The following is a 72,089-nucleotide window of genomic DNA, read 5'->3' as shown; positions in this document are numbered from 1 at the left end:
TCAAAAAAATGTCAAATATTTTTGAATCCCTGACCTCAATGACTATGCTTTTTTAAATTTCTTTTAAATCATAGATAGCAGAACTGGTCAAATCAGAGAATAGATTGGCCTTTTGGCACTCCATGGGGCTCCCCCTTCCATGGGGACATTTACTCCATTCCCTAGTTTTAAATCATCTATTTTAAAATGTTATCTCTAGGATTCCAAACTCTACCAGCAAGGCAGTTTTATTCTTAAATGGAAAGTGCATCTATTGGATATGATTTATTCATGATGAATTTTCCAAACTCTTATTGTTCACAGTTTCTTCACCCTTCACCCATCATTTGCCTCTATAAAAAATGTTACATTAACTAAAATACCAAGGATTTGTCATTGCCCCTTTTTGAAAATGGAGCAACACCGGTCTGTTCTCAATTTTCTAGTCCCTCTTCCATTTGCCACATATCTCAGAGGACAATTGCAGTTGTGTGAAAATTAGCTCTGCACCTTAGCCAACCCTGGTGAAGAGAGGACCAGAAGGAACTTGGTTTAGGAAAAGCTGCCAGTTGGCTGGTTCCAAGTGGGTCACCTGGGAAGTTGGCAGAGAGGTCTGGTTGTGGTATAAACTCTATCCGAGCTCTGGCCTCACTCAGAGGGCTGTGGTGTGGTCCAGGGCTGGCTTCTTTTCTAATCACGACACATTTAGTCAGTAAGAGTGAGAGTGGACAGAGTGAAGAACAGCACTTCTCACCTGCTAAGAGAAGGGTCTGGTGAGAGGATCATGAGCCTCTGAAGCTAACAGAGATTCAGAGCTGGAGCCTTAGATCTAGTTCTCAAGGCAGGATCCTCCATGAACTGGACAACAGAGTGGTTGCAGAGGGCACCAATCCTACTGACACCCACTGTGGACATGTCTCTGCCTATTGCATGAATAGCTCCAACGAGGGCAGAGCATGCATCTGTGATTCCAGTCCTAAGGGATGCAGAAGCCATTGTCTACCAAGGAACACCTCTTGTGAGAATTTGCAAAGTACAGTGGAAATAAAGGTTCAGGGAGGCTACATAGATTATAGTCAAATCCCTTGGCAAGTTAATTAATATTATTGAGTTTTATGTTTCTCATTAATAAAATCAAATGATACCTCTCTTTCAGGATTTATATGGAAAAAAATGTACAGGAAATGCTATACTCAAGAGGGTCAATAAATTGTACTTGGGGAAATGTCTTTTCATAGGTCCCTGTTTTTCTCAGAGCAGTTTCCCACCTTTGCTGCCAGATGGCGCCTGTGAGTAGAGCTGCCCTTCCCCAAGGATTTTATTTCCACCCTTTGGATGCTAGGTAGGAAGAAACTCTGTCAGCGCTCATGTTGGCATTTAAAACCCCGGGTTGCACACAGACTTTGTGCTTTTGATCCATCTGCTCCATGAAGAACTGTGAAACTTACCTATTTCTAGCCAGGCACCATTTCTCCAATAGGATTTGTCAGATGATGAAGCTTTGTGATAAATAACCATGTAGCTGGCGTTCAAGAGAAGTCAAACAATGCTTAAATAGTAATCTATTTTTTTTTTGTATAGTTATCTCTATTATGAGTTTGAGCGGCTGCAAAGAGCTCAGAGGCTCCAAGTTCGGGCTGTGTGGTTTTGAATCTCAGTATCAGGGTTAGTTGAGCAAACTTGGACAATCTGATCTCTCTGAACTTCAGTGTGCTCATCTATAAAATGGTCATACTAATGTAGCTGCATTATTATATAATCACAGGATTGTTCTGAGAATAAATGAGATAATATACTTAGGATACTCTATATGAACACTGCTAGATAGTAAGTACTTCCTAAGCAATTACAACTATCTGAGCATGAGATTTGGAGTCGGATGGATATAGATATGACTCTTAGCTCTTGGATTTAAAAGTCAAATTATCTTGAAAAGTTATGTAACCTCATAAGCCCCACTTGCCTTGACAATTGCAAGTTTATAATGAAAATCACAGAGATGTATATACAATCTTTTTTTACCTGTTATTTATCTCTATCGTGACCCATTTCAGATGGGATCGAGTTTACCTGTCTGAAATAAAATTTAACCCACTGACCTTTCTTTTAAAGGCCAGTAATAGAAGCAGGGCAAGAGAAAAGCAAGCGGAGGGGGCAGGGGAAAGGTAACGTTAAGATCCTGGATCGCATCATAAGATTTGGTATACTTGCAAGCGCAGGGTCACAGATTTTACTTTGAGCTTCTGAGCATCCAAGGCAATAAAGAAAGGAAATGTGGTTAGTTAGATGATTCACAGTGCCAAGATAAATGCAGAGGAGTTCTGAAGAAGAACCCCAGCTATTCCTAGTTCTGAGACTCAAGAGACGGTAGCACATGGTGGATACACAATAGATGTATAAATGTTAGCTCCCCTCATCCTGAAACACAGAAGAAAGAGTGAGTCTAAGAATAAAAGCAACAAGGAAGAGGTAGCTTTGGAGCTGAATAAGGCGGAATATGAATTTTTCAGGAGTCTGCAAGGCTGGAGAAGGGGGTGGGGAGTCTGTCCATAAAGGAAGAGTTGTGGCAGTATCTGGATGGTCCACACATTAAGCAGAACAACTGTAAACCCAGGACCCATCCAGTGGAGGTGAAGCTTCTAGTAGGCTAACGTGCACAGAGCCTGCAATATGGGGGCCTGTGATATGAGGGGCTGGGGAGCAGTGTCCAAACAGCTGCTTTGTTTTAGAGGCTGTCCCTACTGGACATCTGGAATTTAATGACTATCCTCAAAGGGAAGTTGGCTATTTTCTTTTGTTCTGTTTTCTTCAGGACCCACAATTTTGGTTCTTGAAGGAAGAAAATGGCCAGGGTAGTCACAAAGGATTTTATCTTTTTTTTTTTTTTCTCCATGCCTTTCCAACCATTACAACCAGTAGAGGAACAGTCATAGGGCAAAAGGAGACAGGCTTGGTGCTCCAAGTGAAGACGGAAGGATTCTGATATTATTTGAACAGCAGGGAAAACAAAAATTCAGGAATATCACTTTAACAGGTCACTCACAGTCTCTTTCGCTCTGTGGCATCTCAGGAGACTCTCAGAGCTAGGTTGTCAGCCTCAGTTTTCAGAAGAAGTTTGCAGATAAAGACTGAGATCATGAGAGCTACAATAAATGTGCTTAGATTGTTTAATAGATCAGACAAGCAATGCAGTCAGAACCTGGGTCCCATGCCCGTGGACTTCAGACCTTGGAGGAATTTGTTCTTCCACAACATGTGTTAGGAGCTGGAGAAGAGATCTGAGGAGGAAATTTGGGCCTTAGTCCTCCAGGAAATAGAGCTCATGTGAAATAGCTATAGGGAAATTGGGATCTTTCCACAGTGGGATTATTACGATTTTGCCTCCTGGTGCTGCATGGGCCATAACCCGATAGCTGTAATCCCAAGGGAGCACTCTCTGCTGGTCTGCTATGGGAGAGCCTGCATTGTCCTCAGTCCACTTGATGCCTAACCATGTTTCTTTGTTCAACAAATAAGGCTCTGTTCAATCACATAGTGACTTTCTACTAAGGGCCCAGTTATCATACCTGTCCCTTGGGCTAAAATACAGAATACTTGTCTTAATGAGCTCCATCATCTAATAAACAGACAAGGATGAAGGTAATAATCGTCACTATGTTAGAAGGTCAGTGGGAACAGGAAAGTGAGAGTGTTTTGCCCGGCTTGGGAGTGGGAAGTAGTCAGGGAAGATCTGCTGAACAAAGTTCCCCTGAACTTAGCCTGAAGAAGGAGCAGACATTGGACAGGAGAAGAAGGCGGTGGACATTCCAGGCCAATGGAGTCACCCGAGCAAGGGTGAAATCAGGACGTTTTCAGAAAATTGCAAGTGGTTTGCTTTCCCTGAAAGAGCAGGGTATGTGGAGGAGATATTCGGTAGTTCACCAGGTGCCTAGGGCCACTGAAATAAAACACCACAAACTAGGTACCTTAAACAATGGAAATGCATTCTGTCATCGTTCTGGAGACCAGAACTTCTAGAGATCCAGGTATCAGCCAAGCCCACCTCCCTCTGAAGGCTTTGGAGAGAATCCCTCCCTGACTCTTCTCAGCTTCTGGCAACCCTTAGCATTCCTTGGCTTGTAGCTGCATTGCTGGTCTCTGCCTCTGCGTCCCATGGCCTTCTCTAGATCTCTCAGCCCTGTGTTTGTGTGCCGTCTGCTCCTCTGATAAAGATACCAGGCAATGGATTTAATCCAGTATGACCTCATCTTAATAAATTACATCAGCAAAGATCTTATTTCTGAATAAGGTGGACGTGAATTTGGGGGTTGGAGGGAGACATTGTTTAACCCACCACAAGTACTTGATTCCAGAGAGAGAATCCCAAGTTTTTATTAGATTCCCCCCGAAAAGTGCTCCTAATCTAAAAACCCTAGGCAATTCACTGCCTAGGCAAATTTTGAATCAGAGAAGTAGAAAAGGGACAGGAAGCAAGGTATTCACCTTGACCAGAATCCTGACTGTCACCCACTTCCTAATCCCACAACCCCAATCACCTAAGGAAGTTTTGTGGACCTCCCAACACCCCGCACCAACATGTGCCCAACAAACCAGTGGAAACGAGACGATATTGCTGGGAACAGTGTCTCTTTGCTCCTCTCAGGGTCCCTCATCTGTGAAATGGGGGACGAGTCATTGCCCAGCCCAACTTTACAGGATTGTTGCAGGATGGAGTTTATGGGATAGCCAACAGGGAAAGTGCTCTGCAGGTGGCGAGGAGCCCCAAATTGTAGGGAAGGGTGTTCTGATTCCTCATCTTCACACCACACTCTGCTCCCTCTTTCTCCACCACCCCCCTTTCAGAAAGTGGAAGGGGGTGGAATAAACCTCACAGAAATCTGTGCTTCCTTCTGCCTTCGCCACCCAGAAGGGGCAGGCTCAGGAGGAGCGTCCCAAGTCCCCATATCCCCTTGGGACTTCGCCCTAAGTAAACTGGTAATGTGAAGCCAGGGCTTCTCTGCTTTGAGGTGTTCATGCCTGGGCGGTTGAAAAGGAGCTCATTAGTGATCACAATTAGGTTTGAATTCCCCGGCACAGCACTTGGTATTACTGCCTCACTCTCAGAGTCAATTGAATCGTCACCCATCTGGGGGAGCTTCAGTAATACCCTTTGGGCTCTCCTGGCCTGCCCAGGACAGTCAGTCGATCACAGCAGCCCAGGGTAGGAGCCTGTTATCTCAGCCATCATCTGTTTGCTAAGAATTCTCCCCAGGGCCAGTTCTTGGTATGGTTCTGATGGTTATCTTTGCATCTCTGTGTGACATTTTAGCTTGTCCTGCCCAGGCACAGCAGAAGAGGGACAGGATCAGAGAGTCAGGACATGTGGGTTCTAGGTATGACTGTGACAGACAAATGTGGTAGGCTTGGAGAAGTCATTTTCGGTGTTCTGGTATTCAATTTTATCATCTTTAAAAAAATAAAATAAAAAAAATGAAGTTGTATATTAAAAAAAAAGTTTTTATATGTGGATTTTTCTGGGAGAAAACGCTCAAAACTGTCATCATTTTCTTGAAAGGGTCACTGAGCCACAGAGACTAAGAACTTAGCACTATTCTTTGGTACTTTAGGAATGTCATACATCCACCATTGAACAAGTCTTTGCAGATGGCCTATTGTGTGCTAAGTTCTTTGATAAGGTTCAAGGATGCAAAAATAAATAAGACCCTTTCCAAGGAGACTCCTTTCCCCTAAGAGAGACAGACCTACATACAGAATTATTATAAGATATAAGATATAATATAAAATAAAATAATATAATATAATAATACTACGTGAAATACAATGATAGTGATAAACACAGACATTAGAGCAACATGGAATTTCTGGAAATGTCTGGAACTTTTCTTCTCACCTCCAGAGGAGTCATGAATGGCTGGAAATGAAAAGGGGACTTTCCAGGACACCCCTGCAGGTTGACAGCGGGAGGGCACCTTCCCTTCTGTTCATCTGGGGGTCTGAGGCTCCCGCTGGCTGACCTTTCCCCTCCAGGACCCTCCACCCACAGTCTGTCTCCTGGTGCTGCCCCAAGCAGGTGGATCTTAAGTGAACCCAGACCTCCTCCTTCCTGGATCTATTTCCCTACCCTGTGTGCCTTGGACCTCCTTCCAAGGTGAGGAGCCCCACACCTAGGAAACCCTGGGTCCTGCCAGTTCTGCTTTTCCTACCCCGGCTAACTGGGTGGCTCCCTCCTGGCCCCTTTCCTGTCTAGCCCCCCAGGAGAGCAGATCTTGAGATGCTGATGAGTGCAGCATCACATCCACTGTTGCTCTCGCTCCTGTTTCGAGTCCTCGGTGACTTTACAGCTCTGCCCGAAACAGAAATTCAGTAATTAAAAAAAAAAAAAAAAAGAAAAGAAAAGAGGGTGGTATTTAATTGGCACATTGTGGGCTGCGGGGGCAGAAGGTACAGTGGGCCTGAGTGCTTGTCCCGCTGCCCCTACCTACTGCTGGGTCCAGGTCTTTCCACTGAACTGCTTCCCTTTGTCCGGGCCACCATCCCCTCCGCCTTTGACTGCTCCACTGAACTTCCACACGTCTCACGACAATTCATTCTCCATATGGCAGCCAGAGGGACCTTTTTAAAATGTACACCAGGGCATGCCACTCCCCCCTGTTAAACCTTTCCAAATATTTTCACAGCGTTTAGAATAAAATGGGCTTCCATGATGCGACATCTGTCTGCTTCTCTGGTCCTATCCTGGGCCCCTCTGCTTCTCACGCACTGGGCTGGCTGACCTGGCTATCCGGACATCAAGGTTCTACCCACGGCCTTTCCACTCTCTGCCCTGGGTGATTTAGCTGCTCTTCCCTCCGATTTAGGCATGGCTTCTTCCCCTGATGATTCAAATCTCGGTTTTAAAGATGCTGTTTTCCCCAGCCATCTCATCTGGAGTTTCCCCACCTTCCCCTAACCGCAGTTTTTACACTCTGCTTTCTTTTACCCTCTTTATATCATTTATTGTAAACTGAAATTATTTTATTCACTTGCTTATTATCCATTTTCCCATTTGCCCCACTCCTGGTCTGTCCCATTTTGTGTTCCTGTCATCTACAATACAGGACAGCATATTGTAGATGAACAAGAAACACTTGAGCATTTATTAATACTATGATTAAAAAGTCTTTTAATATAGTTAAACCCCCAAATCTTTACAGTAGAGTGGAGAAAGGAAAAAGTATCTACTTGGCTACCTATCTGATCTTTTGTAATCCTTGGAGAATTCTCTGAAGTTACATATATTATAGCTGTGTTATAATTAAATAAATGAAAAGTCTAATGATTTAAAAAGATGGCCCAAATCACAATTGTGACCTGAAAATTTATCCTCATTAACATATCAATAAAGATTTGGGGGAGAGAGGCAAGGGGGAGAAATTATCTCAATTCTTCCGAATTTTAAAACTCACCAAAATGTAGCCATCTATTGGAGACTGACATAGGCTCTCTATCTATCTAGTACCCTCAAAAGAAGTTGTAGCCAGGACCCTATTCCCATATATAATTCTCCTGCCTCTGATGTAGTGAATATCATCTATTTATTTATATAATGCATAACAACTGGATGCTATAATAGGTTCTCTGTGGCTCCCAGGAGGAGATGTAAAATCTCCCAATAGTGAAAAACCGATATGCAAAGTTACAACACAAATAAGAGTATGAGAGAAAAATTTTGTTATAGTTAAAACAGATGAGAAGATTATATCCATGTGTATAAAATTGTTCATGTTGAGGGTGTGTACCTGGTCTTCCCTAGAAATGGATAGTTCCCAACAGGACTTATTAGCCAAACTCTTTTTGACTAAATAGGATAATGAATATAAAATGCTCATTAGCCAGGGTTCTGGCAGGGAATAGGTATGCAAGGAATGTCGGCAAAAACGCTGGCATGGCGGTGCACATCTGTAATCCCAGCAGCTCAGGAGGCTGAGGCAGGAGGATGGCAGGTTCAAAGCCAGTCTTGACAACTTAGCAAGGCCCTAAGCAATTTAGACCCTGTCTCAAAATTTAAAAAAATAAAAAATAAAAAGGGCTGAGAATTTGGCTCAGTGGTTAAGTGTCCCAGGTTTAAGCTGCAGTACTCCCCCCATCCCCCCAAAATGTTGATAATGTTGGCAATGATTCTAGAACTTTTACCTCCTTCCTCAATCAGGTTGTCTAGAAGAGAAGGAGATTAAACATGCTCTTGGTAATTTTCCCTCCCAGATCCATCCCATTAAAAAAACTCAGCTCACATGACTCCCATTGCCTTTTCCTAAATCCACAGCTTGTACAAGCAACTGAAAGTAATAAGCATAATTTAAATGCTGTGTCTTTCCTAATTAAAATTCACCCAGAAAGGCATGCCACAGTTATTTTAGTCCATGTGACAGAGGACATTCCATTATATAAATCCAGGCTTCTAAATGGAGTCCCAGGGAAGGTGTGCCGCTGCATACACGAGCGTGTGTTGCATGCACACATGCATGTCTGCAGCGTCTGTCTGGGAGTGCTACAAGGATAGGCACAGTTGGCCCTGAACAGGATCTGAGTTTTCAAAGGGAGCTGCTGCTGGAGCCCCTGAGGATTGCTCCCCGGGGTGCCTCTGGCCGGTGAAGCACCCTGGAGTCGGCCTTGGCCCTGTCTGGCACTTCTGAAGGAAAACACTAGAATGGCTTTTCCATGAGAGGACATGGTCCCAGCTCTCTCCGCGGAGGCTCCACATGCTTGGCAGCTGTCCTTGGCAACACTGGTTGCCAGAGCAGCTGTGTCAGCCTGGCTTCCCCGGGAAAGATGGGGAGGCAAGCAGGGAGCCCTCTGCTAACCCAAGGGCTTCTGTCCAGGGACAACCCCCCAGAGCAATGCACACAGAAAACCAGATCCAGAAAGAGGAGAGAGGACAGTGGAAAAATCAGGAGGAAAAGAAGAGAAGGGAGGGAAGCTAAGAAGGGCAAAGGAAGTTTAGAAATCGAAGAGACAGACATTCTTTCTGAGAGTCGGTTTTGCTTTTCAAGGGCAGGAGCTTATTTCTGTGTGGGTGGACAGTTGGTTGAAGTATGAAGACGATTTGAACAAGCTTTTCATTTTCAGAGGATTCTTTTTTCCCCATCACCTGGCCCTGAACCCTTGCTGTAACCCTGCTAATATTTTTGAAATATGTCTCAATGTCTTTTTTCTCTTACTGGTAAATCCGTTTCTTAGCGTCCCTTCTGCCATTTTGTCACGTCGTTTAGGGTAGAAGGAAGATAGGATTTTAAGGGAACTCCCCACTCCACAGAAAGGGAAGGAAAGGATTTTCAGATCTGAGGGGATTGAGGAAAGAGAGAAGACACGGCAATAGGTACAGACAGGAGGTTTTTGGTCCCTCACTTGAGGTCGGAGGGGAAGAAAGTTCAGGAGGGCCATGCACGTAAGGAAATAGGATCACTTGCCCTGGGATGTACAAATGGCTTAGAGACAGCCCATGGTCCACCCTGCACAGCATCCAGATGGCACCAGGGCAGCAGGCTAAGGGCTGAGGAATGTGTCAGGGTGAGTGGACCATCTTGCCAAGAGTTGCAGACTCCACTTTGCTTCGGGGAAATATCCGACACCCCCAAGCAGAGGCAGAAGCTGAAAGAAATGAAGGACATGAACATCTGGACCATCAATAAAGTGGCTGCCAGATGCAGGGATCTCACCTTGGAGCCAAGTTGGGAACCACATGCAAAGCTCCCAAGAAGTTTGGATTCTCTTCCCAGGCTGATAACCAGGAAGCAAACCAAAATGTTCTAAAGAGCTGCCCATGGCCAGCACATGAAACTGAGACCCCTCCCCATCCTACCTGGGATTTATTTGCAAGTTACACCTGCGCCCAGACACAACCTTGAGAAAGAGAAGGTGGGAAGATGCCATGAGAGGAGTGATCCTGGGCATTTGTACTTTGAATTGATTGAATTTCTAACTCAAAGAGATCACAATGGATGGAAGATTCTATTTTAAATCAGAAAAGAAGAAATTACCTTTAATTGGTCAATTAAATTTTGGTGGCCTCAAAGATGAAATCAATTATAGATCATTTTGAGTGCTGAGGTTTTCCCACAATTGAGTGTAGTGTCAAATTTTTGACCTGTCTGTAATAATGACGTTTTACAACTGAAAAACTCTTTTCCACATGTATTAACATTTTTGAATTTCACATCAAATAAAAATAGTTGCTTTTTTTCTAACTTTAGATTCCCCCAAAATAAAGGAGGCTCAACAATGGTAGGAACCTTGCCCAAGTTCAACAAAATTTATTAATTTTAATTTTGAAACTTCACATAAAGGAGCAGATTTACAAATACAGAGGATGGCCCCCTCCAGGATTGTTTCAACCACAAACTGCTGAATCTCAGTGTAATAAAGACTACTGGGGTGATTTCTAGAGATGATGTTTGTTTTCACACTGGAGAGAGGAGAATGCTACTGGTATTTAGTGGATAGGGGCCAGAGATGAAATTAAACATCCAAAGCCTAGAACAGCTCCCATAACATTCTATTCCAAAATGTCCATAGGATCAAGGTGGAGAAACCCTCTAATCTAGGAGATTTCAAAGAGAAGAGAGTCCCTCTCCTTTCACACTTGTAAAAATGGACAAGGACCCTAAGTCAAAGTGATGCCATTTAATAAGGAAGGCCCAAGGGAACAAACTTACTTGCCAGAGGCATCTCCTTATTGGAGCTTCATTTACAAAATGCTGTGGGGGATGGGCACGCCAGAGATCTTACCTGAGGGTTGGGTTGGGAGGAGAAGGTATTCCCCATGGGCAGGGGAGTGCACAGGACTGAACTGGAAGCAGATAGCATTTTACTCCTCTGTACCATGCGGTTATTTTTAGTAAGAATCAAAAATTAAAATAAGTAATAATAATGTCCAGAAAACCATACTTTTTTCTTTTATTGACATATTAACCATCATATAAAATAAATAGAGTATATCAGAAAAAGAATAGAATCATGTTTTTAATTACATTCATGTGTTTTTAAAGGAAGAAACTCACAGGTGTATGTTGAGCAGTTGCATTCATGAGTAGTCATACTACAGATTTTTTTTTTATGTCTTTAGTTGTTGATGGACCTTTATTTTATCCATTTATTTACATGTGGTGCTGAGAATTGAACCCAGTGCCTCACACGTGCCAGGCAAGTGCTCTACCACTGAGCAACCACCCCATGGATTTTATGTTCATGTCTTAACTTTCGTAACTTTTTGACTCCATGAAAATTGGCCTTCTTTGCATCTTCTTGTTCAGCAGACAGTGCAGCCAGATTTATCAAGTTCTTCTCACTCACAGTTTATTGGGGACCTTTTTATTAATTTTAATTTTGAAACTTCACATAAAGGCGCAGATTTACAAATGCAGATTTTAATATTTATGTAAGGGGGAGATGCACATAAATTCATAAAAACCCCATTTCCCAATAAATTCCACAAATTGAAATTACTGTTCATGTCTTTGTTCCTCTTTAGGATCTATTCTAGCAGTTTTCTAAAGTCTCCACAGTTTAAAATTTCCACTAAAATACGTTTATTAGAAATTTCATAATTCCTATTATATTTGATAAAAAAACTTGAAAAAAAAATTTTCTTTTACCACAAAAATAGAGAAGTACTTACAAAAATAGACCCCATGTTACCTACACCCAGGGCTGACCAACCCTGCCATCTAGCCCTTAGTGTACATCTTCTCAGGGGTGATTCCTGAGGAGGTATGTTTCCTTGTTTAGAGGACGGGTCTAGGTAATAAGGCAGGCATCATTGAAATAATGTTCAAAGATTAGATTCTTTTCTAGGTTTATGATTTTTTTTAATTGCAAAAAGACTATGAAAACACATGAAAGAATAAAGATCATGCATTGAATTAGTTATTCAATAGTTAGTATTAGGTTTGATTGCAATCTGTAACATGCAGTCTGCCCTTAAAGATGCTGACATCTTGTGAAAGGGGCTGCATTGCAGTCAAATGTACTTCAACCACATTGTAGAAAGCCCTGAAAACAGAGGGTCAGAGGTAGAACTTAGATGGGAAATGAGGTGAAGTTCAGAGGAGGGAGTAACCACTTCCAACAGAAAAGCCAGAGATTTCATGGAAAAGTGACATTTCGACTCATCTTGAAGAGTGGGTAGGATTTGGATATTTAAAGGTTGAGTCCTAGAAGACAGTGGGGACAGAAGGAATGAAGGTCTTTGTGTCTCTATTTCTCCATCTGCCAGACAAGAATCAGGCCATCTTTGCCCTTTGGATCCACCTCGGAAAATAACAAAAGAAGAGACGGGTTGTATTAAACAACACAGGCTGGAAAACAGGGAGTCGCCATAATGTCAGTGTGTGTAGCCTTCTAGAACATTCAGCAAGTCACATTCCTTCTTGTTTCAGTCAGCTGTTTCATTGCTGTGACCGAAAGACCTGACAAGAACAATCAGAGGAGGAAAAATTTATTTTGGCTCAGGGGTTCAGAGGTCTCGGTCCATGAATGGCCAACTTGGTAACTGTAGGCCAGAGAGGAGGCAGAACATTCTGGGGCATAGCAGAGGAAAGAAGCTCAAGACATGGCAGCAGGAAGCAGAGACAGAGAGAGATCTGCTCATCACAGACAAAATATAAACCCCCAAGGCACCCCCCGCCAGTGACCTACTTCTTCCAGCCACACTCTACCTGCCTACCCTTACCACCCACTTAATTCATTCAAGTAGATGAATGCACTGATTAGATTAAGGCTATCATCACCCAGTCACTTCACCTCTAAACTTTCTTGCATTGTCTCACACATGAGCTTTTGGGGGACGCCTCATATCTAAACCCCAATACTTCTCAAGACCACAAGGGTTCTGGGAAATGAAAGAATTTACAAGATGGAATACAACAAATGCATCCTCTGACTCAAACACGATTTGGTGATCCTAAAAGTGCGGTGGGGGGGGGCATCAGTCTCTGACAATGCAACACGGGCTTCCTGCTGGCTGACTGGTGGGTGGGTCTCACCCATGTGATGGGATGTGTGGTCATCATCAGGAGGCCAGCAAGTCTAGGCACCTGCCTGGGCTTTTCCTATCTCCACCCACAACCTGGGGGACTTCAATCTCCATCCTCCTTTTTTTCCCTGTAGTCCTTTCCACCTCTCAGCCACATCCACCACTCACATCCCCCTCCACAACCTCACAAAGTCAGAGGAGAGGGAAGAAGTGGAGGGGGGCGGGGAGACAGGGAGGATGAGAGACAAGGACCACCTCGGTACACAAATAGCTCCAACCCACGGTTCCCACTGTGAACTGTGAGACCTAGGGAAGGCTCATCTCCTTTTTGCTCACCCACCTCTGTCTCCTCTTTTAAATTAAATTCCTCTGTTTCTGAGATTCATCTTCATTCAAAAGAAAAGAAAGGACTTGGGTCTTTTAAGTGTTCTTTTTCATGAGGCTTTTCTGTACCTCCGCTTCCCTCTGTAGTCCTGGAGAGGCAGCAGGGGAGACCGGGACGTGAAAGGAGGGTGAGGGGTGTCTGCAGGGCTGCCTGGTTAAGAAGTGGGCAGGCTGAAGACGGGGAGGGGGGGATGGCCGGGCTGGCCCAGACATCTTGTCAAAGAAAACCCATTTTCTGGCTGCAAAGCTAGGAACAGAAAAGTTAGGAAGGAGGAGAAGAAGGTGACAGGTGGGGGAGATTCATCTGGGGGAAGACAGCCCTAGCTCAGAGGGAGTCCACTGAACACTGGCTTTTCCCTTACAGCCTTCCTTCCCTCCCGGGGGGTGGGGGGAGAAGCAGGTGGGGGCAGGATGGGGAGTGAGCACACCATCGGGGGCATTTTTAAAAAATTTTATTCAGAAGTCATTGGACTATGTTTGCAGGGGGTCAAGGGGGCACTGTGAACTCTTCAGCCCTCACAGAATTGCGCTGGCACTAGCAGGCACACCCTTAGCAATATAGGGATGTCAAAGCACACCCGGCACAAGCCTCTGATTCTTCCCTGACCTAGGGCAAGGCTCACCATCACCAAATCTCTTTCCTTGTTTATTCTACCCTCAAGCACCTCCCAAGGTTACCGAAAGGGCCAGATGAAATACACAGGAGGGGATGTTCAGTTGTACAGTGGTGCTCAGCCACCGCAAGATCCTATCCATGAGAGGTTACCGTCTTCCTTCCCTGAGGACATTTTCCTTATGGGAGAAGTTCATGAGGAGCCCTTCCCCTTACTTTCTCATTTCTCACCCCCTTTCAAAGTTGTAGGATGTTGACAAGAAAAGGAGAGCACTGATTATTGGGGAACAAGCCTGGATTGTAGCTGGGCCTTGTGACTCATGATGGAAATCCATTGTATCTATTTCCAGGGAAAAATCACACAATTCCCAAACTGGCTGGGGATTGCAGGTTCAACGAAAGGGCATTGGCCTCAGGTCTTTGATATCCTAGGACTCATTTTCAGTAGTGGCTTCAGAATTTCTACATAGAAGAGGCTTGGAGGCTGTGATGTATTTGAATGGTGAGGGCACACAGCTAGAACTCGATGTCATCTTAGCAAAGCAAGCACCCTGAATAACTTGAGTATGTTAATCAGCTTTCTGCTGCTATGATAAAATGCCTGATGAAAAAAAAAAGTGAAAAAAGGAAAGGTTTGTTTTGGCTTACAGTTTCAGAGTTTTCAATCCTTGGGTGGTTGGCTCCTTTGTCATGGGCCTGAAGTAAGGCAGAACAACATGGCCCGAAGAGCATGGTGGAGCCAAGCTACTCACCTCATGGCTCCTAGGAGGTAGAGAGAGGGCCCAAGAACAAGCTAGATCTTTCCAGGGCACACTGGCAGTGACCTACTTTCTTCAATTAGATTCTACCTCCTACATTTTCTACCATCTCCCGGTAATCCACTTAGCTGTGCATCCCTCCATGGATTAATCCACTGATGAGGTCAGAGTCCTCATGATTCCATCATTTTCCAAAAGCCACACCTCTGAACTTTGCTGCACTGGGGAACCAAACCTTCAGCACATGAAACTTTAGGGGACGTTCTAGATCCAAGCTGTAAGATTATGTATATCAAAACTGGGGTGGAAATTAGTGGTGGTTACGGCGTACAAAAGTTAATGTTCTTTGCACTACCCTTCGATCTTGGGGGTGGAAGATAAAGATGTGGTGATGATTGTCAGGGGCAGATTGATGATTTGACCTGAGGCTGGGGGTTTGCAAACCTAGAGTGGAATCGAATCTCCACCAGCAAATATTTGATTTCTCTTCTTAAAATAGCTCTAGTAGATGCAAGATTCTCTAACATTCTTTCTTAATTTATTCCCTGTCTTCTAAATGTTAGGATAGAAACTTGCAAAAATCTATCCTTTAGAAACAAAAGTGCTAAGTGATCTCAACATGTTTCCTCATGTCCCCTCATTTATTTGCTTTTCAAAGGCCAGAGACAGGACACTGAACCTGGTCCACTTCCTTCTAGAGGCTTCTTCTCTACCTCTGGCAATGTGGCAGAAGGGGAGGAGGATTGGGCAGTATAAGGGAGGTATTCATATTTGTTGATTATCTAATCCTCTAGTCTGGTGGGTGCTTTATATAGGTTATTTTGCATAATGCAAATAATATTAAGACAGCATTAAATGACTCCGATTCGGAAAGATTATGCATAATGTTATCATATAAAGAAGATTTCTCTGACATGGATGCCCAATAATATGGTTATTAAATAATCAGATGTCACAAACAGGGTTTAAAACCACATTTTATCCAATTCCAAAATGTGTGCTCCTTCTATGTGTATTCCCAAACCCAACTTGGAGAAGGTAGTGACTGACCTCCTCCCAGATGCTGTATGTCTCTGGTAAGCAACACATACATAAATATATGTATATATATATATATTTGTCCAAAAATATATATAAATGGAGAAACCCCTTTGAGACCATGCATCAAACTACCAGGGATGACTTAGTGTGTCCCCTCTGGTGGAGAAAGTAGTGTGCAAGGTACTTTGGTTGATTGGAGTCAGTGGACATTTACAAGGCAAGTGTCTTGTGATACCCATAGTTTTAAGAAATCAAAGCCCACTCAAGCTAGCTCCAAAGGTGGGATGTGGGAGGGTAATTTTAATGCCAGATATTGTTTTTGAATCCAAGGGACACTGAACAATTAAAGCAAGAATCGGGAAGTCTGAAGACTTGGAAGGATTGCAGTGACCTTGTTGATTTGCCATTCACTCCTCTACTGACCATTCAGCCCCTCCCTATCATTTAGAGGAATAGTTTCCACATTGTAATATGCTTAGGAATCACCCTGTGTTAAGCCAACTTAATCATCAAATTGGAGCCGGCGGGTGGGGTGGGGAGTATACATCTAGTGGTTCACAAAGTATATCCAAGGAATATACTTGCATAGGCACATTTTGAGGTTCACAAAGTACATCCAAGAAACATGCATAGGCACATTTTGAGAGTTTCATATATATATTATATGTCATATGTATTATATATAATATACACACATACATAAAATTTCATATATATAATTTCATGTTTCTCATACATGTTTCACATTTATAAATACATACATATATATATATATATATATATATATATATATTTGTATGTGTGTGTGTGTGTATATGAAATTGACCTGCCCAAGAAATTGCTTGTTGATGAAGCCTCATATTGGTCCTGTTCCTCTTCCTTTCTCTATTGTGCTGTTGCTGACATGTACTATATAGTTAGGTCTAGGATGGTTGTGTCTATACTGAACACATGCAGATTTTCTTCCTTGTTATTACTCCCTAAACAATACAATTATTTACATAGAATTTACAGTATATTAAGTATTATAAGTAACCTAGAACTGATTTATGGTATACAGGTGATGTGTTATGTACAATTACTATGTCATTTTTTTAAAGGAATTGAGCATGCATGGATTTTAGTATTCACAGGGGGCCTGGAACAAGTCCCCTCAGACACTAAGGAACAACTGTACTTAACCACACATGGTAGTTAGCTGGAAGCATTTAAAAATTCAGAAGTCTGAGCCCCATCCCAGATCTGTTTCAAGATTGCTAGATCTGTGCTCCTATAGTATGTCCCCAGGTGATTTTTATTTATCCAACAAGAACACAGTCTGTGGGCTATCTTTTGGGAAGCGCCCCTCTAAATGGTACCAATTCAATGAATCAGAATTTATCTGTCACCTTAGGTAATCTTAACTTGCCTAACCTCCTATCCTCCAATTTCTTCTGTAAACAGGGGTAACAACTGTCCTTACTTCATAGAGTTGATATGGGATTAAATAAAATATTTCATGTGTGTAGAACAGTGTCTGGCTCATAATTACCAAGTAAATGTTAATTTGTTACTAATTATATAGTATTATAATTTTATCATCTATGTAATTAGTCTCTGTAAATAGTCTCTTGGTTATGGAGGTCGAACAGAATCCAATTGCTGTGCCAACTGTTTAACAAAAATACATGAAAGAAAGGAAAAAAATTCAAAGTTTATTAAACATTAAGAATAACAGAGAGATAAAGGTTTGGACTTAACAGCATACATACCACCAATATCATGATGTACAGTTAAACTAACCTCATGTTAACTTGTACCTGTTTAACAGATGCGATCTTTGTGGTGTTGCCAAAAAGATAATGGGTTATTGTTGTTTGGTAAGGTGCTCAAAAAATGTAAGATTTTATGTCTTGACTTATTCATACACACATGCACATTCACACACTCCCCTGCATACTCTTGACTTCCCGCAAAATGCACTGAATTTGGTCGCTAAATCCAATTCATTAGACCTAAGATAAAGTTTTGCTCATTTTTAGAAACATTAATTTTAGCCAACACCCTCAGGTGAACCTGGTCTCACCCCTTGGGGAGTGCCACAGAGCCCTCAGGAGGAAGTGGGTACATTGGGTGCAGAAGGTGTCTACCTTGTGAAGGGCATAATACATCTCAGTCACTTGTAGGGGACTGACCCCAGTGTGCCAAGCGGGCTGCTGTCTTGGGATCTCACTAATTAACCGATCAAGTGTGAGTTTTTCTAAAAGGAACATAAGGGGGAAATTTGAATAACTACTAGAAAATCCAAAGTCAACTTTGCATTTTATAGAATGTCTGTTGTTTCACCCTGGGGCAAAGCAGAGGGTACTGTTTAGAATTCTCCTTGATTCTTCTGACCCTAGACCTTTTGAATGCACAGTTAGAATTATGAGTTTCCAGACAAAATCAAGAGGGTTAGAAGGAACCTCTGGGTTAGATTATACAGCTTCTCACAACTCAATGCCAGAATCACATCCATACTCTCCTTCTCTTCAAATAAAAGGTTCTGCTTTGAGGGAATGACTCCATGGAGACCTGTGGTCTTCAAAGACCAAGGCCTAGCACAATCTTGCCTCATGTGATTTCTGAATGGTCCAAAGTGGCCACATTCTCAAGGTAGCAAGCAAAGAGATAGGCTGATCATTTCTTTGCCTTTTTTTTTTTTTTTTTGAAAATCTAATCAAAAGAAACAGTGAGGTGACCTTATCAGGAAGTTCTATGCCACTCATCCCAAATTGCATCTAAATAATGTTGGTATGATGTGACTTGCATTCATTTTTTAATGGCCAAATCATTAATCTCTGAAAGATGCTTAGGATGAAAAGGTGAAAAATGACAACAAGACTCTCATAATAGCTGCCGTCTGCAAGTACTCACTTGACTCTGGATCCAAGTCACTCCTAGTCAGACCGCGGCTTCCCACTCCACTTAGCAAAAATTAGCTTATTTATTACTTAATTCCCCTGGACAGTCAGGCAACCAGTCCATGAGTGTGTGTGTGTGCGTGTGTGTGTGTATGTGTGACAATGACCTGCATATAAGGCACCTGTACAGACTCCAAAGTGTTTAATTTTTTAAGATGAGGTAGGTTTCTGAAACCTCTCCTGGCACAAAAAAAAAAAAAAAAAAAAAAAAAAGAATAAATTTTGTTATGATTATTTTATTCATTCTGCAGAAAACATCTGTGATGCTCATTTGATACAATGTAATTCTAAGAAAGACCAGTACTCAAATACGTTGTTTTTTTTTTCAGTTACCATGTGACACTTCCAAAATTGGGATGGTCCATAGCAAGGCCCTTCAACTTCTGCACTTAAAGGTGTAATTTGTCCTTCTTTGCTCTAATGACGACTATCATTTAAGGATTCTGCAGTTAGCTTCTTTGTCTGTAAAAAGGCCAACTCTCTGTCCACTTGGGGCTCTTACTGAATTTCATATTCAGTAATACTTAAGATCGCCAAAGGTTTTGTTGATTTTTATTTGTTATTTACCTAAATAGTGTGTATTAATTCAATACTCCCCCATCTCCTGACATTCTCAGTGGCTTGGAACAAAACGGGTACTCGTAGAAGTAGCCTACTGGCTGCATTTCCAAAGACCGTGACCCTAGAGAGGAGCAGTATGATGCATGGACAGGGGACCCGGCAGATCATTAAAGAATGAAGATACTGTGGAGGCAGGAAAATAGAAAACTCCCGTGGATGAAAGGGGATTTTAATCTAGCACAAAATGTTTCTTTGCAGTAACAGCAGAATCTCTTGACATTATACAACTTAGTGAAACAGAAGAACAATCATCTTTAAAGTCAAAACATCTATCAGAGTATAAGCCATACACATAGCACCGATGTCAACCTTACACGGTGTGAGATGCACAGGCCGGAAGAGGAGAAAACAAAATCATTTGGGGCACTGGCAGCAATGCTCCGTTCCAGGAACTCAGAATTTTGAAGTGAACATTTTTGTGGCAGATGCTTTTCCTTGTAAAAACACTGTATCATCCAATAAATATTTGACTAAAATCCATTTTGTGCTTTTGGGTGATGTTAACTGACTTCTTTCTGAGACCTAATAAGAAACAAGAAAGCATCGGAGCAGGATTTGTCACGGCGAGCCTCGATTCTGTCATAAAATTTTAATTGAAAGCAGAAAACATGCTGATGTGTCAATAATAGGCTTAAAATATTAAAGACTTCAAAAACCCCCAAAGCGCTTCTTCTCTATACAGCATCGGTGAATATATATCTTTGCTATATAATTTTAAAACAAGGAATACTTTTCTCTTTTCTATATATAATATATGTCTTCCAAAATACATTGTCAGTATTTATATCTGAAAAATACTGTACAAAAAAAGAACTTCCTATAATTACTCTGTATAAACATTAAACAATTTAATAATCTCTCCTTTTGGTCTGCAGTAAACATTTAAATCGATTGGATGAACCACAGTTTGCAACACCATCCCCTTCTGAGATACACCAGTGTCTTTTACATTCATTTTTCAGAAGTCCACTTTATAAGAGCACATACGTTCAAAAGCAAACAGAGAATAAGAAACAAAAGCTCCAGAATCCTTAAGTGATGAGGCATTCAGAAATGATACCACGAGGATAGAGGGTCTTACAAAACATCAACTTATTAACTGAATCAACTGATTTTTAAAAACAGCAAAACAGAATTCACAAAAATATATATATATTACCAAAAAAAATGGAAAAACTGAATCTTAAGTAATTGTTTTTGACTATCGAGAGGGATATGGAAAAAGTTAACTAGAAAAGTGGGAGTGGGGTGAGCATGGGGGAAGGGAGACAATGAAACCAAGGTCAATGCCACAGGCTAGTCCAAGAAGCCTTTTTTGGCTCATGTACTGATCCATCTAACCCCTCATTCATAGACCTCCTGTTACCCTCTGCTTCCCTGTCCTGGGGATGTTCTGGTCATGCTCAAATGCATTGTTTTAATTTTTGTTTTTTAAAAGACAGTGAAAAAATCTTAGGTAGGGAACATATCCTACGTCCACTAGTAATACTCAGGCAGCATGCTCTAGCGTACAATAGGATTATTGCTTTAGGTACAGACAGTGCAAAAACACACTCTGTGTTCTATAATAGTACTCTTACTTATCTGGGGGCCGGTAGAATGAAAAGGAAACTTAGTAAATAGCAGTAAGTAAATATGGGATCTAACAAATCTAAACAGCACTTTAAATTTGAAGACGATTATCACCAAAACTGGGGGTGGGGTGGGGTGGGGCAGGAAATGAAAGCAACCTATAAAGGAACAGAGCTGCGTGTGTAGTGCTAAGTTATTGTGTGCACCGTTATCAGCATGGCGACTTACGGTTTCAACAAAAACAAGAGTTTGTACTCTTGAGAACTGAGATCCACTATTTTACCAGGGCTCTTCTTAAGTGAATCCAAGTGGAGTCCTGGAAGAGTAGGTAAGCAGGAAACGTGAAGCCACAAGGATAGGGCAGAAGTGGAAAAGGGAGGGGGAGGGAAACCCACAAGAGGTCTCCAGAGTCTAGTCAAAACATGGCACCTTTCTTTGTTCAAACTAAAAGACGATGAGAGGGCCATCTTCAAATGGCAAGTGCAAAGGAACACACACACACACACACACACACACACACACACACACGGTGGACCACACACATGAGCACAAGCACATGGACGCGCATACGCCCACGCGTGTGCACACACACACACTCACACACACGTATGCACACCAATATGTGAGTCAGTTGTGTTTATGCCTCTGGTAAAGTGCTGATGTCAGAAAGGTTGGTTTGGGTGTGGTGCTATCAGACAGGAAACAAGCTGTCCATCTAGTCAAAAGCCAGCCCGCAAAAATGCCATGCTACAGGGGCCCGTGCCTGGCCTCGTACTTGGCAAGTATGTTCTTGCATTTGCCCAGCTCCTTCCTCAAGTCAGCCACCTCCTGGCGGAGGGCCGAGTTCTCCTTCTCCAGGAACGAAGCCCGGATGGCAATCTGGTTCTCCTTCAGCCGCCGGGCGTCGCGGGAGCGCTTGGCAGCCATGTTGTTCTTTCTGCGCCTTGCCCAGTACTTGTCATCCTGCTCATTAGTGACAGAAGGAAAAAGAAACAAGATATTAGATTTCAGCAACGCAGCGCCTCAGCCAGGGGCCTGGCAGCCTCTAGGGTTGTGCGGAGACACCAGCCCAGGTGCTTAACTTGGGCCTCCTTCTTTGACACCTTCTGCACATTGGAGAGAGCAGTCCACGGGCCATGGCTTCCTTCCTGGAGCAAGGACCAACTTGTCACAACAGGCTCCGATGCTCTTTGCCCAAGAGAGCATGTGCTCAGTGAGGTAGACATCAGAGCTGGAATGAAAGCAAGTGACTTGCCTCTCACCCTGAACGACATTCCAATATTCTTAACTCTCTTGGCTGAAATTTTTAAGAACTTTTTTTCCTTCCATGGCTACTCCTATGCTCTTTTTTTTTTTTTTTTTGCAGTAAATTCATATAATATTTTTTGGAAGGCAATTTAGCAACCTGCCTCAACCATTTCGTACATTTACTATCCATCTAGCAATTCTGCTTCTAGGATTCCATTCTGCTGCAATGACCATGCTTGTGCACAGAGACACAGGCCCGGAACTGTTACTATAGCATTGTTTGTAAAGGAAAAAAATGGGAGGAAAATAATTATCTGTAGGAGATTTACTACATTAGGATAGTCATGGTGATACTCTATAGCTATTAAAAATAATAATCCACTGAGCCCAAAAGATGTTCACGATATATTACAGTGTGGGTGGAACCAAGGACAACCTGCTGATAAACATGTGTGACTTCATTTTGGCTTGATTAAAAAATGTAACATAATATATTCGTAGAAAGAGGCTTAGAAGGATTTATACCAAGCTACAAAAGTGGTACCTCTAAAAAGTGACTATAGAGAGAGACACAAAGGAGAGAAGTGGGGTCTTTAACCTTTTATGTCTTTCTGAACTACAAGAATATTATATAAGGGGCATGTACACTTTGGTGGTTGAAAATGGAAATTTTTTTTAAAGTCCTTTGTCCTGACACTAACTTGTGTTCTGATATCAGTGGCTAACATCTAAATAACTTACTCGAATTTTCTATTTAGCTGTTCGCTAGGCCTCAGCTAGCCTGGGTAGAATTCAGCTGGTCAGTGTGGAAAGCAGACCCTCCTTTTCCCCCTAACAAAAGAAAGGGAAAGCGTCTCAGGGAGACTAAGAACTGTAAATCTTCTTTTTGACCTTCCCAGTTCATTGACAGTGCCACCTGATCAATTTTGCAACTGTCTTTTCCTAACAACTTGCATTAGCAAAACCCCTCTGTCTTACCTGTGCGTGCCACCCAGAATATGTCGGTGAGGCCAGTCCTTACCCTCCCCCTGGATTCCAAGGGACAGCTGGCATTGAAAGAGGTCATTGGGATTGGGGACAAGGCTGTCAGGAAAGTCCAAGATCATGGACTTTCCCTCAGACCTACCTGTCACCCTCAGCACACATTCCCACTACGCAGAGTAGGTGAGGTGGAGAGTGTGTCCTGTCTGCTGATCACCATCCAGTACAGGACCCCCAGCTTTCCATACATTTCATAATAATGTATAATAGGGTGAAAAAATCTTTATGATACGTGGTACCAGAATTCTTCTGAGGGAGGAGGCTGCCCACTGAAGAATACCTGATAAGTAAGCTTGGACAGGTGTGCTAGGGTTGTTGGTAGAACCTATCATTTGTGCTTCCGAAAGGGAGTTGGAGGAGCTGGAAGAAAGGGAGAGAGACTGGGAGGAACTAGGAGAGCCAATGACATCACGGGGGTGGAGGGGGCCCAAAGCATATTCACAACAGTGGGCTTCCAGTTCTGACGGAGGATGTTTGTGTCACTTGGATGCAGGACCCCATTCCACCCCCTTTGTGGGTAAATCTACCACACTGGTCGGTGTGTCTGGGAGTGCGGCTTCCAAGAGCATTCCAAAGAGGAGCCGACTCAGGACAGATCAGAACCTACACACCAGGGAAGAGGAGCCCAGGAGGTGAGCGAGGGCAGAACAAGCCTCCAGGAAATCATAGACAAGAGAGGGCTGGGGGGGGGGGAGGTATTGCCATAGGCCATGCTGGTCTGTGATAATCCTATCAGGTCTTAAGGACCAGAGAGTCACCTGCTGAGCTCAGGGCAACAACCAGCCTCTCTGTCTCTACTTGGGTCTCGCCTAAAGTGCTTTCATTTCTAGCCTCACCAGTCCACACATGCAGATGAGCTGGCAAAGATGCAGAATGAAGCCTAAATGTCTCTGGGAGGGAAGTGAGGAATGGGGGTGGAACAATGGATGCAGAGGCAGGAATGAAGAAGACCAAGCATCCTGGCCTGGAAAAAACAGCTCGCCTCCCTTTATCATCCCAGGATGGTTGTGGGGAGGGGAAAGCAGGGTCTTGCGTGGCCTGACAACCTGGCATGACATCCCCTGTGCCCTTCTCCCAACCTCCTAGATGCTGATGCCATCTAGATACTCAGTCATACGCACCAGCAAAGACCCGCACAACCATGATCCTTCTCATAGGTTAGCATTTTTTTGTTTTTTGTTTGCACCAGACTAGAAATTTCATGAGGCCAAGAACAATGTCGGTATTGGCTGACACTGTTATCCTTGGTATCCCTGGCCCAAGACAGGGCTTGGCACACACTAGCTTTTGAAAAATATTTGTCAAGTAAGTGAATGGGCTGTTAAAATATTAAGAAATCAAGATGAATAGACTGATGTTTCAGTTAGAAATCCCAGTATGTCATTCCTTAATTCTCCCAGGGGGAGCGTGCTCAATTCTGGCAGTGAGGAGTGGGAAAGACCAGTTTTGGGTGGGCATCGGTTCACCACTCATCATCCAATGCTGGGGCTACGAACACCTCCCCCACCCACCCCAGCTCAGTCCTCTCTGCTGAAAGGAGAACATGTTACAATTCTTACAGCACATGCCAGCACATGGTCTGTGGCTTCAGGCTTTTTACACAACTGGGAAAAAAAAAAATCCAAGGGCACATGGCAAGAGCATGTTTCTGCCCATGAACAGGTCATGAAAAGGTCAGGCCTGGCTATGACAGTAGTCACATGTATAATTCCAGTACAGTTTCACCTGGTCTCTTTGTTGCTAAGATTAGCTGGATTATTAAGCAGTCTTGCTCTTTGCTTTGATCACGTAAATTTGGAGACTCTGTGAAAGTCTGGCTGAAAGTTCTATCTAGTATTCAGTGACATCCTTTTAGACTACCCTCCAAAAGACAGGAAATCCATATGGAGAGAGCCTCCTGATTTAGGATAAGGTATGAGGCTCTGAAATACACCTAGAATTGGATCACTAAGAACACAAGACCGTGTACCAGGCATCCAACTAAGAGTGTGCCAACTTGTCCTGGATCTAATCCCACCGCACCCTGGTCTCATCCCATCCAGCCTGACTAGTTTAGATTTTCTGACTTTTCAGCACACACTTTCCTTTTTTGACTCTCAGGGTAAGGGCCCTTGCTGTATCCCTTGTCAGGATAACATGCTGCAGTGACCTTTCTGGAAATGAGACAACCTGGGAGCTGGCCTTACTCTAAAAGTAGAGTTAACCTCAGTTCCCCTTTCTGCTTCTCCATTTCCTCAACTGCAAAGTGATAACGCTGGACTAATGGATCTCTAAGGTCCCTTTCATCCCTGACATTTTCCCATTCGCAGCAGTTAAGGTAACCTCAGATATGTGGATGACAACAGTGAGTTAGATCTGCCGGGTACTTCTTCTTACTGTGTTCATCCTAGATTTTAAAAAGCAGCAGGAACTGGACTAAGTCAGTTCAGACAATGTCCCAAACTCCCCTTTTCCTGGCCCAGGAAAGTCGACACATGAGCATACTTAGATTTGAGAAATGGGAGTCAGATGTTAGAAAAGAGATAATTAAATATAGTTTCAGTGCCTTGAATATGTACAATCATATCTACATGGTCCTCTTGATTGGAAAGAAGAATATATTCAAAACAGTTCTATGAAATGGCCGATTAAAAATGGTTCCATGCCGGGCACAGTGGCGCACACCTATAATTCCAGCAACTCAGGAGGCTGAGACAGGAAGATCGTTGAGTTCAAAGCCAGTCTCAGCAAAAGCAAGGCGCTAAGCAACTCAGTGAACCCCTGTCTCTAAATAAAATTTGAAATAGAGCTGGGATGTGGTTCAGTGGTTGAATGCCCCTGAATTCAATACCAGATACAAAAAAAAAAAGTTATTCCATGTTGGTATTAGTAGACATGGCATGATTTTGGAAAGAATTCTCATCCTAAATTATGACTAAATATGTCAGATTGATTTTGTCTTACGTTGTATTCAATTTCCTAAGGTAAATCTGTTTCCCCTTATAAATAATGTATACCATTGAAGATATCAGGGAAACCCAATCTAGAATCAGCCTTTTGTTGGGGTGCTCAAGTGATCACCACTTGCAACTCAAAGTGAAGGTAACATATAAACAGTGTCAAGGAGTCTACCAGCTTCATTCACCTTATCACACCCTGGTCACCCCAGGTTGGCCACGTGAAGGGAAGTTCTATCTCTGGCTGTTCATTTGTGAGGCCTTCTGGGAAATGGTAATAGTTATCCACAAATTTGCAAAAGGCAGATAATGGTTGGAGGACTATGAGGTCCTGATATCCTTCCCAGGGTATTTTCTTTCTCTTTCCAACCTTGAAAGATTGGGGTTTTTAAATAGGAGATATTTCATGGTTTTCCCTGCAGAAGGCAGCAGGTGTCTTTCCTTCCTAGGCTTGACATCAATCTAACATCTTACTATTTCTCTTTATGTCTGTTCAGTGTCAAGACATGAAATCATCTTTCAGAAGACACCCAGAGAGGAAGCCACAGGCCAAGAAGCTACAAGCCACCAAACAAGGTCAGAAACCCCGTGCCCTTCATTCATTAGCTTATGTGAGCTTCTTGGGGTCACCCCTTGCATTTGCCTCTCGATCCCACTCTCCATTTTCCCAAAGCCTGATTACCAGTTCCAATTTACCTTCAGATCATCAGGGATGAAGACTTTGCGAGCTTTCTTAATCATGGGCTGTGGCTTCAGTTCCTCCTCAGAGAACTTGCGTTTGCGAGGGTCAAACATTTCCTGGCCAGGGATGCTGGAGAGGGCAAGGTCTGCTGGATCTGGCTCATAACCCACCGGGACCTGGATGGTGTCAGGATCAATGGGACTTGGTGTATTGCGGTTTGCTGGCAACAGCTGACCTGGAACAACACAGGAGTTTAAAATTCATGAACACTGCAGGGAGACCCTGCAGACCGCTACTTAATGATACACCAAGGTGAGTGGCAAGAGTCTCCAACTTATATGTGACCCTGGTGTCATTTGTCTTATTCATCTTCACCATGTTTCTGAGACCACAGCAGGATAAATGTAGACTTCACTCATGTCACATCAGGCAAAACGAAGACACACAAACACATCTTCACACACTGGGCAGGGCAGGGAGAAACTCAGTTTTAAAAACACATATTCTTTCTTTCCCATTGCACGTTCACATAGCTATGTGTTAGATGGACTGCTGGCTGTGGTGGACAGAACAGCACGGTGTCTATCTTCAAGGTATCTTCCAGGTGAGTCCTGGGGAACAGACCAGTAATTAGCCAGTTAAGATAGAGTGTAGGTGCTGGGATGGAAGTTAGGTCACCTGTGGTTCCAGAGTGTGGGAAATGGTAACAGGACACCATGGGGGTTGGGGAGCTCACCATGGAAATGACACTTGCCATAGCTGCATCTTGAGAGAGTGATTTGCAAAAAAAAAAATCATTTTTCAGGAAAAAATGATAAGGCAGCGGTTTGCCTTTTTGAGGAACCACAGATGACCTCCAGGAGCTGGAAGGCTGAATTCGAAGAAGAGATGGAGTTGGGAAAGCACACATGCAAGAGATGCGGCCACTAGTAAGGATATTTTAAAAGGGCCTGAATGTGACTGAAGAAGCCTGGGTAGTAAAGACAGCTGAAGTTTGATGAACAGACTCAAAGAGTGTCATGAAGGAACTGAAGGGGGCACCCCTAGAGACAGATCAGATACAAGTTCACCGCAATAAACCATGCACCCATGGCAGTGGAGACAGCGGGAAGGGGGCAAGTTCAAGCATAGTTAACAAATTAGAAAGGACACAATGGCGACAATCTACCCTCCACTTGACAGTTGTACAGGCTAAACCACCGAAATGCACAAACATCCCTAGAACAATGGGTTTATTGTGTTTCTGAATATGTCTTACTGGTGAAAGTGAACTTAATAACAGACCCACCTGTTTATGCTGGGAGCTCTGAATCTTAACTTCTAGTGTCACCTGAATTTTACAATTGCTTCTTTCACGCCCAGAAAACAAATGAGAGGACACAGCATGGCTATTTGGCTCATCTCCTCTGCGTCCTCACTGCCAATGATAGGTCACTATGTGAAGCACCCTTTAGGTTTCATTAAAAGCTACCCCAGGTTGGAGCAGAAGCCATTGGCTTGCATTCTAGCAAAACTGTGAAACCATGCTTGTCTGTTTTTTTGGAAGGGCCTGGTGGGGAGCTTGCAAAATGAGTGCTCTGGGTGACCTTTCAGGTCCCCGCTCTGCTTTGAGCTATTTGCAGCCTGCTTGCCAAAGAGGAAGAGATGGGCCCCGAGGCACTGGCAGGGGACGGGGATTTCTCATTAGCCAAGCTGCAGCTTAGCTCCAGCTTCTGGAGACTGCTGGGATCTGTGCTGGATGGTGTCAAGCTGGATTTGCTCTTGTGCTGCTTGACATTGCCTCAGAAAATGAACCACATCTCAAACGGGGGTTTTATTTTCCTTTAAAAACTCTCTTTGAGCTTAACAACAGAACGACCCAACGCTCCCTCACTACGACCCCTACCACCACCCCACAGGCCAGTGCACCCTTCCCCTACCTTCTCAAGCATCTGTTAATACTTCCCAAATGCAACTGCTCCAAGTTACAAGATCCTCCTTTATACTTCAGTATTGTACTTTCATGCTATATTAAATATTCTTAAGCCACACACACACACACACACACACACACACACACACACACACCCATACCACACGGTCTTTCATTTCATCTCCACCCAACTCCTTGCCATGACACCAATTCAATGTTCAGCTTCTACAAAGAGCATTCCCGGGTTTTTGGTGCTCTTCTGAGCTGCTGAACTATGCCAGTCATTCATGGTCATTCTAACAGAGACTTTCCCATTTAGGTAGTTCTTTCTTTTTCGAGCCCTTTCCTCCAGGGGAAGCAGGTCATCCCTAGCTGCAGAATGGAGAAAACCTGACTGGACCATAGCCCAGGTAAAAATGGCTTCCCCAGTGGCAAATGGTAGATGGCAAAGGACCGTGAAACAAAGCCAAGGCCTTTCTCTCCCCCAGAGACTCTCCTGCCGTCTTATTTATCCATATTTTTTGTTGAATTACTTCTGCTGGACTCATTTCCCCCCTTTATTCCAAAAGGTCAATAGTGTCACTGGGATGCAGGCAGAGGAGCTTTTGTTATTTTTTTCCTACCTTTTGTGGATTTAAAGCATCCTCACGTAAAAATTGTAGGTTTAAGAATGTATCAGTACCTTAACTTTTTACACCACCCCAAATATCTCCTGCAAAATTTCAAGTGCAGAAATGTATCAAGAAAGCTAAAGTCCTAGGTCTTACTATTCTCTTCTCTCCCAGTCCCTCTCCCGTCACTTCTCAGAGGTGACCACCCTCAACCACTTGGTGTGAACCTCTCATGCCTTGGTTCTTACACATAAGTGATTTAAGCCAAGTGGGATTATACTATCCACATATCTTAAATTACTTTTTCAATATACCCAACATACCATATGCAAGTTCCCACATCAGTACAAATAAATTACCTTGTTCTTTTTAAAGGCTAAGCAAAAGTCCAGAGTTTGGACATAGGAAATTACCTAACCATTCCCCAACTGATGAATTTTTAAATTATATATTTAACTTATATAATAGTATATAATATATATAATATAGTATATAATATATAATAGACCTAATAGTTCCAACAGTTCTAGCTTCTCTGAGTTTTTTTGGTGAATCATCAAGTCTCCCTCTAAGAACAGTCGTGGCTTCTTAATGTTTATAATTCCTACATTCTTTTTAAAGATTTTCAATCTCACTGCATGAGCGACGATTTTCAATCTCACTGCATGAGTGACGCTCTGCAAGATCTGAGGAGTAAGAGACCAGGAGACCAGTGACTCCTGCTTGTCCCACACTCCAATGAAAAATGCTTTAAATGCTTCACACCCTTAAGTAGGAAGCTTTATTCTAGAATCCTAGTAGATATGGTTGGGCAAGTTAAGGCAGTTCCACCCCTCCAGCCCTATTGTATTGAAATAATGTATTAAGTTTTCTCCAATGCTTTTTTAGCATCCGTTAAGATAACCATGTGGCTTTTCTCCTGTTTGGGTGAAGTGTGAGCTTGGTGTTTTCCAGGGCTGTATTTGAAAGATCCCCAGTGATACCGACAAGATCAACCCGGTTACACAGACTCTGCAATTTATGGGACATTGTTTTCTTCTTCTAAAAGCATCTTGATGAAAGTCACTTCCAGAAGGACCAAGGAGGATTTCTGGAGGAAAGGGTGGAACAAAGAGCTTAAAGAAATCTGGAAAGAGATTAGAACGCACCCTCAAACCCAAGGTTGGTCTCCACTTTTATCACCAATTAGGTGTGACTAAACCTCCAAAGAGTACAACGGAAAATAGGATGTTCCTATTGCTTTCATACATTAACAGGAACTTAGCAGCTCATGTTCAATTAGCTGATTAGGTAACAGTCATCAGTGAATGGGGACAGCCGCAGTCTGCGTTCTCAATGTTTATTTTTTTGTTTGTTTGTTTAATTTATGACTGCATCAAAGTAATAAATTACAGTTATATTCATTACTCAATCCTCAAGGCTAATTGCAACCCTTCTGATGTGCTCCTTATTCAGGCAGTTAAATAAACAAAGCATTAAATTTGCAGCAGTCACGTCAAAACAGATACCATAGTCCAGGGTTTATCACTGATTAGCATTAGTAGGCGGAACATGATCCTATCACGAAAGGCTGAGAGAAGAGAAAATGGTTTTTATTGGGGCCAGAGGTTTCCCTTTAGAAAATTGATGGGTGAAATTCCTGTGATTCAAAATTTGCTGCCAGATCATTCTCTCCTGCCCACCTCTCCCCTCCTCCCCACAATCAGTTTGGTTGGTGGCTTGTCATGATCTCTCAGACCACAGATAGTCATAAGGTGGGTTTGAAATAGCTTCTTTTACCCTCTTGGCATCCCCAGCTTTCAAAAGAAAACCACCATCAGGGCTCCTTGCTTGCTTCAATATAAAATGTCCCTACCTCTGAAAATATCTTCAACAGACCAGGAACCAACAGGCACAGTGGTACACACCTGTAATCCCAGCAGCTTGGGAGGCTGAGGCAGGAGGATTACAAGTTCAAAGCTAACCTTAGCAACTTAGCAAGACCCTGTCTTGAAATTAAAAATAACAAGGGTTGGTGATGTTAAGCACCCCTGGGTTGAATCCCTGGTATCAAAAAAAAAAAGAAAAGACAAGAAGCTAATTAGCCTAGGAGACTAGGACTTAACAGAATCAATAAAGAATGCTCACATGTATACAGAGATTATACATGTGAGATTAATAAAATCTCATAAGAACATCCTAAGGATGTTGGCTTTCTGGACTATGAGGCCAGATCAGTGGTGTCTATTCCAATGGCAAGACCTGTTTGTAATCTCATACAACAAGCACTTTGCAAAGATAGCTGTGTCCTTACGGCCAAAGGTCTCATCCACGTCCTATCCCCTGTGATCTTGCAATCTCAGGAAGAGCCTATTTCCCCATCCCTTGTATCTGGGCTGGCCAACAGAATGTGGCAGAAGTGATAGAAAGTCAGTCCCAAGGCTGGAACTAAAGAGCCTTCACACGTTTCTGCTGATTCTCTGTAGTGTGTCTGTCACCACCATAAACCTGCCCCATCTAGGAGGAGGTAGATGATGTGGAGTAAGCCAATCTAGGTCAGCTAAATCACCTTCTCCCTGGATGTGTGAGTCCACCAAGGTCAGAGGCACCTGACTGACACACAGTCATTACAGATGAGAGAACAACAAACGCTATTTGTGTGTGCTCCTGAGTTTGTGTAATTGTTAAACATTCTCTTGGCAATGGATGACTAACCCGTGAGCTGAGCTACAGTGTATGGGGTGATGTTTACAATCACATTTACATTACAGCAGAATTGAAATGTATACAGTTAAGCTGAAAAGTGAGTCATACTTGGGTTTGAATTCTGATTCTGCCACCTGTACATTATACACTTGAACATCTGGGAATAAAAGAATCATAAAGTACCCCTCCAAATTCTAACAAAGTCAGTTGGGAGAAAGAAGTGATTGGTGATCCCCCTCCCCATTTCCCCCTTGTATCTCTACATTCCAGTTTCCTCACATGCAAAAGGAGATTTGCATGCCTGCATCACTGTGTTGTGTGGGAAATGTATGTAGAGAGGTCGAAGTGCTTAGCGCAATGCCTAGGACCTGATGGCGCTCAATGCATGATCTGTACATCAACAAATGCAAAATACAAATACAATGATCAGAAAAAGTTTGAAATAAATCATATATACACTACCCCCTTGTTTAAGCCAGCACATCTGTCCCCTGACTACTGTATGTCCTTCTGTCTTCCTTCCTTCCATGCACATCCCTATGGTGCTAAGCAACTGCCAGAAGATATTCTACAAATGCGCATGCAGGCCACTTCCCATATCAAGCCTTCAAAGGCATTCCTTTGGCACACGTGATAACATTCCAGGCTCCCTTGGTGGCCTTCCTTCTGCTCCTCACACACCCCAAGTGTGACCATCCAGGCTTTAGTACTTAGTATTCACTGGACCTACAACATTCTTCCATCTGTCCTCTGCCCGCTTGGTCCTTTTGATCATTTGGATGCCAACTTCAAGGCCATCTCCTCCAATCCTCTGCTGTCCTTCTACCCCCACTCACCGCCAATCTACCACGTTTTATTTCCCTTATAGTATTTATCTCCATCAACAATGATTTTTTGTGTGTGACCTTCCTGACAAGCTCCCTCCACAGGTGTGGAAACTCCAGGGGACAGGGACCTTGTCTTATTTACTGCTACAACCCCAGCTTCTAGATGGAGCTTACATGAGGGGGACAGTACCAGCTACTGAGCAGCCGAACACAAATACCCCCACAAGCTGACAAGGACTGTGTGGGGACTGTCTTTTCTTCCTATTTTATGTAATTTTCCAATAAACAGTAATGAGCATTTCAAAATCAGAAAATGAAGACTTTGTTCGTAAATCCTAGACCTGGCTTCGCTTTGCACACGCCCGTTCCTGCAGACTGTGCTTGCTAAACACTGCTGAGAGAAGACCACTCAAGCTGCTGGAAGAGGAGGAGGAGGGAGCACCAAAGAGATGGAGGGAAGTGGGGTGGAGGAAGAAAAGAAGGAAGCATCCAAGGGCACTGCTCTGGCTGCAGGCCAACTGCTTGACCCACCCGGGAATAGAGCTGATGGACCAGGCCGGCCTTGGCCTAGAGGCTCCACCTCCAAGGGGCCACAGCAGTGGAAAGAAAGGCTCGAAGCGGGGAAGGGAGAGGGTAGGAGAGATGTGGGCAAAGGTTAAATTGGAAATGATCCTTCTGAACTCAGCAGCTAGGGAACTGTCACAACTCTGATGTTTTCTTCTAAGTGTCCTGAGCATTCTATGGTTGATATGCTGATTTGAAGTCAAAAACAAATCTCTCTCACTTACTAACACACACACACACACACACACACACACACACGCACGCACGCACACACCCCTTTGTGCCACGTGCAGACATGGTACCCAGTAAGTGCTCGGTCTAAGACCACAGAACAAACATACTGAAAGGCCCACTGTCAAGACGCCTTTGATCTCGGTGGCTCTGATCCAACAGCTCCCTTCACAGAGTAACAGGCTGTCAGCAGAAATAAGGGGAAAATACGGTGCTGAAACGCCAGCTCAAACCTCACGTGTAGACACAGGGAAGGGAGCCTGCTACCGTTTACTGTAAAGGCGGATGCTATGAAGTCCTGTGGGCGGGCAGGTTCCTGGCCCCCCGAGAAATCGGTTAGTAGTACTAGTGGGTTACAGGGTGAAGCCCTTCCTCCAGCAGGCCCCTCAGGCCCACCATCTCATTTAATCCTCAGAACAACTCTACAAGGGTATCCCCATTTTCTAGATGTGTTAATAAAGGAAAGGAAACAGGTAGTTCAAGATGAGCTCAGAGAGGCTGACTCTAGCCCCAGGTTGCCCAACAGCAGAGGGAGAAACAGACGCACCTTCTGATTCTTTAAAATCCAATTTCTACATCATTCAAAGGCCCATGGATGGGGCCCAGAAGCCTGCCCCTGTCTCAAGGGCAAGCCAGGGTCGGTCCCGCATCAGGACCTGGACTCACACCTTTGACCTGCGTGACTCTGAACCACCAGCCAGTTCCACGCCAGGTCATTGTACCCCACATCTGTTGAGAGAGAGAGAGTGGAGGGCCAGAGATGTGAAGCCACCCGCATCAAGTCCCACAGCAGGAAAACAGGAGAGGTAGGGTGGAGCTCTGTCTCAAGCCAACCCACCCCTCACCCATGCTCTTTCTGTCCCACTTCACTTCCCCCTCAGAAGGGCAGAAGAGGAAGAAGAAGAAAGGGAGGGCTTTCCAAGTCCCTCTTCTCTATCCCAGCAGGTTCCTGGTCAAGGGCTGGTCCCTCAAAGATGGACAGCCTCCCATCATGGACAAGAGCCCTCAAAGGGCTACAGGTAATCAGGCAGCCCGTCCTCTGTTCCTCTCTCCCTTCTTGAACCTCCTCCTCTCCTCCTGAATGGCAAGCTGGGCCAAGGGCAAGGGCACATTGAACAAAACAACAGCTGACCCACAAGGCCAGGGGTCCTGCCCCTGAGACGTCTCACAGGCTGGCATGCGTGAGGCGCCTCTGGATGCTCTGGAGAGCATGCCTGGCTAGGGGACGGGCGAGGACTCCTGGCAGAAACGGTCTGACTACCTACCCTCTGTGAACAGGAAGTTGGCTTCAAAGGTCACTTCATGGGAGAGGAGTGTCTTAAATCTATAACCTTAAGTTATTAATAGGATGATTAATGTTTGGTTTGGGTTTGGGCAACGGGACAGCTGGAACACGGTTCTGAGGCTCTGCTGGGACCTGTCCCGTGGAACCAGCAGAGTTCATCAGAAAACCCAGGCGAGCTTAGAATTCATCAGGGCTTTGCCCACACAGAGCTCTGTGGCCTGGGGCCAGTTACTCTGCCTTGCAGAACCCTGTCCCCTCACCTTCCAAGCGAAGGAGACAAGACTCCCCACACAGGGGAAGGCCCCCTGGTCTCCTGCAGCCCAGACTTCCCTTGCGTCACACCCTGGCTCCCCTTTTCCTTTTTCTCAGCCCCAGCGAAGCCTGACTGTCATCACCGAGCGTGACCCTGTGCCCAGGACAAGCACTTTGCCCCGGAGTTGTGCATGAGTACTCAACATGGCCATGACTTGACTCGGCAGCTTCTGACTTGGCAGGAGTTTGGAACCGGATGAGCAAGGCCTCTTGTTCCAAGGGCGTTTGTCATCACGCTTCTTGCCAGTGCTGTCAGCAAAACCTGCCTCCTTGAACCCACGGAGAGGTGAGACCAGAGGAGCTCGCAGCCCATCAGAAGTCAGTGCAGTGGGGACAGAATGGGGGTCAGGCAGGGCATGGGTGGCCCTTTGGTCCTCCCACCATTGCCCTGGAGAAAGGGCAATAGAGCTCCCTCTAGCTGCTCTTCCCTGGGTGGAGAACCTCTCCCTGGACATGGGAGTGACAGGAGATGGGGCCCATGTGGCTCTGTGGCTTTAGCATTGGCATCCTCCTTCTCTATAGCTGTCTAGCTCCTCTGGGTGCAGCGGAGGGTCTGGCCAGAAGGGAGCTCTCAGTGCCAGAAGTACGGTACCCCAGCATGAGGTTTCCTTCAGAATATCTTGCAACCCCGGCTCCCCAGAGATGGGTTTGGAAGGTTACACATGAGAAACGAGAGGCCCTGTAAGCCCCCCTCACACACCCCCATTCACACCCCCCCATGTCCTGCCCCATACTCCACCCCAATGTTTAGAGCTCTGGCGAGACAAAATAGTGTTTCCTCTGCCCTCCTGGGGAATGTGTAGGGTGAAAGCTCGGGAATGGGAGGGTGTCAGGGAGCCCACTGCCGGGTGCGCAGTCCTTCAACTGTTCTGCGCAGCAGTATCCCTTCTTAGAGCAGCCCCATCCCCCTCCAAGGTTGCCACGGAGTCGGGGTGTAATAAAAAAGCTATTCCAAGCCGCTGTGCACAACTCCATATGCTAAAGAGCAAGCCAAAGAGACAGCTAAAGGGGACAGAGTGGGGGCTCAAGTCCAGCATTCCCTTCGGCCCTCGGCAGAGCCCACTGTGCCAGGCAGGATAGCATCAAGGCCCCCAGCTCTCCAGAGAGGGGCTCTGTGGGGAGGGCCTTCTGTTTTCTGTACCAACATTGGGACTTAGCTGGACTCTATGCCACACACCTATAGCTTTCTTGTGCCTTCCCAGTGACCCTATGAAATGGGTAGGGACAAATAGGCATGTTTGGCTTGTAGAGAAATTGAGTCACTCAACAATTTACCCAGCACCTCCTAAGATGGGCCGACTTTTTCCCAAGCAGGGAGACGTGCTCTCCCTTACCTGAAGTCTATTTTCAGAAAGCGGCTCTTTCCATTTTTAATGACAACAGGCACTACTTGAATCAGCACCACCCCGGGTCCCCAGAGTCCCTTTAATCCTCTGAGTTGGTGAAAATGTGCAGGCCTAAGTCATTTGAAACCTGCAGTTTTTAAAGTGCTGCCATGGCTGGTTATTAAACTGACTATTCTCTTCCAGGCTATGTTAAGTTTTCGATTATGCATCAGAGGAGAGAGTGAAGCAGGAGACTAAACAGGCGACAGGACCTGCTGATCTTCCTGATCTTCGCTCAGGACGCCACCCCGAACAAAGGGCCCCGGGCTCTCCCCAGCAACACCCTTCCCCCTCTCCTGCCACCCAAACCAAACTAAACAAAACGGAGGAAGAAAAACAGGATTGTTTTAAAGTCTGCATTTCCGGCTGAAGGTGAATGAACAGGATTCAGGTGTGTCTAGAGTCTGGCTTCTCAAGGAGATCCACGTAGGTTCTCACCAGTAGGAGAGTCTCCAAGTCAGCGCCCAAAAGCAAACATGCTTCTCCAAAGCCTCCTGGCCTTGGATCTTGGCCAGTGCTCTCTGATTCTCTTACACCACAGAGTCCTCAACGGGTCTGTGGACTGCTTGTCAGTCACAGCCTCCAGTCTTGCTGCCATTAAAACCAATGTGCTTATACCAACGTATCCTCCAACCTCCTGCAGGTCCCCTCGGACCTGTGAACCACCTATTTCTCCCATAGTGTCTGGCTTTAAACTTTAACCACTCCGCCTCAGGCAGGATGGAGAAATGAGCCACGGACTGGAATCCAAAGGCCCCAGTGGTTATGGGAACCTTGGGGAGACTCCATGAGCCTCCGTTTGCACACCCTTTAAATAATGGCTTGGGACAATAGAAAAGGCACCTTCCAGCTGTAGCAAGAAACTATTTGGGGATTCAGTAAAGGCTTTCTTTTGTTTCAAATCCTATCACACAGGCCAGGCACAGGCCATCTCATGGGGGACTTGGACTACTGTATGACCTGCCCACCTGATCTTTCTGCCACCTTGCCATCCCATGTCCCAACAGAAACACCAGGTTATTCTCCTAGAGCATCTTCACCGTGTTCCAAAACAGACAGCTTCCCACTGCTGCGTGGTCCAAACTCAATGGTAGCTAAGGACCTCTACATTGCTCTTGTCATAGACTTTTGGCTCCAGCCAGGTTGGTCTGCCTTGTCTCTGGGCACTCTTGGTTCCTATCTTCTCCACCCCTACTTGTTCAAACACCCATCGAGGTCTAATTTAAGCCCTTGTCCTCCTGACTATCCCAGTGTTGGTGATGGCTCCTGATAACTTCTCTCATACTTAATGCCTGTGCCATTTTCTACCTAGTATATGCCAGCATAGAATTTATATCAGATTTAGTGATTCTGTAACTTTTAAGCAATTATCTATTCTCAAACTTGATAGAGAATCTTTTCAGGCAAAGGTCAAGCCAAAGTCCTGTGCAGATGATGATTAACAAAGGTTTGCTGATTAAAACATTCATTTGCATAACCAACTCTGATTGGGCACCTGCTCTGGGCTAGGCTCTGAGAACACGTAAATGAAACCCAAGCTCTGGGAGCCTGCAGCCTGGAGGTGGAGACCGGTCCAGGTGGCAAAGACATAATTAAGAGTGTGAGGCGCTAAGTGCTATGAAAGAGCTTTGCCCAGGGATCCAAGGGTGGGAGTTCAAAGGTTGATGGCTAAGTCCAGATCTTTGGAGACAGTGCATCAGGAAATGCCTCTGAAGAGGGACTTGGCATCTTGGCCAAGTCTTGAAATTGGCCAAGCAAGCAAAGAGATGAGGAATGATCAAGGTAGAGGAAACAACGTATGTGAAGACACAAAGGCATGAGAGAATCTGTGCACCAGACAGAGTACTGGAAATAGCTGATGGCTGAAGCCCAGAGGCAAAAAGAGGAGAAGAGCGAGTACTGACAGCAGAAAAGCAACCACCTAAGATGTGCAGCTTTGACCCTGGAGGAAATGGAAACCATTGCTGAAATCAGAGCAAGGGGGGGTCACTTGAATGACTCCTCTCCAGAAGACTGTGTGGCCACTCAGCAGAGGTGGGTTCAGAGGGGAACCAGAATGGGCCAGGGCTCAGTCACATCAGGGATAAGGGAATGGGTGGGTTCCGGAGTTACTCAAGAGGTGGGGGCAATCTGAGTATCAGCCAACTAGCTCTGGGGAGGAGGAAAGCGCCAAGGTTAGCCTAGACACCTGGACAGGAGGTGATGTCAGGAAACACAGTGGGGTGAGCACACAAGGAGGAAGAGAGCGCTAAGCCTTCGTGGATTCCTAATGGAGAAGAGGAGCTTGGATGACAATGGCCACAGCTTCATGTACAGATCTGCACTTTAGAAAGTAATATTAACTGGACATGTGGATGTGATAATCCTGAGTTCTCTCCAGGAACAAATACAGAGTGAGGAGATCAAAGAAAATGCCCTGGGACCCTGACATTTTAGGGACAGGGAGAAGAAGAGTACTCTATGGAGGGTAATTAGAAGAGGCCAGAAAGGTAGGAGGCAGATCAGTATTTGGACGAGCCAGAGAAATGGGACTCACCCAGGAGAGGTCCTCCTAATTTGCATGGACAGTCACTGAACTTCCTAATCAAGTAGTCAACGACGTTAGTATCTCCATTGAAGAATAAGAAACAATGAAACTAAAGAGATTCAATACTGCACCTAAGGTCAATAGCTCATGAGTTGGAAAACTTATATTCAAAATTAAAGCTAACTTCAAAGCCCTGATGTTCCTTCTATACTTCCGCTCCCACCCACACAGGTCTACTCACATCAAAGATGCCATTAATACAAAAAGCTAGTGTCTAGAAATTTCTTTCAAGCCACACTCACAGGTTTCCTACATGAGGCTGGCATGCAGGGGTTCTGGCATACTTTTTGTGATGTCTACTCTGCATTCTCTGGGGGGGGCGGCGGTATTTTGAGAGGTGATCACAAGATCGTCTAGGCAGGGGGATCCACCTAACTGATGGAGGGTTTTTCCGTCTATGACACCCAATCCCTAACACTCCCACATCATCTTTTTACCTTTTTATTTCTTGGTCTGGAGTGTGATATTATAGAGGGAGGGAGGGAGGGGAAGAGAGAGAGAGAGAGAGAGAGAGAGAGAGAGAGAGAGAGAAGCAGATGGAAGTGCCTGTAGAGATGTCTTCATAGCCTACAATCAGAGACATCTGCTCCATCAGCTATGAAAACAACACAGGATAGGGGCATTCACCTTCTCCTTACTAGGTAATGATAATTCTGAAAGGTTAGTAAATAATTGCTGTAGGCAGTGGAAGCTGCCTGGAGGAGGTAATGCTAAGTCAGGAATATGGACTCTGGGGGGGACTAATCAACGACCTTCCAGAGTCAGCTGGTACCGAAACAAAATGGATTTCATGACCCCCGCCTCTGATGTGGGGTAAGGTGAGCCATCTCCTAATACGACCCGCCTTTGCAGTCACCAGCTGTACCTAAATATTCACTGCAAAGCTTTATTATTGCCCAACTGGCACACACCTGTGTGATGAGGTGGCGCAGGAGGAAGTACGAGATAACAAAGTGACAGCTAGCTCCTCAGTCCTTCAGGCAGAGGGAAACGGAGAGCACGGAGCAGCATACATGGTTTACAGACGTCTGTGACTGGAATCCAGGGCAGGTGCGTTTGAATTTTACCTTCAGATGCAAGCCAAGACTTGAGGAAGAGAATGCTTGGGTTTTCTAAATAAACTCAAGTCCCATAGAGAAGAATTTCCCAACCACCAATGATTTAGACAAGTAATAAAAATAGAGGAGTTTATTAAATCTTGTTCTTTCCATCATCATGTTGGCAAGGGAAAAAAAAAAGAGAGAGAGAGACAGGTAAATTCTCGCACACATTTATAAACCTGCAGTAATTCAGACTTGATCTACAGTCAGACAGTTCTTTTATATACACTAGAATAATATTCCAGACCAATTTCTTAGAAATGTGTTGTTTCAGAAAAACTGAAAATTTCCAGCTTGCTCTAAGATTAGCCAAGCTCAACCCATCTGGCTGGCTCCAGCTCCATCTCGTCTATGAAGAAGTCTCCATGGGACAAAAAAAAAAAATCTGCCTTTATATTTCATAGGCACAAGGTGAGGTTTGGGCACCTCTTAGGTAAACAGAAATAAGACATCACGTCATCATCATCAAAGATTCAGACCTTTTTTCACTCTCCAGCTCCTCAAACCCACTGCGCACTGGAAGGAGATCCACAGTCTGAAATCTTTCCACCGACCAACACTATCCCAGCACCTCTGAAATTCTTTGTCATTTCAAAGTGTTGACAAACTCTGGCCTGATTGGCTTGTATTTCCTAACACAAAACCCCTTCAGGGAAGGCAGTTCTCACCTAATCATGGGAGCGAGTTGGCTGATAAGGAGACCAGCAGGGAAGACATGCCAGGCAACTGCCAGCCGAGGGCAGGGGTCAGTTTCCCCCAGAAAGGAGGAGGAAGAGGAAATGCTATGAGATGGAGACAGAGGGTCGACAGGGAGGCAGGGCAGCATGTGTATGCAAGTTGCACTTGCTTTCCTAATGCCATAGAGCAGGGGACAGTGTCCCAGTCCCCTTGGTCTGAAGTTGATGTTCTAGAGGGAGAGAGAGAGAGAGAGAGAGGGTAGCAGATGGAAGTGCCTGCAGAGATATCTTCATAGCCTACAATCAGAGACGTCTGCTCCATCAGCTATGAAAACAACAGAGAAGGACAGGGGCACGCGGAGGATGTGTCCCGGAGGACAGGGGCATGCAGAGGAGGAAGACAAGGCTTAGCCTCAAAGGGAAGTATTGAAGAACTGAAGGCTGGTGATCTTTTTTCTGAAAAGGGTTGTAAACAAGGCAATCATTGGAATCATTTCTGAAGTTGAATAGATTATTGGGTTTTCTAGATTTCTGGAGAAGAGATATTCATACTCATTCATTCACATTCATTCTCTCCTCCCTTCCCCCACCTCTGCAGCCTACCAATAGAAAGGGGACACCTTGAATTCTCAAAGCTGCCAAGCTATGTACCAACCTGGGGACACTTCATATGGAAATCAGGAACACCAGCACTGACTTTCAATATCTATAAACTCTACCTACTTCTAATGGGATGTGAAGCCACACCAAAAGGAATTAAATAATTCTTTCTTAAAAGCCTATAAAAAGGGGGCTGGGGATGTGATTCAAGTGGTAGCGCGCTCGCCTGGCATGCATGCGGCCCGGGTTCGATCCTCAGCACCACATACAAACAAAGATGTTGTGTCCGCCGAAAACTAAAAAATAAAATTAAAATTCTCTCTCTCTCTCTCCTCACTCTCTCTTAAAAAAAAGCTTATAAAAAGAAGAAATGGGGGCTGGGGTTGTAGCTCAGTGATAGTGTGCTTGCCTAGCATATTTGAGGCACTGGGTTCAATCCTTAGCACCACATAAGAATAAATAAATAAAAAGAAGAAATGGATTAGGACTGAATAATGAAAGAATAAAGAGAAAAGTATCAAACAGAACCTAGGTGTTACTTCTCTGGCTCATGCTGCTTTCAGTACACCATTTTAATAAATATAGATCCACTAATGTTTACGTCTGTGTAAATACAGATCTCCAGTGTAATAGGGATTTCGGAAGAAATGAGTCATTCTATTTCTCCCACCCCACCACAGTATGGGAAGTCTTGTTGCTTGTGTCTCAAAGGACATACCATGGCATCATCCTTAGAAGCAGCATCTCCTTCCTTTACCCAGTCTGCAGCCAATATTCTCGGCCTTGGTTATAGATCAGATTCACCTGTGGAACCTTCTAGTCATACAGCTGATCAGCACCCCTACCAGCTCCATCAGACCTGAACATGGGGCCTGGGTTCTATTATTATTATTTTATGAAAGAAAAAATACCTTTCTCACATGATTTCAGTGGGAGTGTGGATTAGTTCATTCTTTTGGAGACTATACACTTTGATCCTGCCATTCTACATACAGGAATTAAATCATGCATCTGCCACAGAAGTGAACAATGGCATCTGTGGCAGAAACCAACCTAAATGCCTAGAGGTGAAGTTAAATTAAATTATGGCAATCCACACAATAGGATTCTATGCAGCTGGTTGATCTAGAAGTACTAATATGGAAAGAGCTCCAAAAGATATTAAATAAAAAAGGCAAGTTGCATAACATTATGCATTATACGCCTGTAAGTGTATGTACATACATTTCCATATTCCTACATAATATATACACACCCACACATTAAAGACATACATATGTATATACAAACACACACATATACATACATGCTTATAAAGACAATAGAAATGTTTGGAAGAGTATTCAAGAAACTGCTGACACTTAAATCCAAGAATGGAATATAGGAACTCCAGCTATACTCCTACATAGTTCTGACCTTATTTTACAAGGACCCTATCTTACTTCTGTAATGAAAAATCCTTAAATAATTTAAAAAAATCTCCACTAGTAGTTCTTATGTGAGGCCAGACCTGAGAAATGTTAGTCTAGAGGAAATAGCCTCTGTGGATGTAAGGAGCTTGCAAACTACAAGCTTGCTTGTAGGGAAATCAACCACCCACAGGGGGAGTTTATGCCATGTCATAAGTATGATCTACCAGAAGGTGGCGCCGCAGAGGCAATCACTCAGGGCTTCAACCAAAACTCTTTGACAATCAATTTTTCATGAACCCCAATCTTCTGCTACTCCAAGGACTATTTTACTTATGCCCCCAAAGCATTCGATGCTACTTTTTTCTATAAAGGGAAGTTTACACACATGGATGCCATATGTCTGTATTTATTTTTTTTCCTGTAGAAAATCCATACTTTACGTTACTTAATACATTCAAATATCACATTGGGAAAATGTGTCTCTGCAAAGGGTTGGCCATGCCCACTCAGGCCTCCTCCTTTCCCCTCCTCACTGTTCCCTGTAGTCTTTGCTCTGGTTTATGCATTTCCTTATCTTATTCCAGAGTTGATCCACAAAGTCAGACGGCAGTGAGTCATGTGGGGTGTTGGTCCTTTTAAATTTGTCCAGATTTTCAGCCCAAATCAGGTGCTTCAGACACAGGGCAGCCCAGGGCAAGAGCCACGAGCTTGCCTGCCCTCCCTCCCACTAACACTGATGTTCTGGAAGTAGGTGTGTTGCCACAGCAACTTTTAAATCACATCAATTATACCGCCTCTACCCTCCCAGCATCTTTAAGCACACCATGTTTGAGACACGTGGTTCACTGCCCTGGAGGTGCAGAGCTGCAGGGCCCTCCCCTTGCAGCAAAGTCCCCCTTATCTGGGTTGGGGGAATAAGCCGCCTGCCCAGATGTACATGTGTGTATATTAACCACCATATAAATTTTTAATTCTCTTTTATTCTCCTATTTTTTATATTTGCAGGCCATATCCCATAGTACTCTGCTCTGTGAATTACCGGTGCAATGTAATCAACTCTTAATATCAGTCAAGGAAAACTCAGCGGGTCATTTATTGTATTCTTCCCTATTTTTTTTTAATAATTGTAGATGGACAGAATACCTTTATTTGTTTATTTTTATGTGGCGCTGAGGATCAAACCCAATGCCTCACACAGGCTAGGCAAGTGCTCTGCCACTGAGCCCCAGCCCCGGCCCATGTATCTTTCCTTTTTGGCCATATCATTTTTGCTGATTCTTCAATACGTAAATCAAGGACCTTCTTCTCTCTCTTCCTCCTTCTCCCCGTTCAGAGCTGGCCATTCTTTTCTTCCTGGTGTTACCTTGCCCATTCTCTCATACCACCTGTCACACTCCATTTACAATTATTTATCTCTTTGCAATTCACAAGTTTCTCCAGTTCAAAGGATGACATCTTCCTTATCTCTGAATCCCCAGCACAACTCAATGCCTGGTAAACAGTTGGCCCTCCCGGCCGTGGCCAGAAAATGAATACATGGCCTCCAAACATCCATGCATGGGGTTCTCCATTAGGGACAGGGAAAAATGGCATGATGACTGGGTCTCTGACTCAAAGGCCTGAGGTCCATATATACACATGCACACAAAGGCTCCTGCAAAAGGAGAACACAGAAGGCCCATTCCCTGAGATTTTTCTTTCCTCTTTTTCAGATCCAAGAAGCGCACTGAAAGGGAGGCTTCTCCATATGGAGAGAAGGAGCGGAGCCCTGAAGAAGGAAGCCGTAACATTCCTGGAGTCTTCACAAGGCAGCCTGACATCTGGTCCACACTCGGGGAAAAGAGGCCACATCCTCACATGCGGAGCTATTTTTGCATTCTGAGCTGCTGATGCCTCGCTCGTAGAACTTGCCTCATACACAGGAAAGGGAAGGGCACTAATATTTACCAAGTGCTGGCTACGTGTCCCCAGAAGTATCTCAAAAGAGCCTCCTGCCCACGTTGTGTGTCTGCACAGAGCACTCACCAGGCATGTCTGAATAGCACACGGAGGGGACACTGAGTAAGCACCTCCCTCCCCACACCCGGCTGACGGGAAAAAGCACAGCTGATACCCAACTGGGCCATATATTCACGTACACATCTTGGTAAGGTCTTCTCACCCAGCAGATTCTGACTGAGTAGGTCCCCCTGCTGTGCTAAGCCAGATCAGCACACCCTAGGCACAGGGCCATGGATCCTGTTCTCTTCCATGGACTGTGCTGTGGGCTCGCACCAGTGACCTTGGGAACACAGCAGCACTCCGTGTTCCTAACACCCCTGGGCCATCTCTAAATCTTCCTGGAATGCTGTGTATCATCTCATAGTGCTTCTTCTCTTCTAAGACCAGATCCGAAGGAGCTTTGACTTTGAGAGTCATGCAAAAGCACAGAATTCATGTTTAAATTAAACCCTTCATGGTTTAAAAATAGAATCTGTGTGTGAAAGCTAGCCTCTCTGATCTTTAAAACTCAATTCCCTGGAGCTGGCTGCAGCCCTCGGGCCTTCATAATGCGCCTTCAGGTGTCACTTCTTTGCTCTTTAGTTCCTCCACCTCTAGGTTCCCAGAACAAATCTATGATGATACCATTCCATCCACACAAGTGTCCCGACGGTTCCAGAAGTCTTGCTACCTTCCGGCAGCAAAGAGCCCTCTACTGAGAGACGGAGGAGGGCATCGGCCAGCTCATGGGCTCTGGTGCTAGAGGCCTGGCGTCCTGGCCTGGCCTTGCTGTCACTCACTGCTCACTGCAACATTTTGCTAACTCTCTGGGCCTCAGTGTTCCCATCTGTCAAAAGAGATAATAACAATACCTACCTACTACTAATACAGAAGCACCCAGAGGTAGCTCAGAGATTTAACATAGTAACACATATCAACCACATTGTGTCGAGCCCAAATTACAATAAGCACTGAAGCAGGACTAGTTGTTATTGTAATGTTTCCTTTCCCACCCATCATATGATGGAAGTTCTATATTCAGAGAAAAAATGGTGCAGAGTTGATTGCCAGAGTCAGGGTTTCCCAGTCAGGAGCAAAGAGGGAAGTGCTGCTGTCTCTCCTGGGAGCGCCGTACTGATGGGCATGGCCCCCCGCGTGGCTGCAACACCTAGCAGCCATTCCACTGGCAACCCCTGCATCTCTCCAGGCAGGTGCAGCTCCTGTGTCCTATGCACTGGCCCTTCTGTTGATGTGGAGGCTGCTTATCTGTTGTTTGCTTTTCTTCAGCAATGAGGAAGGGAGCTCTCTACCCCAGGCAGGTAACCCCTTGGGTTATTCAAGAGAGATGCCTTTTACATTTGGAACAAGACATCCCGGAACTCTGGGTTAACTGGCCTCCCACCCTGTGACAAAGGGTAACCCGGGGGAATGTGGAATTCCAATGAACCAGGCTGAAACCAGGCTTATTTATTAATACAATGGGTGCAAAATGCTAGGAGGGATTAAGAACGGAGAAAACACACTTCGAATTATTGCAGTTTGGCCTTATGAATAAAACATGTTTCTTTTATTTAAAAAAGTTTCCCAAGACCTCAAAAACAGATCTGTAATGTGGAGATGAATGAAAAAGTGAATTTACATGTAGACATATCTCTATCTCATATATGTCACATCATTAATTCTGGGTGATTGGAATAAGGACGCTTGCTACATTTTTTTTTTTTTTTTTTTTTTGCTTTTCTATATTTTAAGTCATTCTCAAAATAATTTTCAAATGCTTCTGTCGTATGAATAATCTTATGCACTATTCTATCCCAAGAACTTTGCTGCTTCATCCTGGGAAGAGAGATGCTATCTTCTTAACCTACTAAGAAAGCCAGGCCCCGTAAGCTGAATGGCAGCAGAAAAGGCTTCGGAAAGCATCACCAAGGCCATCGGGTGCAGAGGCTCACATCATATTCCCTGCTGTGGGCACCTGGGGCATGCGGGCCTCTGAATGGATTCTGCGTGGGGAACAGTGAGGTCATCCCAAATCTGGGAACACCTCTTCTATCCTTGACCTCTTGCTGTCCAGGCAGTGAGCCAGGAGGGCAGCTCCTACGAGCTGCGATTGCTCATGGAGTGGCACCTGGAAGCCCCGGTCCTCTTCAGCAGGGCCATGTCTATTTAGAGACCATAACTGCCGACCAGTGTGGGGAGAAGCACCATTCTATAAACCAGTGGAACCATATGCCCAGAGAAGCGACACCCTAATGTGCCTCATGGAGAGGCATCCTCCTGCATCTGTTAAGAAAAGCCATGTCACTTTCAGAGGTTCTAAAATCGATATCCCTCTGCATTCCTTCTTCCCCTCGCCCAGCATGGAACTACTCTACTTACGCAGGTAAAATTCCCATTGAGAACCTGTGGGCTGAGTTCTAAAACTTCTTACAAGTTAGCTGGGAGCATGCAGGTGGAGCTGCTGACTTCCAATCACATCTCTGAGATGAAGGGGTAGAAAACTGGGGGTCGATATCACCTTTTATTTGTAAACACCTAAATACTCTTGTCGGAAAACTCACTTCATCCTCGTCTTTTAAACAGCCAATCAGAAAACAGTAAAATGTTAAGAAAGGCAGCTCGTGGAAGCATCATGGAGGAGTCCCGAGTCTGTCCCCAGGGGGGTGTCTGCACTGCACCTCTTCTGACACTGTGTTGACTCAAGTCCATCCCAAAGAGTTCACTGCTCTCTCAGGACCCTTTGCAACACTGAGCATGTTGAAAAGCCTCGGCCCGCACAAGTGCTTGTTTAAAACCATTTCTAATGAAAGTACCATCTTTGTTGTTTCATCCAATCAATGCCTATTGAGTACCAGCTCTGGCGGAAAGCAGGTGTTCAGGTGCCACCAACAGAAGCCCTGTCCCAGCCTCACAGAAACTTGCAATTTAACCACAGCAAGTCAACAAGGGCCCATCCTGGGGTCCGGGGTGCTGTGGGAGCCACCCTGCTTTGTGCACCAAGACAAAATCCTGCAGGATTCAATGACTGTCTCTGGTGTAAGGAGAGGCCAAATTCAAGCCCTACAACCTAAATGACTGATTTTCAAAGTATTCCAGGTACAATTCATTCTGAATAATAATTATCCTGCTGTTATAATGTACTAAGGAAGTGCAATGTGAATGGTTTCAGTTAATTATAAAATGAAATTGTGTTCCCTGGTCCTTCCCAATGAGTACAGGGGGTAGAAGTCTTACGGTAGCATTCTGCAGGGTGGCAAATGGCAACTAGCCAGGGATTACTCATTCACCATGGCTAATATGCCAAGCAGATAGTCCACACGTGAAGGGAGAACTGATGCTTGATGCCGACTTATGTGTGACTCTCAATCATCTACCAGAGCTTTTATTGATTCAAAAAAAAAAAAATGTGATGATGGGGCTAGAGGAATAGCTCAATGGTACACTGCGTTCTTAGTATGTGGGATGTTCTGGGTTCAATTCCTAGCAGCAAAGGGTGGAGGGGGAGAAGAAGAGAAGGCAGGCAGGGAGACAGAAAGAAAATGTGACTTTAGGAAAATATCAGTGTCATTTATGAAGGGAAGGAGAACACAGCTCCAAACTTTGGAACTTCGAGTGTTATCGCTCGACCTTTCAGAAGACCTCTTTGAAAGTGCAGGGAGACTTCATCTCTCCAACAACCTCATCTAACCTCACCTGGAATGACTAAGGTGACTGCAACGGTGTTCCTCTGTCAAGTAGCACTCCCCCCTACCCAGCCCAGGAGCTAATGCACCTACCAGCCGTGTGAGAACCTGGCATTATTTTTAAAGCTAATTACCAGCAGGTTTTTTGAGACAGGTGGAATGGGTCGCTGTCAGGACCTTCTGCAGAGTAAGGAAAGACCTTGCCAGCTGACGGCAGGAGGCTGCATCCCAGCTCCTGAGATTCTGGGCCTCCTTTGCCACCACGGGGGCCCTCCCAGCAGTGCCCTGTCTTACGGAGAACAGCCTGGCGTGTGCATCTGGCTGGGAGAGATTCGCTGAGTCTCGGCTGGTTGCTGCTTGGCTGCTTGGGACTGAGAGCAAAAGTAACCTTCCAAAGCAGTGAATTCTAGAATCGGAATAAGACTTGGCACCTGAGTGATTGCTAGGGAGTCTGTGGGTTGGGTTGATGAGGAAGAAAGTTTATTTCCACAAGAGGGGCCTCGTTCATTGAGAAAAGAGAAATCCCTCATATTCCAATAAACCTGTGTTTGTTTGTTTGTTTGTTTTTTAATCATTCTAATAGGAGCTTAAAAATTAAAAAAACAACTTTATTTTCAAACCCACGTGAGGCTTTAGGCAGCCACCTAGAAGAACACCGTATGGGGCAGGGAAGGGAAAATACCCCCCAAATTAAATTACACCTCCTTCCTCCTGATGCCTGTTTTTGAAGTTAGATGTTTGTTTTACTAAAGGCAAAACAGCCAGCTTGGTCCCTGAGAGGAGGGAGATAGAGCTGGGAGTAAGGGTGGAGGGGGAAAGTACAAGGGGGGGAAAAAAGAAATCGAAATAGACAAGTAAGGGAAAACGGAATGGAGGAGGCCAGTTTGTTTATTTTCACAGTGTTCGCCATTCTAAGAAGGCCTGCTGAAGTTCCTTCCTTCAATGGCTGGCTTTGGCCCAACATTCGAAAAGTCTTAGATCTTTGGAAAGAAAGATTTGGACAACAAAGTTGTTTTATCTGGGAGAGTAACCAGTTTACCCAAGAGTTCCAGGACTTTGGTTTTGATGTTATTACCTTGGCCTAAGTTTCTCTGTCCCAGGCGGGAGGTCCTGGCTTGTGTTTACTGATTTTGCAAGGGGAAAAGGTGGCCCTGGGAGTAAAGGGGCTTCTCTCAGGCAGCTGCCGCCGCCTTTAACTGGATCCTCTTCGTACCTGGGCACCTTGAGGATGAAGGTGGGGGAAAGGCGAAACATTTTCTAAAAGTCCTCTCTTCTCTCCACACTCTCCTAAGAGGGAAACAACACTTCTCTAACTTACTCCCCAAATAGACACCGCCGTGGATGTTCTGCCAAGGAGTGATGCGAAAGTGTGTTCCGAAGTGAAATGTAAGCTTGGCCCGGTGCCCAGCTCTCTGCTGTATTTTGCACAGAGAGCTGCAGGCTGGCGGGCCGAAGAAACACATTTCTCTCCACGTGACTGCAAGAGCCAGGCAGCCCAAGCAGATTTCTTTGTGTTAATAAAATGTGATCTCTAGACTGTACATACACACTAGCAGCCCTGGGAAAACGTGAGCCAGAGAGAAAGACCCAAAGAAACCCATGATCCTGGCTGAAAAGGGACAGCAGCACTCTATTGCACCAAGGCAAGGGGACTGTGGGCCCAGAGAGTGCAAAATGAGAACACTATCTGTGAAAAGACTCATCAGGGGCTAGGGCAGATGCTGCTTGAGGTACTCCGCTGAACCCATCAAGCAGGAGCCTGTGCAAATGTTCCCTCTTCTTTGGGCTGCACACCAAAGCCTCAGTGGATACTTGCTTAAGATGGAGGGAATACCTAGGATCCAAGATACCTCTCCCCCAAACTGAGACCATCCCGAATATGGCTGGAGGTTAAATGGTACAGATTCTGATCTGAAGGTACCGTGTGACAAGCACACTGATTTCTACTCTCACTCCACAGGGACTCAAGTAAATGCAGTCCACGTTCTGTGAACCAAGACAACCATGGGGGACAATCACCAGCTACCCAAACAATCACCAGGGGACGGCCTGGGTCCACAGGCACTTGCTTTAGCAGGCAATCCCTGCCCTCACTGCCACTGTGGCCTTGGTCTCCAGTGGCCTCAGGAGGGATCCAGTGCTCAGTGTCTCAAGCTTGTCAATCTATATTTTTGGTGGGAGGAGGTTCACAGGCTGAGGAGGAAAAGGGGGATTAGCAGACCTTGCTTACTGGGCCACCTTTCAACATATTAGATTTCTAAATCTCTAGAACCTCCAAATCCACTGTGCCTTAGAGCCAACTTGAATTTCCCAATTTGGAGCATGCATTAGGGCCGGGGCCAGAAAGCTGTCGGGGTACAGAAGCAGGAACCCAGGGAACTTATGAACCTCTCAGGGATGGTACTGGAGAATGCAGAACTTCACAGGTGGAAGAGTAGAGGGTCAGGGAAGGAAATGCCCCTTGGTTTCCCTTCCCTGCTATAAGTATCCCAGCCCCCAGCTCCCCAACCCTGGAGCAGGCAATCAGCCGTAACCAGCTAATTAAGGAGGAGCTGAGTTGATGGGTGCCTCCCAGGCCCAGGTAAGCCTTCACCTTGGTTAATCTGCAAACTGGCTAGTCAGCCTCAGGATAATTGAAAGTTAATGGTATGCAGGACTCAAGTGCAGTCACTGGGAATAATGAAAAGAGCAGTAGCAGAGGAAATTGGGTCCACTCTCCGTGCACTCTTGTAGCTTCTCCATAGACAATGTTTAACCTCCAGCTCACCTCACCCCACTGCCCAACACACTCTTGGATTGACCCCCTTGTCACACAGTTGCCTGGATCCCAGGGAGCCCATAGTAAGTGCTCAATAAAAGTCAGTGATTACAAGTCCACTGGTACCATTCCTGGGTTTCAAATCAGGAGGCTGAGAGGGCTCAGGCATATTTGGCTAGCTACAAGCAACACACTGGGGCACTGCCAAAAGCACTACTCTTCCCCTCGAATGTTCTTTACAGAAAAGAATATCTGAAGCATTCAAACAACGCCAGCAAAGCAGATCAACAGCGCAAAAGCGTAAAGCACATTCCAAAGTTGAAGAGAAATAGAACTCAGATGATCTGTCCCACTAACATGGATAATTGAGAATCACCCTCAAGCCTGAGTAGAACTGGCAAATTCTCCAGGGCTCCCTTAAAGAAAGTGGCCACACTTCTACTTTAAATTCAAGATGGCAACGTATGAAATATATGGCCCAGTTTCCAGGGAATCTGCAGCCATGCCTCCGGCCACAGCCTCCCAGGACCTGTGGTCTGTGGTTCCTTTGATGGAGCAGGGGGCACCCATGCCTGGCTCAGCTCAAGCATCCCTGGAATTACATGCTGGACTCTAGCTTCCTTCTAACTTGCAGTTCCTGTCTTGTGACCATGGAACAGAATCAACAGACATTCTTTATTCCATTCTCTCTGTTAAGTTAACCAGAATAAGCCTCCTTTAGAGAGTAAAACAGAACGTGCCGGAGGCTTAGAAAAATACTTTTCCAGGACACCGGAAACAATACTGGCCCGAGTCCTTGGTCTGCTGCCCAGTGCAGGGGACAAGTCCTGAAGGATCTTCCCAACCTGCTCTGGCAGGGCAGCAGATACCTGGCACCAGGACTGCCCCATACCTAAGTTCCTGGCAGACATCACTAATTAATTCCAGAACTCTTTCCACTGATCCCAGACCACGAATCTTCCAAGATCCCAGAATCTTCCAAGGTGACAATGCCAGGTACCTACTAAGCTATCAAAGCTGGTTGTGAGATGAGACCTACTGCCATGCGCAGTCCTACAGACCTGAACCCAGTTACCCTGAGAAGCAGCCGGAAGCCCAGCTGGCCATTACCCCTCTGGAAAAGTTGCCATAAAAATAGGTAGCGATGGGCCTTGGCAGCTTCCCCTCTGTGGCTTTCCTTTTATTTGAATATTTTGCCTGGCTCATAAACCACTGCTAGGAAATCCAGCCCTCGGAGCAATGATTCCTGACAGATAACTCACTTTCAGAGTTCCTCTGAAACGCTGAACACCAGAGAGGAGCCAATGGTTCCCATTCAACATGAAGACCATTTTAAAGGAAGTAATTTGCTTTAATGCTATTGCATTTTTCTCCCCAGAAGGTGTCAAATGACTTTTGCTTTTCAGCTTCTAAAGTCCGTCACCCTTTCTAGAAGAGGGACAGAATGTCAGATACTTTGTCCATCTACCTGGCTTGGGAGCAGCAAGAGGGTTTATATATTTGCACCAAAATGTCGATATAATTCTTCCAGCTCAGAGTAGTCTTAGAGCACAGGGTCACAGAGCTTAAAAACAAAAACGAAACACCCCCACATTTTACAGACAAGAAAACTGAGGCTCAGAGATTTGGTGACCAATCCAGAGACGTACACCCTAACCCTGACAAGTCAGCTCTAGAACCTAAAATTGACTGGCTCCAAGTTCAGAGCTCTTCGTGACTAGCCCAACTTTGAAGGTATTACTCCATGTTCTCACATAAACCCCCGTGGAAATGATAATGTTAACCCAGTTTGGACTTTGATTTGAATTTTGTTGGGGTCAGTTTTCTATTTGGCTGTCCTGTATTTATGACATACCTGTAAATTAGAAGGCCATACATTATTCTCCTTTTACCAATGAAGAAGCAAAACCCAGAGAGCTTGATGACTCATGGTTCTACTTCTAATTAATAGTGCAGCTGGGACTACACATCAGCTCTCTTTGGGTACCTAAACGAGCATCCCAGAGCTTGCAAAGGCCCAGCCCAGCATTCAGAAACCTGGAAGTGAGACTCCAAAGACATGAACAACAAATGCCGTTGAGAAAGTCATCTTTAAAATACCAGATGCTGACCCTGAATTCAAACTGAGTTGCAGCGCTGAGCAGGCACAGGCCCGAGGCCTTTCACTGACAGCATGTTTACAGCTATTTATCCCTTTTGCGGGTCTTGTGGAACAGGCCACCGTTTCTGGATAAGTAGATGGGAGCTCAGACTTTAAGTGGTTTGCTCAAAGTTTCACGGCTTCCTAGGGGGCCTCTGATTTCAGATCCAATTCAGTTTGGCGAGTAAAGGGTCCAATAAGGATGTGCTAATATTATTAGGATTCTGTTTCTCTGAATATCTTTATCAAAGCTTGTTATTTCTGCCTTGACAGTGATTTCATCTGATCTCCATGGTTTCTGGCCACTGAGATAGGCCCACATTTATTTTAAGCCTGCAGTAGAAACGGAAGGGCTGGTGGAAAGAAAGAAGGAAAAAAAGAAAGAAAAGGGACAAATTTTGGCAAAGTATCTATGATACCCAAACCTCTTAGACTAAATACCAGGAACGAGTATTATTTCTAATATGAGTTGATTCTTTACAATCTCCTACATTTAATGCTTAACAGGATCCTGACTGAAATACCCCATGGGTACTGCTGTGATTTCATAGTGCATTTATCTGACTTAAAGTGAGGAGTATTGTGCCCACTATTTTATAAGAGGAGAGCCCAGAGATATATGACAGGATGTGAAAGAGCCAGAATTAAACGCCCCTATCAGGAGGGGAAATAAATCTTGCCTCGTTGGGTGCTGATGGACTCAGCAATCCCTTAAGATGACTTTACCTTTAATATAGCTTTATTCAGCCACACCCAGATGTGCAGTACAGGACACACAGCATCCAGACCCAGGCCAAGAACCCTATACTTCTAATCTGTCTGAAAAGCAAAGTCATACTAGGTTAATCCTACTTCTTCAGTCAATCAATTTCTAGAGTTGTCTCCTTTGGCTAAAACTAGTTTTACACATTCCTTCCGAATAATCCACTTTTGTTTCCTCAATTCCCTTGTGCTTTCCTACCACTTCAACAGATTTCCCCAGCTCCCTGTCATTTCCAACTGGTGGGGCACAGAGACTCACCCAAGGGAAAAGAGAAGTCAGGGGGTTCCTGGAACACTAGAAACCCACCAATCTGCCTCTCTCTGCTCTGCAGGCCATCACCAACCACTGGGCAATAGCCAGTTCTCTCCTTCCCGACCCAGAGGTGTCCCGAGAGCTCTGAAGGAAACGTACCGACACTCCCTCGCACCCCTGCTACCCCAGAGCTTTCAGGCACAGCATCAGAGGATGGAACGTGTGAAGAAGAAAGACAGCCAGGTCCCCCGTAAAGCATATGCTATGAGAGGCACTCTCCAAGAAGGCGGGCAGATACCGCCCCATACTAAGGCTGAGAGGGCTGCAGATGGGCCTGCCAGGGGAGGCACCTCTTTCCACAGGTGTAACACAGCCAGGATGCTCACTGCTCGGCTTCACTGGGACCCTTCCCTACACTTGCTCACAGGTGGTGGCAGTTTCTAGGCCGTCAGCACTACAGGTGTCTGTAAGAGGATGATGGAGACGGGAGAAGAAGAGAAAGAGCAACCGCAGAACAAGAAACTAAAGGGATAAAAGCCACCATTTGTGTTTTGAATGCTGCTTGTCGTGCTGGACGCATCATCTCATTTCCTCCTACAGGAATCCTCAGAAGCAGGTATTCTCATCCCTTCTCACAGTGCAGGAAACCAAGGCGGAGCTGGAAGTTGAACCACCACGTTTTACTGCTTCTCAATGAGATGGGGAAGACTGGCGGGAAGCTGCTCTGATGGACGGTCACTGTATTAGTAAAATTCAAGAGAAAACCACCCTTCTCTTTGGAGAGATTGGTCCCTGACATCCCTTCTGATGGCAGGTAAATGAACAAATTGGTCTTTCGATTTTGTACATGTACACGACTGTTTAATTTAAAATATGAAAGTTTTGTGGTGGAGTAGCAAGTGGAGGGGTGGGGCAGCAGAGATAAATGGCAACAATTTGGTGGGAGGCTAATCTGAATTATGGAAATGTCTGAGTGACCGAAATTCTTTTATTATTTACTAATGTATACTTGTGTTTAAAAATATCAATTTAGGGCACATGCCTGTATCTGAGCAACTCCAGAGGCTGAGGCAGGAGGATCACAATTTTGAGGTCAGTCTCATCAACTTAAGGAGGCCCTGAGTAAGTTAGAAAGACCATCTCAAAATAAAAAATAAAAAGGGTTTGATCTGTAGGTCAGTGTAAAGCCCCTGTTTTCACCTAATACAAACACACACACACACACACAACCCACATTAATTTATATGCACACATGTAAAGTCTTTACAAACACACACACACACACAACCCACATTAATTTATATGCACACATGTAAAGTCTTTATAGAGATGATTTTGTACTCAAATAAATTAAATATGCCTCCCCAAAATTGTTTCCCTAATTAACCTGTTTAATAATATCTTACTTTATAAAGAAGACAAGAGGTACAAATTTCAGCTTAATCAATTTGAGATCAAATGATCTTAAAATCTAAATTAGTGAAATATTATTGCCTGGAAAGCTAACAGGTCAAAAGAAATAGAATATAAAGAGGTCCCCAAGAACTTCTTTATACCTACCTACCAAATATTCATGCTTGAATTTGATAACTAAATACTACTAACTGGCCCCCAAAGAATTTGATAACTGAATACTACTAACTGGCCTTCTTTGTTTTGGTGAATCTCACTTATATGTGCAAAAACACTTATATTTTGACACGGAACTAATTATTATTTTAAAAATCATTCACGCATTACAGTCCATTTGAAATAAACATACCTCTGATTTTAAGAGGAAACATGATACCCAACTCCCCTGGGAAAGTGTAATAATATAAAGAAATTGATTGTAATAAAATGAACTCTACAAAATTCTTATGAAGTCAGTTCTGCAAGTTTATCTTTGCTTGCCATTAGAAGCTCTATCTAGAGGCTTTATTTCTATTTTTACATCTTATGTTATCTACCCATTCCTCTGTAAATCTTCAGCGGCCTTTGGCCCTGCTCTGATTGGACCTCAGGTCTCCCTCCTATGTTTCAGAGCTCTATCTAGCAAAGTTTGCATGGTCTCCTTGAGTGACACTAAGCCCAGGCCATAATGAATCCATCCTAAGGCGAATTAAGCCTGTACAAACTGTGGGGCAGATGGAGTTCGTTTGCTAATACCCTTTCAAAAACCTTTATATCTCAGGGTATTGCGATCTCTGTTCTGGGTAATCTGATTACTTCGTACCTGGATGATCTTGCTCATCTGGTTTACACCATTGATTCCCATTGGTCAGAGTCCAGTGGCATCCTTCCCCCAACAAGCCTTCACCTTCCCTATTCAGTCCAACTCAAGAGGCATTTATCGTGCATGAGTGGACAGTGTGCTTAACTCTTTCCGTTAAGAGCAGAAGTGCTTAGCAGCAGTGAGACTTCTCCACTGTCTCTGCCGGGGTTCCTCAACAAAGACATCAGAGCAGCCTGCTACCCAGAGCTAATTAGAAAAGAAAGCATTGCTCTTTCCCACTCAAGGAGTTTCTGCCAAAGCATTTATTTCTGCCGATCCATTTATGCAATTCCACTTTCTGAAAGAACATTTTGTCACAGATGATTTAGTGTTGTAGCTCCCCAGAGCATCTTTCTGTACATGCACTCATTGTTTTTAGGAATCGAGGGTCTCCCAGGCAAAACTGGAGAGCCAAGGGGGTTTAATTATCCCACAAGCCATGTCTCATTATAAGACTCCAAACTCCAAAACATCCTTTCAACAATCGTTAATAATAATAATTTTTAAATCCCAGATTAAACTTCTAAAAGCAAAACTTTTAGAAACACAATGTGACAGGGGAGCTGGGTCATTTTTCAGGAGAGGAAATGAGACTGGCTAGGTGGTAAGTTAAGACAGTAAAATTTGTTAAAAGTTATAAAATAAGAAGAAAAAAAAAAAAAAAAAAAGAGCAGATGTGGTGACATGTGCCTATAACCCCAACAAGTTGGAGCCTGAGGCAGGACAATCACAAGTTCAAGGCCAGTCTCAGTATCTTACCAAGACTGTCTCAAAATAAAATGTAAAAAGGGTTCGGGAGGGAGCTTAATGGAAAAGCACTGCTGGGTTCAATCTCCAGTACTGGGGGGTGGCGGGGACAAACATTTTAGGAATTTCCACATACAGTCATGGAGTTTGCATCTACCAGCAAGCGATGTAACAGAAATAAATACTATGTAGACTCTTCCCAAAGCAGACGCTCTATTCTGCCAACATTCCTGTAATTGGCTACTGTATGTAGCTGGAGGTGAAACAGCACACACTGTCTGTAACTTTTTATTTAGGGGAACTGGTTTGGTTATGGCAACTTTTCCAGACTCCAATAGTGCTGGCTTGATATCAGAGGACACTTCAGGGGTACCCGAACAAGTTGTTTCAAGCATGTGCCATTCAGCAGCCACCCTCTCCCCTCCCACAAAGCCTCATTCCTCCAGCAGCACTCCCAACAAACTCACACACACACACACACATACACACACACACAAAGAGAGAGAGAGAGAGAGAGAGAGAGAGAGAGAGAGAAAGTATGAAAGTATGATGTGCAATTTCTTTTGGTTTCAGGGAAGACAGGAGCCAGAAATACAAGGTCAAGTCTTAAGCATGCAAAACTGCAATAATAATTTCTTTGTCTCTCAGGAATAAAATTAATAAGCTGGCCAGAAACTTGGCTAAGTTATTTTTAGCTCGATGTCACTGCTGCAGGTAATCCTTACAATCAAGTACTATTTGCACCGATGAGGCAACAGCTCCCCACCCCTGCAATACACGTGCACGCATGCATCCCCCAAGCACGCTCAAAAAGTGGTTCAGTATACTTGTTTGCAAACCTAGTAAGCCGTATAAAATAGAGGCATTTAAAAGCAATGAATGTTAATGGGTTGAGTTTATTAAAATCTATTTTTTTACTCCTACGAGACCAGCCCTGCTTTTGGACTTCTAAATTCTAAACCATTCAAATCCTTCAAACTATTTTCTTGCCAAAGAGTGTTTCCCCCAATCCACCAAAATTATGGGTTTTACAAGTGAAATATAAACCCTGTGTTTTGGAATTACTTCATTCTAGATCATTAGAACATCGTGTTTTGAAAAGCTGTTTGATGTTCAGGCAGAGTATTTATTTTTCAAAATAATAAAAATAAGGAAATCCTGGTTTGCCAGAGGAAACTATTGTCAAGTTTCTAAAAATGTTTCAGATCTAACCTTGAACCCAAGTGGAAAGGTCCGAATGCCACTTCCCTGCTCAAAAACCTTCACTGGCTCCCCACCGCCTCTTGAACAAAGTTCAGGCTCTGAAGCCTGGTCCTCCTGAAAATGCCACTCTGACCAACCTCAGCCCCTCCCACTCGTTTCCCTGTCTCCTTCCTGTGAATTTTCTGCACCCCAGCCCAACTGAATCTGCATCTTGTTCCCTAAACATCCTGGGCATTCCTGCCTCTATACCTTTGTGGCCCCATGGTCTGCCCTTCAATCTGGCTCCCCCTCTGTCTCCCTTTGAGACCCAACACAAGGTCCAGCTGTTCCAGGAAGCCTCACCCCAGGCGCTCCTGCCCTGAGCAATGGCTGCTTCCTGTGAGGTCTGGCAGCCCTTAATGGTCTACAATGCTCCCTTATTTATTTTTAAATATTTTCCTCACTTTTTTGATTAACCTCTCACCCTCCTCTTCCCAATAGATATTAGAGGACTCTGTATAGCCATCATTTGGCCCTGAGAACTTGCCAGTTTGTCCTGCCAATCATTCCTTTGCTTCTAAGTTTCTAACTTTCCCGTTAAGTGGCATCTGCATGAGACCAGCAGCTGAATTGTACTCATCTGCCTTCCCCGCAGTGCACAATGCAAAACAAAGCCCAAACTGATGTTATTTCTGGGACTGCCCACATTGCTCCTAGCCTCCTACAACCTCCTCTTGGTTCCCTTCTAATCACTGTTTCACTTCCTAGAGAAGAGTAGTGGAACCCACTTGTGGGAAGAGCTGGCCCACTGAGTGCCAGGTACCATGCTGGACTCTTCTGGTCCATTAGCATTACAAAGCTCACATAAACTAGCAAGGATATCACTTTGCAGAGGAGACAATGAAGGTTCAGAAAGATTAAGGATTTACACATTAAAGGAATATGGGATGGAGGAAGAGGAATTATTTTTCTGGAAGGCTCTTGTAAAATCTTTGCTGGTAAGCAAGGAGTGTAAACTCAACTCCTATCCTCCTTTCCCAGCGCCATCACATGGTGTTATGACTTCCTAACTCCTGAGGTCATTATATTGCCTTCAGATGTAATTATCAATACCTACTATTAAAATTTTGATAGTAGCACTGATGGATTGATTTACTAGCAAATATGACATGCAAGAAATCAAAGCAAGAACTTCTTCAAACTGCACTTTGTTTGATTTTTCTTTTTTTTAAAGCTGTAAACAAGGAGAAATGAGTAAAGGTTACAGTTAGACACCCAAGGTCACCAAAAACACAGCAGCTAAGAGAAGGGCAATGGAGATTAGGTAGAAGAACAGAGGAGAAATCCAAAATCCTTGATCACAGTGGTTAGCTGGCTCAGAAGGGTCAAATCCCACACCAGGTCTTCTATAAGAAATGAGATTCAATGGTGGTGAGAATGCTGTTCACAGCAGCTGTTATTAAGTGCTTACTGTTTGCCAGGCACTGTGCCTACACTCTACATGCCCTGGCTCATGTGACCTTCAACAATCCCATGAAAAAGATGCAATGATAATTCCAGAGTTCCAGTTGGAAAACCGGAAGTTCAGATCACTTAAATGACTTGCCTGAGATCATGAATAAACCTGCAAAAGGCAGAGTCAGATTTCACACTCCGGTCTGTTTATTGGGTCCTGAACTTGCAAACACATTGCCATATTTCCTGGATAGATCTATGTCTCAAACACAGGGTATTCTCATAGACACCCTGAGTGCTGAGCTGGCAGGCAACTCTATATTAAGGAAAATTAAGTTTAAGGCCAAACAATGGCTTCAGCTCAAGACATTTGCTTGGGGATGCTAAATAGAACAAATGAAAATTATTTAATGTAGCCAATATTTTCAGCCACTCTCCCTACAGAATCAAAGACCCAGACCCTGTGCCTCCCCCTCTCTAACATAGTCTTTCCCAATATTCTTTTTCATCTTATTAATTCCCCTACTACCTTCCCTCTTCTCTCCATTTTCCCTGCTGAGATATAAAAAATGATTCCTGGGTAAAAGTGATTAGTGCTGGCTGGAAGAGAGGTTTCTGAGAAGCCTAATAAATCACTGCTGTCTTTTCACCCTCTGGCTTTTGACATTAGGATGCTATCAGGCTTTTTTTTTTTCTCTTCCCACCTCCCCCACCTTCTTCCCTTCTCCTCCACCGGATTCTGTCTTCTTATTGCTATTTTTCTAGTCTGGTAGGCACAGCGCTGAACTGGAAAGACTTTGCCAAGACCCTTGGCAGGAGTTGGCCTCAGGAATCCTGCCCACCACAGCGGTGCAGAGAAGATGGGGCCTCTCTAAACAGAAGCTGGAGAGAGGGTGAGCTTGGGGTCTGGCTGGAACACTGGACAGAACAGGTTTCCCTGGCCTATCCACCTCCGTCCAGAACTCAGCATTCTCACGCCAGGGTAAGGATTACAATTGCTCACTGGCATTTGCTGTAGTTCTCCTGGGAAGAGAAGCAAGAGGGAGGAGGAGAAGGAAAAAAGAAAAAAAAAAAAAAAAGGCAAGCCAGCACACCACCCAGAGTTGGGCAAGCTCCACAGGGCACAGCCACGTGCCTGGAGCACACGGTCCTGCAGGCTGGCAGCCAGGGCTTCCAGGGCTTCCAGGGCTCCCACGAGAGCTGGGGGGCTGGGCATGGAGACAGTGGCTGTTTCCACACTGGTCGAACAGGAGTTGCTAACCCAGAAGCAAGGTTGCTGGGTTAACATCAGGGAAGTGATTCGTTCTAACCCAGAAGGAAGAGAAAGGTCAGGTCGGCTGCAGAGAATAAGTATTGGGCATGCTGGAAAAAGGAAAAAAAAAAAAAAAAAAGAAAGAAAGAAAATCATGCCCTATTTTTGCAGAGGAAAGAGGACTGAATGAACAAATCCCTAAATGGAATAGAGAACAGGGGCTGGGAACCCAGGCATTCTCTCCCCTCCTCCCAGGAGGTTGCCCTCACAGGGGACCCATGCACTGAGCATTTGCGGGACAGACCCAGCATGCCATCCTCTGCCTTGGTTTTATCTTCTTGAATCCTGCTAAAACCCCATGAGGGAGAACAGACTGTTTATAATCTCCATTCTATTGATGAGCCAATTGCAGTTTAAAGAGGTTAGGAAATTGGCACCAAGTTACATGGCAAGCCAATGGTAGGTCCAGGATGAAAAACCAAGCCCCAAGGTTCAGAGCCTGCACTCCTACCCATCAAATGGCCTTGCTCTCCATACCTATCCCAAAGCACCCCTTGCCACAGCCGAGAGATTACCATCCAGGGAATGAGAGCAACACGGCAAAGCCAAGAGAACAGGCAAGCCCATCCTCTGTGGGGCTTGGTGGAGAAGATAAAGAATCCTAAAAAGCAGAAAATAGGCCACCTAACTCTAGAACAAAGTGGAGTCCCACCCTTGAATGATCCCCTTGATCCTGATAAAAAGGAGGCAGTTCCAAGAGACCAGAGGTGCTGTGCATCACAAGGATCAAGTATCAGCCACAGCATGCCAACCTGAGGTCATGCCTATGCTCGATGGGAAGATAGGGGGCACTTCTGTCCTTCAGGGGAGCTCCATCTCATGATATTTGGAAAAGCAAGAGAGTCCTCTTGCCTCAGCAGGACCTCCTATTATCCCAGACCCATCAGCAGAGCTCCCCACATCACCACGTATAGCCCACGAGTTGCACAACCTTTGTCACAAAAGATGGTCAGCATCTGCACTGCAGAGGTACAGCAGGGCTTCCCCAAACCCTTCTCTTATGCCACCCACTTAAGCCCTCTACCCACACACGACCACACAGAAAGGCTTCCACGTGACTATACCAAGCCTTCACCATTACCCCGTCTCTGCACTCACAACTGAAAAGAGAACTTTCCTAATTCTTAGTGGACTAGGGGCCTAAAAGCGGTAGGACACCCCCAAGCTATTCAAAGAAAAACCACCAGAGGAAACAGTTTCAAATCTAGCTTTACACAAGCATGGGGTTTAAAAATAACTCTGCCTTTGTCTGCTTTAGATGACTTTCCCTAAAGGGACAGCTGTCCTTAAAGCAATCGCTGAATTCTCAGGACAAACATGTTTTTATTTTCCCCAATACCTAGCACATACCTCCAGAAGCTCATCCCCACATACCACCTATGATACCACCTGAAATGCAAACATTGAAGGCTTCAGGATGATTCCTGTCATTCTTGCTGACCTGGCTACATCCAGGATGCTGCACTTCAGATGACTTGAAGACCCTGCAGGTAACTATAGCATCCAAGAACCACCACTCTTCCCTTTATTGAGGGGACAGCTCAGAAAACATGGTAGCTGCATCACTGCCAAATCAGATGTTCATGGATCCCTAGAGTATTTCTTCAGATGTTTGATTCACTCTTTGATCAGAGAAATATGGTTGGGGTGGACAAAATAGGAAAGGAGGCTGAGGCCCCGAGGAGTCGTGGTACATAGTTCTGAGAATTCACAAGAATGCTCACCTTGTCACTCCAAGATAACCGTGGGGTGGATTTCGTAATCCATAATTTGTCTGTTTATGGCTTTATTTCCTTTCCACCAGACAGTACTAACGACACAATGCAACTGAGCATAACTCAAAAGATGCTCACTGAGTACACAGCTGAAAACAAATGTTTAGTAAATTGCTCTGCAATTATCTCCTGATTAGCTCGATGACTTCACATTTTATCAACTTGAAGTGTTTAACAACGTTCTTTTTAATACTCTATCTCTTTTTGGCAACCTACTGTCTCCTGACCTTCCCAAAAGTTTTGTCATAAAATATTCTGGAAGGTAAAAAACATCAGGGCCCTTAATTAAGTCTACGTGTTGCCAAGTTGAAGGTCTAGACCATTGGCTTTCAACTGGGAGTGATTTTATCCCCAGGGGACGTTTGGAAGTGACTAGAGACATCCTTACTTGTCACAGCTGGAGGATAGGAGCTATGGGCATGTGGGGGTAGAGGCAGGGATGTCATTAAACATCCTGCACTGCACAGGATGATGTTCCAAAGACTTAACCTAAAATGTTAGTAGTACCAAGATTGAGAACTCCTGACTGAGAATGAAATTATACAGTTCCCAGAATGTTCAAGGCTACATCTGTGTTCTTCCCTTCTGAGGACTCATTTTCCTCAAGATTCACTTGGTACTTCTATTCTGGTCATTCCTGTGAGCTACACAGAATAATCAAGAACATTCTCCATTTTCAGACTGGCTTCTGATACACATCCATCAAGCCCACATCCCCCAGAGTTTCATTTTGCATTATAATCTTTATAAGGGCCAACACTATATGAACAGCAGAGTGTGATTTTTATCTGTTTGGCATTTGAAGAAGAGCTTTAACTTTTTCTGTCTTCTGTTAGGACTCTCATTGAGTTTTCAATTCAAAAAAAGAAAACTTTTCTTGAAGAGCATTCCCACTATTTCTAAAAAGATATTGAAATAAAGAGCTTATTTCCAGAGACTCAGTGTGTGTACCTTTCTACCATAAAGTAACAAAAGGACACCCACAGGGGCTCAGGAGCTCTTTGCTGTGGATTGCAACTCTGATTGGGACAGCCCAAATTGCTGCAAGTCATTGATTGATATAAACTCCTAACAAGCTCTGGAAAATGACTCAAGTATCAAATTCCAAAATCCTGATTTTTGACTCTCAATAAGACAGTCCAAAAGCTACTGGGCAAAATCTGACACTTCCCTCCAGAGGAGGGATGTACACTCTACCTAATGACTTTAAGAAGGTATTTCAGAAGATGAGGATTAGAATAAATGGTTAAAGTTGATACAGCTATAACAAGGACGGCAATCCCCCTCCCAATAATGGGACCCCAATGCAAGTCATCAGACACTTTATGCACCTGACCTTGTAATTCTCACAACAACCCCATCAAATAAAAATTATACCCTTTGACACTAAGGGCCACTGAGTCTCCAAGAGGCCATGCCATCTGCTAAGGTCAAACATGTTTGAAGTAGCAAAGGTCTCACTGCACGGCAGAGTGACTTAAGCTCCAACACGTGTGACCCCTGGGGCTCCGCTTCCTTTTCCCAGCCGTCTTTCTTCTTGGAAGAGTTATGTATTTTGCTGGTTGTCTGTTCCCAGGAAGACACTGAAGAGAGTGGCACTAGACATTCTATGCAGAAGGGGTCCCAGTTCCCTTAAAGGAGTGTTTGCTTAGGTTCCTGCAGCCTCCAGGGTTGATGGGAGGTTAAGACTTTGTTCCATTCCAGCCAGTGGCCTGAAGTTATCTTTCAAAGTGGGTTTTGGAGAAGGGAAAAGAGGGATTTGAAAGGCCAGATCTGTTTAAAAGGGTGAACTTGAACTTCAATACTAATGTATCAAGGCCCAGGTATTCTCTTCCTCCTTCACCTCATTTCCTTCCACTTAAATCTCACTCCGCATGTCACAGAAATTTCTGCAATGAGTTGAGGACATGGAGTTCAGTAACAATCTCCCACACAAGTCTCACATTGTCCTGCTTTTTGTCTTCCCCTGCAGGGAAGGCCCTCTGCTTGGTGACCTTCCTGTCAATTAATCAGGCTGAATCCTTGTTCCTGGTTACCTGGGCACATGAAATGATCTTTCTTCCTGTTCCCTTTATACTATGGGGTGCTAAAGGCATGAATCCAGAGTTGCCTCAATCTGTGTTTATCTCTGTGCACTTAGCAATGAATTTTAAAGCACTAGCCCTCTTCAGGTGATATTTTTGTGTAATATTTCAACATTATTTACAGCTGACTTTGCAGCCTTGTGGGCTTTGATAAAGATGGACTGTGATGGACAGATGAAAATAAAAACAAAATGTAAGAACAGTTTGGTTCACAGAAATGGCAATGGGTGAGAGAAGGAAGAGGCTAAACCTCAGTTAATATGATACCTGCTTTTAGAGTCGATTCTTCAGTGACAAAACAAGATGAATGAAGAAAAAAAAAAATACCTGTCCTACCTCTATTCACATATCTGCACTTCAGGCAATAGAAGAATAAACAAAGATAAACCAAGCCTTATAAAACATCTACCCAAACCATGCAGCAAAATCCTATTAGCTATGTGTTTGGGAAATGGGGGAAAGAAATAGGAGATAAGATAGATGCTTAAATTATCCCTGCCATTATCTGCAGGAGGGTATAGTTTATTCTGCTATTCCTAGGATCAGTTTCCCATGGGAAACTAGCTAAAATACATATTTCTGGGCCCTCACCCCAGACCTGAAAAAAATCAAAATTTCCAGGGGTAGGTCTGCAGAGTGCATTCAACTGACTCTCCAGGTGAGTGGCACAGATGCTCACTGCAGTGGAAGAGCCTCTGCTGTGGGTGGAGCGTGCTTGAAACCTAGGAGTGTCAGGACAGTGGTGCCACCTCTCTCCGACCCCTCCCCATTCGCCCTCCTCCCCATCTGAAGTGGGAGTCTTCCCAGAGAGTTTACCTGGTCTGATGGGGCTCTGCATACAGTTTGGAGATGGGATGCCAGGGTGAATGGGTGCTGAGGCCCGGCTGCTGAGGTCCATGACCGACTGGGCGGCTGAGGAAGCCGGCTGCAGCCCAGGAGGGTGAGGGCTGTGGTCATGCTGGGACGGGCTGGGGGGAATGCCATTTTCTGACAAAAACTCCTCCAGGTCCATGTACTCCAGCTGGAAAGTATCTCCGTCGTACGGAAGGGTTTTGTCCCATAAGGTGGGTCCCAAAAATGCTGACTGGGGGACCGTCGGGCTGTTGCTCTCATCATCCAGCTTCTTTTCCTTGTCTTGATCTTTACCAAATGCTGCAGAACAAGGGAAAGTTGGGATTAGAAGAAGAAGAAGAAAGAAAAGTCGCTCTGACTACCCTGTTACAAAAGCACTCAGGAGCACCAGGGTCTGCTGGCTGCTGTTTGGTGGATTTCGAGTTAAAAGTTCAGGCAGGACATGGATCTCTGCCTGTTTTTTAACATCTTCCTATTTACTTTGGAAGGAAAGCACTAGTCAGTATGACAGGGCTCCAGGCTGATCTGGGATAAAAACAAGAGAACAGTCTTCAGTGACTATTTGAGGAGATGAATTATTGAAAACTATAAAGTGAGAAAATAGCACCTGGGATTACATACAATGGATGTGATTTTTAAGAAAATCACCAAAAACCTGGCTTGACTTATCTTTCCGAAATTTATCACAGAAACAATAGGAGGTCGCAGAGACTCACAAAGCCAGTGTGTTGGTGCTCTTAATCTTAGTACTAAGCAGAGACTCTCCACCCTTTTCTAATACTTTGTATCCAGTACCTACTCTTCTTTGAAAGCCACTGGGCACATAGTATCAACTGCTGCTTTGAAAGCTGCAGGGGCACCATTGTTTTTTGTTGTTTTGTTTTACAAAAGGAGTAAATAAAAAGTGTTTTCTTCTTTCTCTTCCCCAAACACTTAAGTATTATCAAAGTCACAAAAATGATACATCTATGCAAAGGTCAAAAGCTGGGCTATATAGGAAAAGGTGAGTTATTCTACATATCTCTGATAGAATTGTGCAGCTATTTTGTACATGGAAATACTGCTCGCTAGATTAGGTCCTTAACAGGCGCTCTAGATTTTGCCAATTCTAGTACTCAGGAGTGGGTGGAACTGGGATTAAGGAATTTGCTTCTGGGTTTTTATCTCACAGAAACACAGCCTCCATTCTAGCTCTCTACAGTCTCATCTGAGAATCTGGTTTAAAACACCCACAGAAGCAAAAGCCTGCAGCCAGACCCTTCCTCCAAAGTGCTATTCCGTAAGGGAAGAGGTAGGGAATGGTCTGCAGACCACAACCAAACACCCCAGCTCTTGCAATGCAACAGGTTGTCCCCTCCCAGAAAAGATGTGAATACTCTGAAGCTATGTGCAGCTCAATAATGTTTCAAGACTTTATGCATGAGCTGCATGATTCGCATTTGTTACTGTGAAATCAAAAGCATGAAACCGCACTGGCCCAATGACAAATCCCTGGGGGCATCAGTGGGGTTCCATGCCTCCTCTCATCTACGTACCCCTCCTCTAGCGCTACAGCCAAGGTTGCCTAGGGAAGGTTGGGGACTTACCACGAAAGGGCTCAGGCCAGAGGAGGCTCCTGCGCGGTTACACGTGAGCCTGCTCCGTTCTCTCCTCCCACCAGGAAAAGTGCACCGGCAAAGTGTCAGCGCCGGAGGCGTGCACGGCTTCCAGCCGAGAGACCACTCCCCCCACCAGCCCCCACCGCGCTGTTTCAATTACCCTTCAGCGGAAGAAAACGCGTCTCCACTCACACCTCCTCGAGTTTTAAATACTAAACAACAACAGAAGCAGTAACACAATTCCAATACTCAGGCTACGCCCTTGAAGACCCCCTCACTGGAGCCTCCAACCCCTACTAGGCCCCCAATATCTCCTCCCCAACCGAGGAGGCTCTGTCCTCCCGCAGGCGGTTCCACTCTCGTTATTCTAAGCACCAATCCTGACCTGTCCAGTTTATCTCCCACCTGCGCTGCACGAGCTGGTCCCCGTGGATGCTGGGCCAGGTCCCCAGCGCTATTGTAAATGTTGGTCAGGAGACATCACCTCTTTTTATTGAGGAGGATGGGAGATGGGTGAGCCCTTTAATTTCCACAAAGCGAGGCTGGAGAGCTGGTGGGTCAGGGAGGGAAGGGGAGAGATGCTTCAGCCGGCCAACCGGGTGCCTGGCCAAGGAGGGGGGACCCCGGGAGCATCGTCCCTCCCCAGAGCGGGACAGCCCGGATGGAAGAAGCGGCGGCGGCCGCTGCAGCGCTCACCGTCTTCGTGATGAAGGGGGAGCTTCAGCGGGTTCTCCAGCAGAGACCTGAGCACGCCGTAGGGAGGCGGGATAAAGGTGGGGTTCAGGGGGAGCTGTCGGGACATTTTCTCCATCGCGAAGCACTCAGTTTTTTTTTTTTTCTTTCAAAAAGAAAGACAATCACCCCCCGAAATATTGCTGAGCTTTTCCTCCGTTCTTTGCCAAAGAACTCGCTTTCAAAGCGGTGGAGAGACAAGGGAAGAAAAAAAAATTACTTATATCTTTATAAATACATCTGCATAAAAATATTTTTTTAAAAAAATCAAAAACAACTTTGGGGTTCTCCGTGCAGACAGTCCCAGGAGGGCGCGCCAAGTGCCCGCGGGCTCCAGGGCGACGCGCAGGATGCTCTCACCTGCCTCGAACCCCTCGTCTTGCAAAAAATGTTCAAAATTGCAAAATAGAAAGAAAAAAATATATATAGACGGCTGCAGAAGGACAGAAGGCACCAACCCGTCCCTAGTCCCCAATGCGAGCACCCGCGGCGCCGCGCCGTCCCACCCCACCCCCCTCCCCGCGCCTGCAGCCGCTGCTCCCCGCGCTCCGCGGCCCAGCAGCGCCGGGTTCAGCGCATCCGGCAGCCCATGTGCCGCGGCCCTGACAAGAGTGACGTCAGGGCCCGCACCGCGCGCCGATAGGCGTGCAGGGGCGGGGCCCCGAGGGGCACCACCTACCGGCTCCGCCCAGCCGCTCCGGAGTGTTTAGCATCGGCGCGCGCACTGATTTTCCGAGACTTTGCTGCACTGGCGGGCGTCGTAAAGGAGTTGTTCAGAAGAATTCCTGGGCCCCTGACCTGGGCTCAGCATATAATTTTTTTTTTTTGTCAGAGTGGAAAGAGAAATTAGGAATTTATATTAGTAGTTTGCATAGTGGAAATAAACTGGGGAGTTAAAAAAAGCTCCGATACCCAGGCAACACCCCGGATTCATTAAATTAGACCCTCTGGGGTGATATCCAGACATTAATTGTTTTGAAAGCTTCCCAAGTAGTTCTAAGGAGCAGTCAACTTTGGGAAAGACTGGTTTAGATGTAATTAAAGATAAAGAATTATAAATATATTTCTCCTGGACCCAGCCAAGCTTAGCACCTTCTTTCTTGCTCTGCTCCCATAACCACCCCCAAATTACTTCCTTGAAGTCAGATTAGGGTGCAATAAGTAGAATGGAAAGGAGAGCGACGGAGTGAACTGCTGTCAACTGTCTCATGCCGTCCGAGGTATTAAGTGCGATATTGGCCTGAAATGGCGCGAGGGACAGAGAGGGACCTAAGCACTGAACGGGATTTTAGGAATGTTTGCAGGACCCAGTACAGCTCTGCTTGGGTCAAGTTACAAGATCTTCACAGTAAATAAAATGATTTTGCTAAGTATTTCTTAAGGGTGTCTCGGTGTTCTCAGTTGTAAGAGCAGCAGCAGCGCCTCCCTCGCCCGCCGGTTTGACCCCGGCGTGAGTAGTCTCCGCCCAAACCCCGCTTGCCCCTCCTGGTGTGGTGTGGAATTCCCGCATTGGGACGGGCAGCGCGTTGACCTCCAGCCTCACGGCGGTGGAGAGCCACGGACCTGCAAAAGGCTTCATGTCTCGCTCCCTATATCGCCTAAGAAGAGGATCACTTGATCTGGGGAAGGTTCTGCAAGAATGAATGAGCACAGGTTAAAGAAAACCTGATTTCAGGGAGACATGAAGTCTTTGGGAGCCTAGGCTGATGCATCCTGGGCTAGGGTGAGAGGTCCAGTCTTAGTAGGATTAATTTCCATGGGGTTCCCCAAAGCCAGGAGACCAAAAGGGCCACCAGAGGAGTCCAACTGAGCTGCGGGTTTCTCATAGAGGGACATATGATCTAAGTGACCTTTACATTTTCTCATTCTCAAATCATGACAAAGGGGTAACGTTAACATTCCAAGTGAGAAGTTGCTGCAGTGTTTCAGATTCTAGAAACATCCGACTTTTAGTTAACTGCACATGTATTTATTGAACAGTCCTGTATGACAGTGACTATGCTGGGACTGACTAGATAAAGATGAATGATATAATTCTAATTCAAAGTTTAGGGTCTAGCATATAAGCAAACCTTATAATATAGACTTAAAATAATAGGTGCAGGTAACAGGAGAACTTTTTTTTTTTTTTTTGGATGAAGAATGAGAAGTGTCTGACCTGGGCTTACTGAGGGTCTTTCATGAATTTTCCAAATCCTTCCATGGTTATCCCGTTTTTCATGCAAGAAGGGAGTCTTCCACTATCCTTTGGAGAGAAGGAGGGCATCTCCCTAACATCTCCCGATAACTCATGAACTATAATAGCAGAAAGCAACCTCTCAGCCTGGTTAGAAATAGATTACAGGTTCCATGTGCACAAAAAGAGGCACAATCTAGGCTTCCTGTAACAGTCCACTTTCATTGCTCAGCACATTCAAAATGCACCACCACTCATGGCTCTGGGAGCTTGTCCTTGCCCCACCCCCATGCCATTTCCAGACACGGAGCCCTTTGCAGCTTAAGGTATCTGTTTTCCCACTACCTGAGAGCCTGGCACTCTGGCTTGGAAATTACATTTATTATTGCAAGTGGATGAACTGTCACTGGGGTCTCTTGGGAATTTGATTGATATAATTCAATTCCTCTGAGCCTGGTCAACTCTGGATATGGACCTCCTTGACTCCCTCTCCCTTCTCTCTAGCTCAGTCTTCTCAAGGGTTTTTGCTTCTTATATTTATAACTAGTATAAGCATTGACTAGTTCTCAAATTAACTCCATTCCTTGAGATAAATGAAAGTGGTACCTCTTTCCTATTCTGTTTAGATGGCAATTTATAAATTTTAGTTTTCATTAAGCTATGAGTGTGCATCTCACCAGCCCCCTTCCCTGCCTTCCCCACAAGTGTAGAAGGCTGCCCAGGTAAAAAGAAAATAGGCTATAGAAGAAACCAAAAGTTATATTGAATATAAAGGTTATACCAAAGGTTATATTATTCCTAATGTTAGATAGGAAGATTACTTTGTGCTTTATAAGAGAATGGACTCCCTCGAGCTAATTTTTAAATGGATGTATCTCTACAAATCAGCAGGAAACTCAACCTGCACCTATGCCCAGAGATAGCAGCACCTCACAAATACTTAGCACGTAGCCATTTACAAAGCCCCTCCACAAGTGTGTGATTTGTCCCAATCATTCCATGAAGAAAGCAACGCTTTCTATTGTTAAGTGACAGTTCTCTCCAAAACCTAATGGTTAAAACAACAATCCTTTTATTATTTCTCATCCTGGGCTGGGCTTTGCTCTTCTGGGACTCAGACATGGCTGGCCTCTTTCACGGCATGGCCTTTCCACATGGCCTTCTTCTATGGTCTTTCCATGTGTTTGGTCCAGCAGGCTGGACAGAACTCCTTACACAGCATCTCAGGGCTGCCAAGAGCCTGCACTCCAGGATAAGTCCCACCATGCAGTCCTCAGCCTGTCTCTGCTGAAAAAGGACTAGACAGGGCATGGGAGTTGGATGGTAGTTCAT

The 72,089-nt window shown here is 44.8% G+C and overlaps 1 protein-coding gene across 4 annotated transcripts; it reads right to left on the bottom strand.

Annotated features, from left to right (window-relative positions):
- Positions 1 to 18,923: 18,923 nt before the first annotated feature.
- Positions 18,924 to 69,062, bottom strand: Hlf (HLF transcription factor, PAR bZIP family member). 4 transcript variants are annotated; one of them, XM_076870758.2, is made up of 5 exons: positions 68,546 to 69,062; positions 66,216 to 66,551; positions 26,841 to 27,061; positions 21,695 to 21,885; positions 18,924 to 19,869 (listed from the first exon to the last, which is right to left on the bottom strand). In XM_076870758.2, the coding sequence occupies exons 1-5, from the start codon at positions 68,658 to 68,660 to the stop codon at positions 19,848 to 19,850; spliced, it is 885 nt and encodes a 294-aa protein (XP_076726873.1). In that variant the 5' UTR covers positions 68,661 to 69,062; the 3' UTR covers positions 18,924 to 19,847. The 4 variants fall into 4 exon arrangements, with proteins under 4 accessions (XP_076726873.1, XP_076726871.1, XP_076726872.1 ...); XM_076870756.2 differs by having other exon boundaries at positions 18,925 to 21,885; XM_076870757.2 differs by having other exon boundaries at positions 18,926 to 21,882.
- Between the last annotated feature and the right edge of the window lie 3,027 nt (positions 69,063 to 72,089).

Source organism: Callospermophilus lateralis, chromosome 11 (assembly GCF_048772815.1).
Source record: "Callospermophilus lateralis isolate mCalLat2 chromosome 11, mCalLat2.hap1, whole genome shotgun sequence".
Classification (NCBI taxonomy): domain Eukaryota; kingdom Metazoa; phylum Chordata; class Mammalia; order Rodentia; family Sciuridae; genus Callospermophilus; species Callospermophilus lateralis.
The sequence above is the reverse complement of the archived record's forward strand: the minus strand, read 5'-3'. Positions and strand labels throughout refer to the sequence as shown.

Bases quoted from the DNA above. Each gene is read 5' to 3' on its own strand.
- Hlf (XM_076870756.2), bottom strand. From the start codon at position 68,660: ATGGAGAAAATGTCCCGACAGCTCCCCCTGAACCCCACCTTTATCCCG. The intron at 66,552-68,545 runs GTGAGCGCTGCA...CTTGTTCTGCAG, and splicing joins CCCCCTTCATCACGAAGACG to CATTTGGTAAAGATCAAGAC. The intron at 21,886-26,840 runs GTAAATTGGAAC...GTCACTAATGAG, and splicing joins TCATCCCTGATGATCTGAAG to CAGGATGACAAGTACTGGGC.